This window comes from Alexandromys fortis, unplaced genomic scaffold (assembly GCF_014885135.2).
Source record: "Alexandromys fortis isolate MF-2015 unplaced genomic scaffold, M_Fortis_MF-2015_v1.1 scaffold_59, whole genome shotgun sequence".
Lineage (NCBI taxonomy): Eukaryota > Metazoa > Chordata > Mammalia > Rodentia > Cricetidae > Alexandromys > Alexandromys fortis.
Genome location: NW_026067943.1, coordinates 4,055,176 through 4,126,213, shown reverse-complemented (window position 1 = coordinate 4,126,213; position 71,038 = coordinate 4,055,176). Strand labels below are relative to the sequence as shown.

General features: G+C 50.6%; 1 protein-coding gene across 1 annotated transcript; it reads right to left on the bottom strand.

The window, feature by feature from the left end:
• Positions 1 to 30,373: 30,373 nt before the first annotated feature.
• Slc6a1 (solute carrier family 6 member 1) lies at positions 30,374 to 63,483 on the bottom strand. The gene is made up of 16 exons (XM_050148643.1): positions 63,372 to 63,483; positions 46,003 to 46,052; positions 45,040 to 45,364; positions 44,622 to 44,753; positions 44,411 to 44,511; positions 43,340 to 43,449; positions 42,199 to 42,331; positions 39,314 to 39,448; positions 39,068 to 39,171; positions 38,447 to 38,571; positions 36,945 to 37,057; positions 36,601 to 36,732; positions 35,112 to 35,214; positions 33,622 to 33,722; positions 33,053 to 33,220; positions 30,374 to 32,595 (listed from the first exon to the last, which is right to left on the bottom strand). The coding sequence occupies exons 3-16, from the start codon at positions 45,275 to 45,277 to the stop codon at positions 32,491 to 32,493; spliced, it is 1,800 nt and encodes a 599-aa protein (XP_050004600.1). The 5' UTR covers positions 45,278 to 45,364; positions 46,003 to 46,052; positions 63,372 to 63,483; the 3' UTR covers positions 30,374 to 32,490.
• Between the last annotated feature and the right edge of the window lie 7,555 nt (positions 63,484 to 71,038).

Sequence of the window (71,038 nt, the reverse complement as noted above, 5' to 3'; positions counted from 1 at the left end):
ATCTGTAACAAAATGGCAGTGGAAATGGGTAACTTTCAAATACCACCTCTTGGGAAAGTTCCCCCAGATCTCCCACCCCCCACTAGGCCATGCACTGCACCCTTTTATCTTGCTTTATTGTTTCCTTGTAGCAATAACTCCACCCCCCACGTGACATGTCAGCATTTCTTACTATCTCTTCTACAAAACACCGGCTCCATCACCGGACAGGTTTTGTTCACTGCATCCCAAGTGCCATGGCAGTTCCCATCACACAGCAGGACCTAAGCAAACCCTTGTCAAGCACAGCATATACCAATGGGCACACACTAAGAGCCTTGTAAATGCTGCACTCACCACGCGCTCACGTGTCCTTTTGTTTAGGTGTCTGCTGGTCTCTTAGCTGAGCCACATAATCACAACACCAAGTCTACCATTCGAAGGATGTCAGTGGGTCATTGTGAGACTAACACTGTCATCTTGACGGGCTCTAGAGTCACCAGGCATGTGCACAGAAGTTCCTAGTTTAGGCTTATTGGGGTGAGCCGACCCAGCCTGGATGTGGGCAGCCCTGGGGCTGGGAATCCAGAAAGTGAGCTGAGCATCGCCTTCGACTCCCTCGGCTTCCTGATTGCAGATGTGGCATAACCTGTCAGGTCACGCTCCGCCCACCATGACCTCCCACCATGATTGAAGCTACCTTTAAACTGTGGTCCCAATAGCCCTTTCCTAAGCGCCTTCGTCAGGGTCTTTTATCCCAGCAACAGGAAGTAAACTGACACAGGCATCACCTCCGCTGTCGCTAGACTTCTTTCTTCTGATAATAATGAGTGTCTGTCTCCGTTAAACAGGACCCCTATTCAGTCCTTCTACCACTGCTCGTCAGGTCTCTACGAGGCTGACTGCTCTGAGACCTAGTGTAACAGCGGGAGTCACGCACATTCTTATTTGTCCTTGGTCACCTGATTTTTTTTTTTTTAACATACAAAGGAGGCAGCTCCTGTAGGGCCAAGAAAGGGTTGGATGAGATCAGCGCAGGTAAAGCGCGGAGCCCGTCAGATTTTGGCCCGAGGATGCTGTACACATTATAGACACCAGGTGGCAGCCTTGTACCATGAAGGCATCCGTTGCCACTTCCTGCAGAGGGAGCAGGGGGATACTGGAAAAGACCAGGACTAGGGGCTTCAGTGGCAGCAGGAATGAATTGAGGAGCTCTTGGGAGCAGAACACTGGAGCCAAAGTCCTCCAGGGCTCCAATTCTGTTTGAGCTGTGAGACCCGATGGAAGAGAAAAGGAACCAAGACCACAGAAACTGTGGCAGAATGCGCACGGTCTGAGGCCCTGCAAGGACGCTATGCTCTGTGGCATCAGAGGAGTGTCGCTTCACCTTTCTGAACCTCCACATTACAGGGAGAGGAAACGAAAGACATTAAGGCAACCAGGGAGCCTTCTGTGTTCATGGATACCACAGAGGAGGGTCGTCCACCCCCCCCCCCCAGGAGATCAGGAAACCTTCCCAATTCAGGAAAGAACATCCCAGTTCCTGCTTACTGTAATCTCACCAGGGTTAGCATGATTTTTGCGCTGTCCCATCCCTGTCTCTGGAGCCTTCTGCCTCCTTTCAGTCCCAGCCGCTTCCTCGAGCTCCTTTGTCCTCTAAACAGGAGTGTTCAGACTGAAGTAGTAATAGACCCATTTTTTTCCGAGTTCTCCTGGTCTCAGAAACTGGTTTCTATTGGCCACAGAAGTTTAAGAAGTGTGCTGGTTAGGGTTTGGTGCTGGTGTGTGCATGCCTGTGTGTGCATGTGCCTGTGTGTGTGTGTGTCTGTGTGTGCGTGAACTTGACCCAAGCTCGAATGATCTGGGAAGAAGGAACCTTAAATGCTTCCATCAGGGTGGCCTGTGGGGAAGTATCTTAATTGATGATGGATGGGAGAGGGCCCAGCCCACTGTGGCTGATATAGTCCTGGACTGACAGGGTGAGCCAGCCATGAGGGACAACATTCATCCTCTGCTTTGCTTCTTGCTCTGACTTCCTCCAGAATGGACTACAGCTGTAAGCTGGAAAAACTCTTTCCCTCACCTTGCTCTTGGTTCTCCCGTTTATCAAGACACAGAAGCCTAAGGAAGACAAGAAGCAAGATACAAAGGCCACAGATTGCATGCCTACACTCGGGTGACTTGTCAGGAAAGGGTAAATTCATAGGGCAGTGGTAGCCACAAGGGGGACAGAATAGCTCTGTAGTTTCTTCTCGTGCTACCCAGACAGAGGCGGGGACTGAATGGGGCTGGTGGAGTGGCATTTCATTTGTAGTTTAATGAACAAAGCTTACCTGAAAGGCCAGACAAGCAAAGCAGCTGGCCACTGGCTCTTACCTCGACCTCAGTCTGAAAATGGCGATCCTGCCTCCAGGAATCTCAGAATAAGACTGAGAGCTGTCTCCTCCCGTTTTATAATCCTCTCTAGTTCTTGGATTAAGGGCATGCACTACTGCTGGTTTCTATGGCAAGCTAGTGTGGCTACTGGGATTAAAGGTGTGCATCACCACTGCCTGGTCTGTAAGGCTGGCCAGGGTGGCTGTTTGACTTTTCTGATCTTCAGGCAAGCTTTATTTATTAAACTACAAATGAAATGCCGCTACAAGCTGGGACTAGACCAAGCGCTGCTGCATGGCTCTACTTTAACGCACTCGATTTTGTGATGAGTTTCACCTTGATTTAGAAGAAATAAGTCTGATTTAAGAATGTTCTTGCCTCTGAAAACATCTAAAGAATGGGGTCAAGGGCAGTGGCCTTTTCTCTCTAGCAGTACAGCAAGGACCAGCATCCACCTGCCCCTGTGTGTCCATGTTCTAATTCACTCCTGATCAGCTTCCCCAGCTAGCAGGTAACTTCTCTTCTTGTCCATTCCCCAGTGTGTCTGCCCACTCAACTAGTCTGTCTACTTACCCACCACCAAACCACTCATCTGTCCACTCGCCTACCCACCCACTAATCTATTCATTCATCCACTTATCTACCCATTTATCCTTCATCACCCGCCCACCCCACCCATTCACTCACCCACACATCTGTCTGTCCGTATAGTTAGTGTTGACACAGCTTAGAGTCATTGGAGGGGAAAGCCTTGGTTCCAGGAACTGCCTAGACCAGTCAGATGACTTACAGGCACATCTGTGGGGACTTGTGTCCGCTGTTAACTGATGCAGGAGGGCCTTCCCACTGTGGGCAGCACCATCCTGAAGTAGGTGGTACCAGGCATTATAGGAAAGGTAGTTAAAGATGGGACTACGGGCATGCCAAGAGCACGCAAACAGCATTCCTCCACGGTCTCTGCTTTAAGTCTCTGCCTTGAGTTCTTGCCCTGACTTCCCTCCATGATGGAGTATAAACCGTAAGCTGAAATAAGCTCTTTCATTTCTAAGTTGCTTATCACAGCAATAGAGGGCACAGTAGAACTTCATTTACCCATCCATCCATCCATCCATCCACCCACCGTGCATCCTTACTCTTTACATCCATGTATATATCCTTACATCCACTCTTACTCTTACCCACCCCCCTTACTCTTTTTTTTTTTTTTTTTTTTTGATTTTTCAGACAGTGTTTCTCCATAGCTTTTGGTTCCTGTCCTGGAACTAGCTCTTGTAGACCAGGCTGGCCTCGAACTCACAGAGATCTGCCTGCCTCTGCCTCCCGCGTGCTGGGATTAAAGGCGTGCGCCACCACGGCCTGGCCCACCCTCACTCTTTACATCCACGTATATATCCTCACGTTGACTCATGCATCCATTCTTTATCACCATCCTAGACACTAGAAATTCAAGAATTAGGAACCCAAACTCAGGCCCCCTTGCTGCAGGAATCCTATGTCCAGAGAAGGAAACTGGCTCACTCTTAGTTATAGCACAGGAGCTCTTATGGGGCTGTGGAACCTTCAGAGATGAAGGAGCTATCAGATTTTCTCAAGCAAGAAATGGTTAGTTCAGGCAGAAATGTTACATGGAAGTGGAGCCTGGTGGCTTCAGCCTGAGGAGAAGGAAGGACACACGTGCAGAGGGACCCCAAGGTCAAAAGCCCAGATGAAGGCTAGAGATAACTCAGTGTAGACCTGGATTCAGATCCCCAGCACCCATGTGAATTATGGATGCCGTGATGCTGGAGAGACGGAGATGGACAGATCTCTGGGACTTGCTGGCTGGCCAGCCTAGCCAAAGGAGGGAGCTCTGGGCTTAGTGAGAGACCCTGTCTCAAAAAAAGACAAGGTGGAGAGCAGCAGAGGCAGACATTCAAAGTCAACCTCTGACCTCCATGTGTGCATGCATGGGCAAGCACACCTGCTCCTCCATCTCTCTCTCTCTCTCTCTCTCACACACACACACACACACACACACACAGAGTGGGGGGAGAAAGAGAAAGGGGGGAGAGGGAAAGGTGGAGGGAGGGAGAAGGGGAAGGCGGGGGGGGGGGTGAAGGGAGAGGGGAAAGAGGGAGAAATAAAAGCCCAGGCAGCAGCGTGCCCAAAGCACAAAACAGCAGAACAGCTGGAGCTGGGTATGTGAGGGGAGTATGCTGTGCCCATGAGACTGCACTGTGTATCACCCAAAGGGCATGGTCTTGGTGGGGACCTGATGGGGGTCATGGGAGAACTTCAGCTCCAAGTGCAACTTGGTCAGGTCTGCATTTCAGGTAGATTCCTCTGAGGCAGTAAGGGTGGGACTCAGACATGTACCACAGGGCAGAGCTGCTCTAGCAATGGGGGTTCTCATTCTTTCCACCGCTAACTCTTAGGAAGGGGGCAGTTTTCCCATCTTGAAACCAAAGCATGCTGGGGCCTGATAGGATCTCTTCCCATGAAGTCCTGGCTATGGGCTTCAGATCCTCATCTCTGACTGTCCAATGGGCTCAGGGATGGGGTAGAGGAGGGGGATGTAGCCTGCCTAGAGACTCTTTTCCTGCGCCCCACCCTGGCAGATCCTGCTATATAGGGCTCTTGCTTCTGCTACTCGGGAAAGCAGTGGGAATTTCATTCCCCTCTCAATGACGAAGAAACAGCAGACTCAAGCTTGAACTCCTCTGTCTAAGCCATGACTCCAGCCATCTAACTGATAGCCACTTCCTTTGTACTTACAATCTTCAAGATTATCACTGCAAAGTTCAATGCATATGGTTTCCATAGCTACACTGCCATCCCCAGAAGATGGGTGAAAGGATGGGCTGCGCAGGTTGCCAGTGAGATCACAAGCCCTGGGGTTGAGTCCCAGCTTCGCTCCCTATTAGGAGCTGTGTGACCTTTTGCAAGTAATTTAGCCTCTCTGTGCCTCTTTGCGCACCTACCCAAAGAGATAACCCAAGCAGCTAGCACGTGAGATACTGGGATGAAATGGTGAGCTCGTTTTTCCGCGTGAAGAGACACTGGAGTGAAGTGACAGCTGACACAGGGTGTAGGCCTCAGAGCAGGCACTGTTCCTATGCCTTGCACAGGCGTGCTGAGCGCCTCCTGACTCCTCCTCCTCCTCCTCCTCGCTGCAGCCCAGAAAGCGGGAGGATCCGGGAGCATCTACCATTAAGACAAAGCAGCTGGGCTTAAGAAGTAAGCGGACAGGCTTACTTTTGTCTCACAGTTCTGGAGGCTCAAGGGCTTGATTGGCAGCCCATCAAGTGGGAAAAGGGAGAGAGAGAGGAAGGGGGGAGAGAGGAGGAGAGAGGGGGAGAGGGGGAGAGAGAGAGGAAGGAGAGGATGGACAGAATGATGGGGGGGTGGGAATCTCGATCAGCCAATGAACTTTAAGAGGTGGGACCAAGTTAGGGGCGTGACCTTTGGGGTGGGGGCGGGGAGAAACACCAGGCCGCCCAGGGTTCATGCTCTCTCTCTCTGTGGTTCCCATGCAACATAGCTGAGCTTGGATTGTTTTGTGAGCTTGCCCTTTATAATAAAGAAAAATATAATTGTTCTATCTTGTAGCTAGCCTGGTATTTGTCGACCCGAGATAATTCAACACACACACACACACACAGAGAGAAAGAGAGAGAGAGAGAGAGAGAGAGAGAGAGAGAGAGAGAGAGAGAGAGAGAGAGAGAGAGAGAGAGCGCAGACAGACGGAATGGCTGGTGCTGAAAAGCAAGCCATGGCTCCTCTCCTGGGCCTTCAGGATGAAAGCTAGGTGACTGCTTGGCATCTTGTGTTTAGGCAGCGTCACCTGCTGACCTCTGATCGGAGGGGTGCTAGTCACTCACACATGCTATCTGAACACGGATGGCACCAGGCCTATCTCACCGCTCTGCATGAATGATGCATCTTCCCGTGATGCTCAGGGTCCTTTCCAGCCCGCCAAAGGGTTCTAGTGACTATCCTGGAGATGCAGGACCACAGAGACACACAGAGAGATCAATTCTATGAAGACATCACCCCCAAGCCAACATCACCTCCAAGTCTTTGAAACTGAATTGTCCCCTCAGGCAATAAGAACTTTGAACCACTTTGTAAAAGGAGAATTACACCAATCAACCAAGGCCAAGACTATTAACTCAAGTTACCTACAATTCACCTTGACCACCCCCAGTTCCCCCTCACATCAGTGATGATGATGAACCTGCGTCACCAAAGCCCCCTTCTCCTCTTCCCAGCATGACCACGCTGATGAAATCTTTCTCTACCTTGCAGCATTCCCAGCTCTTTGACACAAAAGATCCAGCCTCCCAAAGCACCGCCCTGAACACAAAGCCTTCAACACAGTGTCTCTATCACTATTTTACAGATGGGGAAGCCGAGCCCACGGGGACAACTAAGCCATCCTTAGTGTCACCAGAGGAACAGAGGTGCCGTCAAACCCACGAAGCCCTGGTACACTCACACCAGAAGCAGTGGTGACATCCAGCAACTGGGGGTCCCCATTATGTGACACCACCATTCTGCCTCCCCACTCGTGCAGGAGAGAGGTGGGACCAGACACAAAGGCTGACAGTCTCTGGGAGGTTGGCTCAGGAAGAATGGCTGGAGGAGCCTGGAGGTCCAGCGCTCTGTTCTGAACTCCATCTGCTCAAGTACTTCCTCCCATGTACCCAGACAGCCAGTATCAGCAATAATCCTGGCCCAAGAAGGTGGCCCTGGGGGTCATGGGTTCTAATTACCAGGACCATCTGATGCCAGCCACCCGTCCTTGTGCAATAGCAGGCCCAGACCTGCGGGGGCCTAATGAGAACTACAGGGGAGGATGGCTCCCTCCCTGCACCCTGCACCCTGCCTCCCACCTCCCTCCCAAGAACACCTCCCCGGCCACCTTCCCTCCCCGACCACCTTCTGGTCTCACCAGAATGGGTTTCAGAGCTGCCTTAATTCTCACTTTAATTAAAAGGAAATGTCCTCCCAGTGCTTTGGGGCTGGATCTTCTTCCCCTCCCTGGAACATTTGTTCAGCCTCTGAGCTGGAGCCTGGTGCCTGGTTAATTGAAAGTTACAGATGAGCGAGGACATGGCTCTCCAGGGAGGGGACGAAGAGAGACACAAGCTGGCATCGGCTCCAAGCTTTTCCGGTGTATGGCAGGGGGGAGTGGTCATGTCCCAGGCTGGTGGGGAGATGGGGTGCCACCAAGGGTCTACAGGTACCACCTCCATCTTCAGGATCCCCCCCTCCAGCCACGGCAGACCCCCCACCCTCGTGGAACCTCAGGAGACAACATGCCAGAATTCTAAACCCACGAACTCCCTTTCCACGGAAAAAAATAACAAAGGGAAAGATCCCGAGTGCAATCGTTCTCCCACCATCTGGCAACAATCATCGCTAACACCTGGGGGAGAGCCATCTTCAGAAATTTTCTATCCTCTTTGCATGACCCACTGATTTTTATTGCCTTCTCTCCACCTTGATTATAAAAGTGATTGATGATCACTGAAAACAGCTTAGAAGAGAGTGCTGAACGTTTGTGTGCACTTGAACCAGCCACACGCAAAGTCATCCCAGCAGCTGGGATGCTTCAAGGGAAGAAGAAAGCAGGGGCAGGGGAGGGGCATGACATAGGTCCTAGAGGGCAGGTACTGTGGCAAAGCCCTGGGGCGATCAGCATATATTGGGGAAAGGGTTCTGGTTCTTTTGCTCCGAGGGCTTCACTCTGTGAGTGATCATCTGTTTCCTTTAGGCTTCTGGCAAACAATGCACTCGCTGAAGGGAACATGGTCTCCCTACCCTGCCTGTCTCACTAGGCCCCACCTTCTAAAGCATCCACCCTCCCCTAAAAGTGCCAACAAGAGACTAAGTCTTTAGCACATAGACCTCCAGTGGTAAAGGAGAGACAGACAGGGCACTTTTGTGTCTTGTGTTATCAGGGCAGGTTTTCCCCCCACACCTGAGAAGTCTGCATGAACGCCCTATGAACAGTTCAGCATGCCTCGAACATGCAGGTACAGAGAGACAACTAAGAAGGAGGACTTTGACACCACAAAACTCGGGGATGAGGCTGATCACGTGACTATGACTGAGGTAGTCTGTGTTTCCTAAGTGTGAACTGGTCTCCTCCTTATATTGCTGGCCTTCTGAATAACTTAAAGTTTCAGGTCTTGTTCCTGCTCATGTGTGGTTCACAGTGACAGACAACATGAGCTCTGGCACTCCAGTTCTGGATCCACACGACAGCAGCTCAAAGTCTAATTTCCTGTGCCTCTGGGTCCCACCTGAGGACACTGAGCTGAGCAAGAGCAACTATCATGAAAGGTTTCTGGGCTGGGTAGTTGGTTTTTGGGGTTTATTTATTTTTTTTGTTTTGTTTTGTTATTTGTTTTTTTGAGACAGGATTTCTCTGTGTAGCCCTGGCTGTCCTGGATGGAACTCTCCCTGTAGACCAGGCTGGCCTTGAACTCAGATATCTGCCTGCCTGGTACAGGTGTGTGCCACCACATCTGGATCTGCTACGCTGGCTGGTTATATGTCAACTTGATACAAGCTAACTTCATCTGAGATGAGGGAACTTCAATTGAGAAAATACCTCCATTGGATTGGGCTGTAGTCAAGTCTATAGGACATTTTCTTAGTTGGTGATGGATGGAGGAGGGTCCAGTCTACTGCAGACGATGTCCCATCACCTGTGCTGGTAGTCCTCGGTGCTATAAGCACGCTAAGGAAGCCAGCAAGCTGCATCTGTTCTTCCAGTTTCCTTCCATTTGAGTTCCTGTCCTGACTTTCTTTGATGATGGGCAGTGATATAGAAGCATAAGCCAAATGAACCCTTTCCTCCCAAACTCGCTTTTGCAGTGATGTTTCATCTTGGCAATAGTAACCTAAACTAGGACAGTTGCCAAGAGCAGGGATGACAACAAGCATCTTGCCTACCTCTGCAGCAAACGTAGCTGGTACTCTGATTAATGTTGATAGCATACCTACCCCAGCTCCCAAGATCTCCTTCCAACTGAGGATCAACAGACAACAGGGTCTGAGAGGTACTATGTGAAGATAGGGTTGCATCCCAATAGAGCATATGTTCAGAAAATATCAGAAGTTGAAAAGCGTAGGAAACACTCAACGGGTCCCACGCCCTCGATTCGTCACATGACAGTGGCAGAGTGGCAGTGGGCTCATCTCATGCAGGGACTGATGAGAGGCTCAGTTTCTCACTCTACACGGCAACATAGTGTTACACTGAATATTACCAGCCCAGGAAAGACTACAGTTCAAAGCAAAAGACTCGAGACATGGCTGCTGCCAAATGCCTGTCACTTTTAGATGACAGCCCAGCTAAAGACATCTGGTCCTCGAGAGTCAGGGACGATCTGAATGTGGAACCTTGCATCCTAATTTTACCCATCACCAAACTGTGACCTGTTGAAGCAAAGTGACATTTGCTGTTCTTTTCCAACGTCACTTTGAATAGCCGAGGGGTGTTTGCTGGCCTGAGGGTGGGGGCTCAAAGATCTATCCTGAAAAGCCTGCCTTCAAGCTTCCAGCGAGTTCTTTCTTCTATGGCTGCTGTCACATGCAATGCCATGGTGACATTTCTGGAAATGTTGGTCGCATCTCTGAGCAATGACTAAGAAAATAAGTCTGGAAACTGGAAGGGCTGAGTCAAAGATCACACAAAGGAACACACATTCTTACTCTCTCTTGCCAAATTATATGCATGTGTTCACCATTTATTATGGGATGTGTTCCTCTCTGGCCCTGCTGGCCCTGCCCACTATGCTTTCCAACAAGTCTGTAGGTTTATTTAAACACCATGGAAGCTCTTGCTGGCTGCTTTAGTTGCTAGGGAAAGAAATCGAGTATGTTGGCGATGAGCAGGTAATTTGACAGCTGGTTTCTTCTCTGTGGGCTGGGACCACTGGTGGTATCCATCTCTCAGAGCTTTGGGTGGACTCTATGCATTGCTGAGCACCAAGCTTTTGGTTCTGTCCTAGTCTTTCCAGGAACGCCCCAGCAGGGTTCTGTGCTTCCTGATAGGCTGGACAGTTCCAGACTATGTCAGGGCTCATCATCTTCGGATGGGAAGAATGATGTGATTTAACACAGGTCTCCTGTCCTGACTGGTCCTCAGTTTCCCAGCCTGCCATCAGGGTCTGGGAAGCCTGTGCTGCTATCCCAGCTGTTAAACAGCTGCATGAGGATGTGCCTCTCCAGAGCTGGGCACGGGAGACTTTCTGCCTATTTTCTGCCTGTCTGGTATGCGGAGTAGAGGAAGCTCTTAGTGGGTGAAGTCCTGACAGATGTGTGCTATAGATATGGGCACAGTCGTGTCAAGGACCATATAGCCTCAAGACCCACAGGAAAATGGCAAAACCTTTCCCCTAAAGGTGAAGCTCAGAGGGATGGCAAATATATCCCCTGGTCCATATTCTGATGTTGATAGTATATGTAGAAGTCCACCATGGTTCCCTCCCTCCATGTGTGTGGCCTGGAAATTGCCCCTACAGAGATTGCTCCTACTGAGATTAACTAAGCCTGCCTCCTTGATCCAGCTGTGTACCATAAATCCCACCTCCTTGTTTATCTGTATGTAATAACCACACTTTTTCATTCAGCTGTATGCAATAACCTGTCTCCCAGTTCAACTTTATATAATTAGCATACTGCATTTCCAGGGTGCCGAGGTTCCTCCATCAGAGGACCCAGTTCACCCGATCCCAGCTTTCCTGTGTGTGTGTTTTTATTCCGTCACCGCCTGGTCAGGTTAGTTCCTGTGGCAGAGCAAGGACGTGGCCTCTAGGAACTTAGCAATTCCAAGTGGGCGAGTCCAGAAAGTCTTGTAGAAGGGCCCTAGAGCCAGGGCTTGGAAAAAGAATCTGGAATGGCCAGCTTGGGGGACGGAGGTTATCTTCTGCTCTGGGCAGAGCAAAGAGGTGGAAGAAGAGTGAGCTGGACGTGGGGGGCCCCTGCCTGAACAAAAGGGTTTTTCATTTTACCAGCCAGGAGGGGAGGGTAGCTGATGGGTGAGCAGCCCTTGGGCCACCCCACACTTGTTCCTCTTCAGGACTTCCAGAGAATCTGTCCTAGCTGCCTGGCCCTCAGGACATCTCAGCCTAGCATCAAGGGAGGCCTGAGGAGAAGAGACCACAGACGCGGTGCAGGGAGGAGCAAGCCGTCACTCACACTGTCCTAGAATACAGGAAAAGGGCCAGTGACCCAGCTCCATGACCACCTTGCTTTGTGTCTAACATTCTGCCCTTGCCTTTCTGTGCCTCAGTTTCCCCAGCAGTCAAAGCAGCTCTCTTTCCCAGGGGAAAGCTGCCATGATTCTGTTTCCTGTCTTGTACCTATGGGACCCCAGCTTCCCTCTGGCCTTTTCTGTTAGGTTTATTGTGCCAGCTCCAGCAAAGGGCTCAGCCAGTGAAGGCATCTGCCATGCCAAATGGAAGCCAGGAGAGAGGTCAGAGTCAAGGTTGCCAAAGATGCTGTCAAGAGGCCATGCTCCATCCTTCCTGTGTGCCGCCTTTGAAGGCTGGCCTGTCCACACTTGGCCATAGGATGGCAGGAGAGATGTTAAGCAACCCCACCCTACTGCAGAGAGTCAGGGAGGGGCATTTCCCTACAGGGATGTGCATTTTAAACTCATAACCAAGGCACAGAATAAAGAAGAAAGTGTGAGGTCCCACAACCTGCCTGCAGCTGGCACCAGACCACCAAGCCCCGCCCCACCCTCAGGACTCCTCTGTACCCCTCTGGTCTTTTCTCCAGCATAGGTAAGCAATGCCCTGAGGTTCCCACTACAGCTTGGACCAGCCTCTGTGAGCTTTACATTCATGCTGCCGCACACAGCATTCTCAGTGCCTTTGCCCAGCACCATGACTGATGAAATCTCATCTGTCCCTTGGCTGTGTGGGCTTGTTCATTTATATGTCTGTTATTTGGAAATCTCACAGTCCGCCCGTCCTTCTGCTGATGAGCATCGTGGCCTCCAGTGGAGGGCTGTTGAGATGATGTGCCGAATGCTATCATCTGCACTATCTTTTGATAAACACTACTGCAGGGCACAGTGAAGAAACTAGCAAAATGGCTGCTCCGGGGGTGGAAAAGAAAAAGTTTATTCCCTACTGCCAAGGCTGTCTCTTGAGAAGAGAGAGAGAGAGAAGAGGGATGGGGTGTGTGTGTGTGTGTGTGTGTGTGTGTGTGTGTGTGTGTGTGGTGAACTCACTGGTTATAAAGAGAATGGGTATCTGGGAGGAGGCAGGATTAGTTAGAGCAGCCTAGGAACTAGCGTGGAGCTGTGATCTTCTGGAAGCCGGTTTGAATTACTGAAGAACTGGATGCTCTCTCCAGAGATGGGGGGGGGGGGGGACAATGACGACGACTGTAGCAGCGGATAAGAAAGTAGTGGCTTTTCCCTGGCAAACAAACCCACTTTACAAGGTGTCTGAAGAACACGAGTGTTTACGGGTCGCAGTCCAGCCTGAGCTGAGCCCCAATTGTCATTTGCGGGAAGGGGGTTGGGACCAACACTAAGCCTGCCACTCTGTTAGGCAAACACGTAGGAATAGAATTGTTGGCTCCTAGAGCTTACACACACCTGGCTTCATTAAAAACTTGGCATCATCTTTCAGTTTTTTTATGATGAAAACTTCAAAACATAGGCAAGTTAATAGCATAGCGACCGCCTGAATGTCTGCTACCCGAATTCTGCTGTTAGTACTACATTAAACATTTTGGTCATGACTCTTGTGTACCATTTATCTACCTCTCCAGCCATGTGTCCATCTTTTTTCCCATCATATAAGACCCCAAACTGCTGGGCATGGTGGCATGTATCTTTGATACCAACACTCAGGAGGCAGAAGCAGGGAGATAGATCTGTGAGACGGAGGCCAGCCCAGTATACATTAGTGAATTCTAGGCTAGCTGGGGATGCAGAGACCTTGTCTTCAAAAAACAACCAAACAAAGGCAAGCATCAAACAACCTCACAAAGCCTTCCTAACTCTATGCTTCCAGGTCTGCCCACCATACCTTGTTGGCTAGGATTACTCCTATGCCCAGATTCCTATTAACTGCTATCCAGGGCAAAGAACCACATGACTAGAATAGACTCATTAAAGATTCACCAACCACTGGGGGCAGAACCATATTCACCTATAGCATGAAGCTGCCTGATACCCAACAAAATCAGAGCTTGGTGCGGAGGAAAAAGGGGGTAAGTGGCTGTTGGTCTCCAGCCCACTGCCTCTAAATGCCATCTCCAGAGAGCATGAAACAGGCAGAGAGGCGGACGAGCTGTGTGAAATACAAGGACCCCACGGGAGACCTTCTATGAAAAGAAAAGGAGTCAATACCTGACTCCCCAGGCCTTAGTATTCAGTTCACCCCCCCTTCCCCTCCCCCGCCCAGGGCAGAGGGCCCAGCGGGGGGGGGGCACAGTTCTGCTACTTCCTTTATAATGTGAGATGTAGGGTGCCTGCATAGCCCTTGCCTTCCTTCACAAGCCAGGAAATAGAGCTGATCCCCACCCCCATCTTTAGAGAGGGGCCTGGCATGGTTACTATCAACTAGCCAGAGGAAAGGCTAGCTAAGGGGCCTGGCCTTGAGCACCAGGCATCAAACACGAGTGACCGAGACACATACCAATGCTCTAAACTCATTTTATTTTCTAAGATGGATAGCAGGCTTTGGGCAAATCGCCACCCTTCCCCAGACCCCAGCTGTGTCATCGATGAAGATGAGAAAGGAAAGAGAACAATATTGGATGGAGCAATCTACCCCACGCTTTAGCTTCTTGCCCCAGACCAGCGTGCAGCACCTCCCCCCTCCTCCGCCCTCTCGCTGTATAGAGGTCCCGAGCACAGTCTCAGTTGACCCCAGCCAGCAGCTAAAGCACCGAAAGCTTATCAGACATGCAAATGAGCAGCCCCACATCGCCTCCTTTATGAGCATAGTGCAACTGAAAGAACGCAGATTCTCCGCTTAGCTGAGGGTCTGGGGCTTACACTCCGAGAATTTAAAATGCCGAGACTCGGTCCTGCATCTAAAGATGCTGAGTGAGTGGATCTGAGATGGGGGTGGGGTGGGGCCTTGAACCTGTAGCCAGGTTTGGGAACAAGCACTTTCAAAGTTTGGCAGAAGGTCCTGTCCCTTAGCCATCTATGGGCACTGATGATGTCACCCATTAATTCATTTGCTTGTTGGTTTCTTAAGGAAAAGCTTATTTATTCTGCCTTCTGGCTTTCTCTCTTGTTCATCCCAACAACTGTTTCAATTCACAGTCCCAGCGTTCCCTGCTTTTCCAGGGGGACGTGCTCTAAGACATCAGTGGATTTCTGAAATCGCGAATCATATCAACCCTGCTCCGGCTATGTTTCCTCCTACGCATGCATACCAGGGCAGTTTCATTTATAGATTAGGTACGGTAAGAAATCCACAACAGATAACACGAACAGTCTCCCTTACGCTATGGCAAAAGTTCAACGAACAAGGCCTCTTGGAGCATCCCATTGTGCCCACTGTGCCGTACTCACCCTTCTGCGATGCCAGCTGACGTCATGCCTGTGTGGCGAGTCGCAGAGAGGCACACAGCGTAAGCATCGCGGCGGTATTAGACTATGACATCAATGGTCTCCTGAACTGTGGCACTGTGGTACTGTGGCAGTCCCCTCTGTCTGGTGACCAAGTCAGCTACCAAGTGACTAGATGAGGAGCGGTGTTCCCAGCGTGGACATGCCAGACAATGGCGTGACTCACATCCTGTGTGGGATGAAGCAGGATGATGTGGGCCTTCTTCGCGGTACCCGGGGTGGCACACAACTTAAAGCAAATGAGTTGCTTATTTCTGGAATTCTCCATGTATTATTTTCAAATTAGCTGTAATAGAAACTGCAGAGAGTGAAACTGGATGAGTGGAGTGACAGCGTCTACGGCATGGCAGGCACCGGAGAGGAAAAGTCTGTTTCCACGGGGACGAGGCTGCAAGGAACGCCTCACCTGCATAAGTCCAGGAGCCTCCAGAGCACAGGGTGAGGGCGGGAGCTGACTGGAGGAAAGTGTAGCAGGCTTCTTTCTTTTGGGTCACCAACCAGCTCCCAAATCATGAAAGAGACACTTATTATGAGGACTTAGTTTTTTTTGGAGATAGGGTTTATCTGTGTAACAGTCCTAGCTGTCCTCGAACTAGCTCTTGTAGGCCAGGCTGGCCTCAAACTCATAGAGATCTGCCTGCCTATGCCTCTCTAGTGCTGGGATTAAAGGCGTGCGCCACCACCTCCCGGCCTAGCTTAGGCGTATTTCTGGCTAGCTCTTTTAATTTAAATTAGCCTGTTTCTCTTTATTTACCTTTTGCCTTGAGTCTTTTTACTTTTCTTTCCTTCTGTGTATCTTACTTTCACTGCTTCTCATGTCTGGCTGGTGGCAGCCTCCTGGTTTCTCATCCCAGGCACGTACCCTGTTCTCTCCTCTTTCTTCTCTCATTCCTCCTCTGGCATCTGCCTCCTATTTATTCTCTCTGCCCACTAGCCCCGCCTATCCTTTCTCTGCCTAGCTATTGGCTGCTCAGCTTTTTATTAACCAATCAGGTGACTGTCTTAGGCAGGCAAGGTGAAACATTTGCAACACATTTTTACAGAATTAAACACACATCCTTGTGTCATTAAACAAATGCAGCATAAACAAAAGTGACACACTTCTACATAGTTACAGTAATATTCCACAGCACAAACAAGTGCAACACATCTTTACATAGTTAAAATAATATTCTACAATGGAAATGCTCTTGCAGAGACAGGGTACTTTGGAGGGACCCAGAAGTGTGAGAATTCTCCCAAGTAGATAGTGGATGCCACAGAAGGGCTCCGTGGCAGAGATGATTCAGTTGGAGGATGGGAGAGACCCGGGGTCAGGGAAGAGGCCTGAGGCTGAGTGCCAGCAGGGCAGGGGCTTGCAGGACCTCTGGGATTTGAGTATGGATCTCTGGCTGCAGGAGGCACACTCATTCCCCGGCTAGGCCTTCGCCATTATACTCTAGCTGAGTGTGGAGAAAGAATCGGAGGCCTGGGGAACCAAAAGGGGCCTCAGCAGTGGGCTGGTGAGCCAAGATGATGGCCCTTGCAGGAGGTGAGGAGAGGGCAGGATGGAGCTGAGACATTGTGGGTGGGGCTGGGGGAGACAACCACAACCTCACAATGGTCTGTCTTGGGAGTAGGACCCTGGCAAGGCTGAGGAGAGGGGATTGTGACTTCCGGGTTGGCTTTCAGCTCAGGTGAAGCCCAGTTGTGGGTCCTACATGATCATGAGCCTTTTTGAAGTCAGTTCCCTTACTTCAAATAAAGTCCCAGGAGGTGCTGAATTCGTTATAAACTTTCAACTTAAAACACTCCTAAATGAAAAGGCAACGTTTTGACCATCAGGATTTAGCAACATGATTCCTAGGGAACGTTATTCTCACAGTGAGGGAGCCTCGAGGAAAAGGAAAAATACTTATCTCAAGTCCCTTCTTCCATGGGATCAGCTCAGAAGCCCATCGCTGTCAGAATCAGCCCCTGCCAGGTGTGCAGCCACTTCCTGCTCTGCTTACATGCCTCCAGGGATGGTGAGCTCACTCCCTAAGGACTAGGGCCATTTGTTCTATTTTTGGACAGCCCTAGCCATGAGAAAGTTGGAGCCTCTCACCCTTAACATACTTTTGACCTCTGAACCCAGGATCCTCTGTACTTCCCGCCGTGCTGGCCACGTTCACCTGTCAGTACTTCGTCTGTTTAGTAAAGCCGTCACATCTTTTGCCTGCCTTTGTCATCTTCTCACTACACATGCTGCATGTGTGTGTTACATGTTTCCGAGGTACTTCGGGCTAAGTTGCAGACGAGTTAGTTCTGCACCCTTGGGCATGCATTTTCTCAGCACAAGACATCCTCGCACGCGACCTCAGGGCACTGCTCAAGATCAAGGAGCTAACCCCAGGCACAATATATTTTATCTCACTATACAGGGCATTCAAATTCCAGCCAGCGATCCACCAAAGCCCATTAGAATAAAAGGAAACCGTGTATTTTACAAAAGCAACTGTGTATTTTACAACGCTTCCATTGGAGGGTGTCTGGCACATCATGGCAAGAAGGCATGGCCACAGGCGTGTGAGATGACTAATCACACTGCCCTCATGGTCAGGAGGCAAAGAAGAATGTGGGCGCTCAGCTATCACCCCCCTCCCCCTTTTTTTTTCAGCCTGGATCCCAGCCCATGGAACTCCTATGTTCAGGGTAGGTCTTCCCACCTCAGCTGAGCCTTTCTGGAACCACCCCTGCTCCGGTGGGAGGAGCTATGTCTCCCAGGTGATTCCTAATCCAGTTGACAATAAAGACCAAGCATCAAAGTCTACTCCCTGTCAACCTGACTCCTGAACACATCACTGAATCATAACGCTGTACAACCTTGGCCTATCTCACAGGATATTCATCTCTAAAAGTCTCCGAAATCTTAACCTTTCTAACAGCACATTCAGAAGCCCCATGTCCATGCCTATAATCCAGCATGTTAGAGTTTAAGATCATCTTTGGTTACAGAATGAGTTTGAGGTATTTCTGAGCAACATAAAAGTCTCTGATTGTACAGTAAACCTTCTTCTTCCAAAGCAGGGGAACAAGGACATAGCAAGGAAAGATGGGATCAAAAAGATCAAGATTCAACAGGACAAACCCTAAAGTTCCAGATCTGGCACCTGGAGCTCTTTGGTGGCCTCACCTGAGCCCTACAGGGCTTGAGCAGCCTAGCCTTCCAGGTCTCCTGCCTCCAGCAGATCCTCTCCCCTGGGCCAGCTTTATTCCTTGGTGGCCCAGCATCTCTTCACAGCTCCATGCAATGGCCTCTCTGGTGTCAAGTGGAGAACCTCTTTGGAGGCATCCTCAGGTCAAGTTCCCTCCCTTCTAAATTCATTTGCATTCCATAAGTCGGGGCCTTCAGTGGGGGAGGTCTTGCTGTGGGGTATCCACCAGAGAAGACTACTTGGACATGGCATGGATTTAAGCCAACAGAAAATCTTCATTAGCCGCCTGGCAACTACACTGAATGTTTGGGATCCCAGTGTGGCCCCAAGCCCTTCTCAGGGTGAGCTTTTAAGCACAAAACCATATCCTGGGTTGACATCCTTCAGTTAACAAGAACAGTTGGACAAAAAGCAAGGTTAGTGCATTAGACACTTTCCCACAACTAAGGTCTTTGATGGGCTAGGCCTTTGTTTTTGATTTATCAGGTGATGTCGCCTATGTGCTGAGTTTTATGGTCTGAATGGTACTTCCATCATGGAACCAGTTGTGCTAAGATCTGTGGCCCTGTGGCAGTCTTGCTCCGAGGGCATCCTTCCAGCACAGAGAGCAAGGTTTCTCCTGAAAGGTGCCATTTCTGCAATTGTGGCTACTTTCTCTACACTCACCTCAGCACAGCTTTGGACAAATTACCCATTTTCCACATCCTTCTGCTTTGAAGTCTCATTACAAACCTCACTAAACATAACAGCGACAGGCACACCATAATCATAACCTAAACGCTAGACCTTATTGGTATTTTCTCTGCCAAATAGAGGTCCATTGCTTTTAAATTCAGCCTCGCTCAAGTTCTCAGAACATGAACAAAATGCAAGGATTCTTTGCCAGAATACAGCACAAATGGCCTCCAGCCCAGTTCCCAGTAGGAGTCCTTATGCTCTCTAAAACCCCCATGAGTACAGTCTTTACTACTTCATTTCAGATGGCTGATTTCCCAAACTCCCACCAGAATGGCCCATCAAATTCTGCTTAAAGCATTCTAGGGCTTCTGGAGCCCAAGGCGGGGGGGGGGGGGGGGAAGACTTTCACATTTACATCCTTCTCATAAATTAATTCCAAAGTCATAATGACCACATGGCCACAGCAATGGCTCGGCTTCTCGGCCCCAATTTTCTGTATTAGTTGCTTTCTCTCGTTGCTGCAATGAAGCACCCAGCAAAAGCACCTGAAGCGCAGCTGCACCTACAGAGGGGCAGTCAGAAGGGATAGAGCTGACTCTAGAGGTCCTGTTGAAACGTCCTGGAGACCAAACTCTGAGCTTTCCTGGTCACCATCCTGCCTTAACTTGCATAGTCTCAGCTCTTTGCCTTGCACCTGGTGCCTTCTCTGCCAATGGAGGTCACGGTGGTGAGGGACAAAGATCAGGGCTCAGGTGTCCAGATTAGGGCTGTGTGCTTTACCTCTGAGGGCCTGAGGTTACTCACCCACTAGTAGAGATAGTAAGCTGTGTTTTTTTTCCTGGTTTGTGGGAAGGAGCATTCCAGGAGACAGTGCTGGCTGTATAGCAGGCATCCAGCAAACATAATTCCTTCCCTTACTCCTTCTGTCCTGCCATCACTGCGAAGGGGAAGTCATTTGCCAGAGGCCTTGACATCAGCACCCTGGGATTGCCAAAGTCTGAGCCAGTCCACATGGCCCTGGCACTCGGAAAGGAGCAGAATAGAGGTAGAAGGGTGTGGACGCTTCCCTATGATGGGTCTTGTAAGGACATCTTTGCCAGGGCCCTTACTAGTCAGCCCCCCCCCGCCCCGCCCTGCTCTACCTCCCTTCCCAGACAGCGCATCTTTCTGCCCATTCCTACCTGATGTACCTGTTGCCACTGAAAGTCATCTAGCCCATCAATAGACTACTGTCACCTCTCCCCCAGTTTCTACCAAACCTGAACTGATGGTGGCCTTGAGCAGACTACCAAGGCATTGACAAGGAATAGCTAGGGAATAATCCTATTCTCCCTTGATTTCTCCAGAGACAGTGTTAGATATTATTAGATGTGTCCATCAAAAATAGGCTCTCTGTTTATGCCCCATTAGCATCTGCTAGCACAAGAAAGCTATCAAGAGCGAAATATGCACAGACCTTAATTGATGTGCGTCACAATGAAATGTTCTTGTCAGTGAATTGTCCTCCTCGAAGGGAGGACTGTATTTTTAAAAATATAGTTTATTATGCATTTCTCACTGTAAAAATAACAACCATGTCTGGGACACAAACAAGGTGACAAGATGCTGGTCCCATGGGAAGCCACTATACACACAAATGAAAAATTGAAAAAAAAACAACAGAGAATATGGCTGGAATGCTAACATGAGGGTCCCCTGTATTCCATGGGTTAGGAGGTGCTGGCTCAAGACCTGCTACCATTACTCTAGCACTGGTCTCTTCAAGCAGCCCTGAAATGGCTCTATGACCTGGAACAGTGTCTCAGGAAAGGTCCCCCAAGAGCCAGGAGAGAGAAGAGAGAGACTGTCGCTGCCGTGGCATCACAGGAAGCAGTCAGCATGGCCCCATCCGGGTACTCACTGTGTTCAAGGCCTTTTCTGGAAATGTGATGCTTGGGAGCCACCAATCCTCGGCCCTTTAGGAAGACACAGCAGAAGGTGACAGAGGCTCCCATCTACTCCAGAAGAGAGGGACTGGAAAAAGAGAGGGCTCAAATGTTTTTGTAGCTTTGTGTTCAAAATCCATGTCAAACTGGCAAGGGTCAGGAGCTAGGGAACCATAGACTAGACTGTAGGAAACTGGCTCACTGAAAGAGGGTATCAGTAAACACATGCGGTGTTTTGAATGAGATTGTCCCCCCCTCCTCCCTCCGCTCATCAGTTTTATTGCTTAGTGCCCAGTTGATGAGGTGTCTGGGAAGGACTAGGAAGTGTGCTCTTGTTGGAGCAGGCTTGGCCTTGATAGAGGAGGTGTGTCACTAGGGGTGAGCTTTGATCTTTCAAAAGCCCATGCTAGGCCCACCTCTCTCTCTCTCTCTCTCTCTCTCTCTCTCTCTCTCTCTCTCTCTCTCTCTCTCTCTCTCCCTCTCCCTCTCTCTCTCCTGCCTGTGGATCAGAATGTAGCTCACGGCTACTTCTCCAGCACCACGCCTGCTTGCTGCCATTTCCCCACTGTGTTGATAATTATGTATGAAGTCTCTGAAACTGTAAGCAAGAACCCAGTTAAATGTTTTCCTTTGCAAGAGTTACCTTGGTCATGGTGTCTCTTTATAACAATAGTAACTAAGGCAACATGAAATATGCATGTGCATGTGACAAACATATACATCCTGTGATTTTTTTTTTTGGCCACTCAGATTTCATCTATATTTTCAACATAAATAAACAATGTTAATATTGTCAATAGATGCTGTAGTTTGGGTCTGAAGTGTCCCTCCAAAGGCCCACATACCAGTGCTTTGTCCCCACCCATGATGCCAATGGAGGTGGAGAGAATTTTGGGAGGAGCGGCCTAGCAGAAGGACATAGTTTCCTGGGTGTGCGTCTGACCTTGAAGGGGGATATTGGGACCCTAGGGTCTTCCTTTCTCTCTCTGTGTTCCAGCCACCATGAGGTGAGCACACTGGCTTCACTACATGTACCATTTATAATATGCCATGCCACCACAGATCAAATGACCATGAACCTGTGACGCCTGTGAACCCTTTCCTCTCATGGTTATATCTCGGGAACCTTGTCACAAGATCAGAAACATGGCATGTAGCGTGTTACTAAACAAGTATACATACATACATTAAAAATCAAGATGTGTATGAGCTACTATAAATCCATCAAATAAATACCAAAAGCCAGAAACCACATAAGAGAGTTGCACCATCAGTAAAATTCAAAGAAATAGAAGCTCACAGTTGGGCTTGGAGAGATGGTTCAGAGGTGGAAAGCACTGACTAATCTTCCAGAGGACCGGGGTTCAGTTCCCAGCTCCATATGGTGGGCTCACAACCATCTGTAATTCCAGTTCCAAGGGATTTGATAGCCTCTTCTGGGCTCTGTGGGTACTACACATACATAACATTCAGGCAAAACACTTACACAGATAAAAATAACATCAAGAATGTAAGCTCATGTTTGAGGTCTCTTAGCTGTCAAACTGACAAAGACTTAATGGCAAGCCCCAGTTTCGAAAGAGCACAGCGGAGTGATTGCTACCAAACGCTTCCAGCAGGGATAAAAATGGACACAACTTCCTGGGGACAGCTTATCAGTAAGTGCTAACGACCCTGAAAATGCAAAAACCTTTGGATTGACAGTTCTACTGCTGTGAGCACATCTGGAAGAGATACAGATGTGCACAAAATGTAACCCTTAAGATGAAGAGCCTTTCTTTTCAGGCCTGGAAAACTTCGCCCCTCTTAGCAATCTGCACCACTTTGATTTTAGAAACAAAACATATTAAGCCTTCAGCTAAACACTTTGTGAGATGATGCAGTCACAGGCCCCGCCCGAGGCTAGGGAGCTGCAAGAGTCTCTAGAGAGTTGACAGAGGAGGGAGGAGTGTGGAAGCTCTTTCCAGACTTAGAGACCCTGGAGGAGATCAGAGTTATTGCTCATTGGGACAAGCTGGAGACCCAAATTGCCATATTTCCTCGGTTTTGCCTACAATGATAACAGCTCAATGCTGTCACCCTGGTTACCCCACGCTCATCAGAAGCTCTAATTAGCAACCACATCTGATTAATAAAAGCAGGGAGAAAAACAGCTTAATTATGAAGTGACGGTGTGACAGACACAAACTTCAAACCACAGGGCTCTGGGTGGGGGATGGACCCTGACAGGAATGGTCGGTCGCTCTATGAACATCACAGCTATCTTCTGAGCACTCAGTTGGGGCCGGGCACGTGCTATGTGCTTTCCTTGGTTTACTTCACTGTACTTTAGCAGTAATTTCATGAGGAAGCCAGGCCACAAATGTGTATGGAGGGGCATGGGAATTGAGCAGCAGAGTCAGAGTCATTAGTGGGGTGACCGACCCCAGAGCCAGGATCCTTGATAGCGTTCACACCATTGTTCACTAGAGGCTGACGGACCCCAGAGCCAGCATCCTGGATGGTATTCACACCGCTGTTCACTGGAGGCTCATCCACTCACCATCTACTCCCCCATTCTTTCACCAGCTACCGATCGACTCACCTATCTGTCCATTCACCGTTCATCCAGCTGCTCCCCAGCTACTATCCACCCATCCACTTGCCGGTTATTCTCCATCCACACAACCATCTATTGCATCCATCCACCAGCTTTTCACATCTCTTCAACCCATCCAGTCGTGTACCATTCACCCACCACCTATCTATCTACCACACATCCATCCAGTTACCACACGTCTATCCACTCGCCATCTACTGTCTGTCCATCCATCCATCCATTACCCATCCACCCACCATTCATCTATATATCCACCCATCCACCCACGAACTACCAACTCACCATCCATACATCCATCATCTATCCATTTGTTAAGCTCCTTCTGTGTGTCAGGCATTCTATGGATATTTAGGCCATGGCAATAATTTTAAAAAGTTCTCATTCCTCTCCCGGAACCTCAACCTCCTTTATAGGATGTTGGCAGAGACAGGAAAAGAAAGATTATTAAGTATTAGAACTAGGCAGTGGTGGTGCACGCCCTTAATCCCAGCACTCGGAAGGCAGAGGCAGGTGGATCTCTGTGAGCTTGAGGCCAGCCTGTTCTGTGATGTTTTTGCTCTTTTGACTTTTTGGGGGGTCCTGCCACCCAGTTCCCAAATAAATCACATACGGAAGCTTATTCTTAGTTATGAATGCCCAGCCTTAGCTTGACTTGTTTCTTGTCAACTTTTCTTAAATTATCCAGATTACCTTTTGCCTGTAGACTTTTATCTTTCTCTATTTCTGTATACCTTTCTTTCCTCCTTACTCCATAATTGGCTCGGTGACCGGCCCCTGAATCCGCTATTCCTTGTAATTCTTTCCTCCCAGGTGTCTCCTTCTATTTATACTCTCTGCCTGCTGACTCCACCTATCCTTACTCCTGCCTCACTATTGGCTGTTCATCTCTTTATTAGGACCATCAGGCATTTTAGAAAGGCACAGTAACACAGCTTCACAAAGTCAAACAAATGCAGCAGAAACAAAAGTCACACACCTGAAAATATTGCCCAACAATAGCCTGGTCTTTAGAGCTAGGTATAGGACAGTCAGGGATACACAAAGAAACGGTCTTGAAAAGCAGAAAACAAACCAACAAAAGAAAGTAGGAAAAATAAAGGGGGTAAGGGATAGAGGCATTAGCCACCAACCTGACAACCTGAGTTCTAGCCCCAGGCCCACATGGTGGAAGGAGAAGGCTCCTACAAGCTGTTCTCTGACCTCTGATCATGCATTGAGGGGTATACATGCCCCCCAAATAAACAAGTAAACACATGAATATAATTTAACAACTTAAAGAAAATATAAAGCAGAAAGTGGTGTGTTGGCACATATCTGTAACCCCAGCACATGGAAAGCTGAAGCAGGAGGATTTTGTGTTTGAGGTTTGAGGCCAGCCTCAGCTACATAGTAAGAATCTATATTAACAAACTACAAAGAAAAATCAGGAAGATGAGAGTGAGTGCAATTGTTTTAGTTTCAGTGATTGTGGGAGGTGTCTGTGAATGAGATGACTCTGAGCAAAGAGCAGAATGAAGGGAAGGGGGCAGTCGTGGCTATCAGGGTCAGAGAAGATCAGAAGGGAGAATCGGCAAGTGTCAAGGCCCACAGCCCCACTGATGTGGAAAGCAAGTAAGTCACTCTGAAATTTCTGTCTAAATCGAGGCCTCCTTGGTTACCCTGCATCCTCCAAGCATAAAGAACCCTGAGTGTAAGGGTTTGGAAGACTAATGGGGTAGAGAAATGGTTTATTTGCAAAGTCACATGAACAAAGGTCTGAATGATACACATGAAATCGAGAAAGACAGAAGTCAGACCAGTCTGTGGGACAGAGGCGGGAAATGGAATTGTATTCTAGATGCGGCTTGAGGCTGAAATAGGGGCACAACATGAGCCAGTCTGTATTTTAAACTTACTCTAGTGTTATTGCATGTGTTCAATAGTGGATGTGAGGGTTTGAATTACTCCCACAGACTCATTTGTTTGAATAGGTGGTCCCCAGTTAGTGAAACTGTTTGGGAAGGATTAAGAGGAGTGGCCTTGTTGGAATAGGTATGTCCTGGTCTAAGGAAGTGTGTTACTGGGTGGTGGGCTTTGAAGTTTCAAAACCTGCCTGAGCCCAGTCTCTCTTTCTCTTATAGATCAGATGTGAGCTCCCAGCTACTGCTCCAGAGCCACATCTGACTGCCCCCATGTCCCCTGCCGTGATGGTCACAGATTCATCCTCTGGAACCATAAGCAAGCCTCTAAATTAGATTCTTTATTTTAAAATTTGCCCTGGTCATGGTGTTTCTTCACAGTAATAGAGCAGTAACTAGGACAGTGGGCAAGTCTAGAGGGAGTATGTGAACCAAGAAGTCTGTTGTTTGGGGTCCAAAGGAGCAATGATGAATGTCTGGGCCATATTGAGGTGGTGTTCTTAACTTCTGCCCCGAGCAGTCAAGTAGACCTGCCTTGGGTGGTCTCAGTCCATCTCATACATTCTGTACCTTTCCATGCGCCTCTGTTCCCCTACATGAAGGATTAATTCTCAAAACGAGAGCAAGTAAGCACAGCCATGGGAAGACCCACGCTTGGAAGAAGGACGCTAAGGTTACTTGATAAGCTGGTGGCCTGATCTGTGGCCTTTGCTATTTGACGGCCCCAGTGTCATGGGCACCCATCAGAGATGACCACTCAGCAGACAGAATTTATAGCCAATTGAAAGTCTTTAGTCTAGGTGACTGGGATGACACACGGGGATTCCAGATCCAAGTGTAGCTCCAAGTGTTTAGAGTAAGGGCATTGCTACAGAAGAAGGTTTTGCACAAGCAAGCAGTTAAACAGAAGCTAAGTGATTAGCTGGAGGGGGAGGTTTGCGCAAGCGGACAATTTAATTAAGTAAGATAAATTGGCTAGGTTATCTTGACCTTGGGCTCCTAGAATAGAGTTGGGTAATTTTCCACAGAATCCTCCATTAATTCTAGTTAAACTTTGAAATGCCCTCAGCAAGAATACAAGATGGAGGAACCTCTGCAACTATCCTTCCCTGTCCTGTTGGCAGAAGCTGCTTATTTGCTCCTGGCTGCCCAGACTCAAAATCACCACACAGAAACTGTATTAATTAAATCACTGTTTGGCCTATTAGCTCTAGCTTCTTATTGGATAGCTCTTACATCTTAAATTAACCCATTTCTATTATTTTATATTTTACCACGAGGCTCATGGTTTACCAGCAAAGTTCTGGTGCATGTCTCCTGCAGCAGCTCCGTGGTATCTCCCCGACTCTGCCTACTCTCTCCTCCTCTATCTGCTTGGAATTCCTACTTTGCCCTATTCTGCTAAGCCAGTGGCTGAAGCAGTTTTATTCATTAGCCTATAAAAGCAGCACATAGACAGCACTACCCCACCGGCAGCCATGTTCTAACTTCTTTAGAAACTGGGCTTTCTTCTGACTCTCAGTCCATGTGCGTGGGTACTACTGATCCATTCCATTGCTTAAGAGGTGGCCAGATGGCCATTCAAACATTCTGTCTGCTCCATCACATTTAACAGACTATATCTAGGATAGATGTGTATCCCAAATGGGCCCCAGAGCTGAGACACATAACTTAGGGACAAGATACACACTGCAAGTAGTATGTAAACCTGCTCTTCCATCACTAACCATACAGATAACCTGATAATCCTATAATTGGGGGGGGCAGGAGGCAGAGAGAGAGAAAGAAGGAGGGAGAGACTGAGCCTCTGATTTCTGATGTCACCCTTTTTTGCGCCTGGATCCAGCTATGCCTGACGTCATCTCTAATGCTTTAGACAGTTTGCATGAAAGGTTCTGTCAGTGTCCTAAGCAAGTTGCAAACTCCCTGTGAGCATTTCAGAAGAGGGGCCTGTTGCTTTTCTCCATGTTTTTTTTTTTAATCTTATTTATTTATTTATTAATTTATTTATTATGTATACAATATTCTGTGTGTATGCCTGAAGGCCAGAAGAGGGCGCCAGACCTCTTTACAGATGGTTGTGAGCCACCATGTTGTTGCTGGGAATTGAACTCAGGACCTTTGGAAGAGCAGGCAATGCTCTTAACCACTGAGCCATCTATCTCTCCAGCCCCGTTTTTTTTTTTTAAATCTTATCTTCATATTTAATGTTCAAGTAAACAGTCATCAGCAGTACCCAAGTGCTTGCATTCAGTCATTCATACCAAATCCCAGGCCCAGTGAATGACTCTCTGCAGCAGCCAGGCTCCCCTAGGGGACATCAAAGTACACTGCATTCTCCTGAAATAATTCAAGCCTCCAATAGGATTTAGAAACCTTTGAAGGGTCTTCCCAACCGGGAGCACTCCAACCTCTTTCCACCACCCCGCCCCCAGAAGTTGAAAGGAGAGAAGCTGGCAGAGTCAACCCAGACCACCTCGGTCAGGGAGACCCAGTTGAGGGAAGTCACTATGATCCCCGTTTAAAGGCTGCAACGGATTTCCTCTGAAGTCTGAGCTGGACTCACTGTGACTGGAGGGAAGTCAGAAAGTCTACAGTCAGCTGCAGACAAGCCCCAGGGTGGGGCGGGGATGCGGGAAGCCCTCCCTGAAGTAGGTGGTTTCCTTAATTTAGTCCTTTCTTTGCTCTTCAAAAGGGAAATTCCATTCTCTTCTGAAATTCCCACAAGGCTTCCCTCTCCATCACTTTGGAGAAGAACCAGGAGAGGCATTGAAAAGTCTTGATGCACTTCATGGAGATGGGGAGAAGGAGCTGAGTTGACAAGTTAGTGCTCCGTGGGCTTAGGCAGCCACCAGCCTCACCTCAGCCTGGTAGGTAACTGGTGCTCACAATTATTGGCGAAGAGACAAACAACTCAGTGCAATGTGTGTCCCTAAACTGGATCCTAAAGTCACTATCAGGTACGCTTTAGGTATGGTCAGGGAAGCCGGGTGTGAGCTAGGGATTAGACAACCGCATTATGGCCCTGTGAAGTTCCCTGGATGCCCTTGGTTTTAAGAGGGGGACCCAAAATGTCAGCAAGTCATTCTCAAATGGCGTAGCAATTGGTCACCTCATCCATGCCATGTTGCATGAGCTGGGGCTGCCTACCCACAACGCCTCTGCCTGATGGCCTCTGCCCACACTCTAGAGGGTGCCAGGCGGGAGCCCAGGCTTCTTTTCTGCCACCTGTTCTGGTATACGACAGCTCTGGCTCTCGCCAGTGCCAGGCAACTCTGCCTGCTGTCTGTGAGGGACGGGAGGCTAGGCCTTCCTGCGTGGGTCAGCTCTCCGTGCTGGTGTGGAGCCCCTGAGACCCCGCCTGAAATCACATCCAAGGACAAAGGGGAAAAGTGCCTAGTGACTTCCAGCTCCTCAGGGGGCCGGCCTCAGACCAATGCCAATCAAAGCCCCTCACCTCAGAGTGGCCTGGTACAAGATAGGCAGGGACAGGACAGCAGAGGCTAGGGAGGGAGAGACGGAGGGGGAGGAGAGGAGCTCCCCAGGCAAAGGGAGGTGAATCCACAGGAGCGGGGTGGGAGTAGGCAGGGGTCAGAGGTCAAGTTGAAAGCACTGGTTCTCTCCTTTCATCATGTAGGTTTTGGAAATTGAACTCTGCATCTCATCAGCCCAATTCATGCTTCTTTGAGGGTCTTCTTTTCTGGTTCAAAGCAAGTTCTTGCTTCCAGTAGAGAGAAACCTTTCGGGGCTCTCAGAGACCAGGATGACCGAGGGTTGGATTCACTTGCCTGCCTTGTATGGTTTTTTGAGCCTCGTTCTGCACCCACCCGTAGAGTGCAGTGAAGTTATACGTTGGTGGGGAAGCTGGAGGCAGTATGCCAAGAGGTGATGAGGACCGTGGAGAATAGTCACCCTGGTCACTCGAGCCACCCATTTGAAGCTCTTATTTCCCAACTCTTCTCATAATTATCTAAGGACTATATCCCTTAGTAAGCCCCTTGTTCTGCGTTAGTCATAGATGTTTCTCAGCCCAGACTGATTTGATTGACAGAGGAGGGAAGAAGGAGGAAGCAGGGGTGGGGTGGAGTAGAGTCAGAGAATATGGCATGCCTACAACTGTTGTGCTCCGGATGAAGCATAGCTCGGAGTCCAGTCTAGCTATTCTTGCAACATCTCTGCCAAACTCACATTTTTCTAAATGCGATTAAAGAATTACAATTCTGAAGAACACATCAAGTCAATGACACAGATGTGCTTCTAATCATCCTCCAGCTTAGATCTTTATTTGGTTGACACAATTGAGTGTGGCTCCACTACACAGCTCCCCGTGACTTCTTCCTTGTGTTGCTCAGTCTTTGAGGGAAGCCCAGATTCACTGAAGTGGACTTTGAGCCCAAATCTCTCTTGGTCTGGGACAGAGTTAGTTTGTGTCCTTGTTGTGTTGTGTCAAGGAAAGAGACATTGTATGCTCCCGCCCCTAAGAGAGGAAGGTCTTCAGTAGGTGGGGGTGGTTTGAAAAGAGAACTACCTACCAGGGCTGGAGAGAAGGCTCAATGATTAAGAGCACTGGCTGCTCTTCCAGAGGTTCTGAGTTCAGTTCCCAACAACCACATGGTGGCTCACAACCATCTGTAATTGGATCTGATGCCCTCTTCCGGAATGCAGCTGCACATGTAGACAGAGCACTCATATAATAAATGAACAAATGAATGAATACACAAATTAAAAACAGAAAAAGAAAAGAGAACTATCTCCCAGAGTCTCTAGCATTTGAACTCTTGGTGCCCAGCTGGTAGTGCTGCTTGGGGAAGGTTAGGTGGTACAAACTTACAGGAGGAGGTGCTCGCTGGGGGATGGCTTGCTGGAGGAGGTGCTCACTGGGGGATGGCTTGCTGGAGGAGGAGCCTCGCTGGGGGATGGGCTTTGGGAGTAAACAGCCTCGCCTACTTACAGTTTGCACCCTTTGCTTTGTGATTGTGGTTCAAGATGTCAGCCTTAGCTTCCCGCTCCTGCCACCATGCCTGCTGCTTCCCCGCCATGCTAGACTCTTATTCCTCTGAAACCACAAGCCCCATAACCCTTTTTTTCTAAAAGTTGTTTTGGTCGTGGCCACAGCAAAAGAAAAGTAACTAATAGAGTGAATATCATAGAACCTTTATTATTTTTCTTCTAAAGCCTTAGAAACTTACACAACGCCCGTGCTCTAGTTGTGATATCATTTATAGACATTTAAAACACATCTTCATGTATAAATATTTTACATTTGGTCCATAGAACAGATAATTTTACTAAATAATACTGTAAATTTTTTTTAAAACAGGCTCTGTATATAGTCTGAATAGTCATATATTACATATACTTTTTATATAGAGATAAATTTACTTGGTGTCTGAGAATAAATCCTTATTGCAAAAAAAGCATATATGATAATACAATTATCTTTTTTTTCCCTCTGGGCAAAAACTAAAAAAAGAAAAGTTACACATAGTCACAGTTCTCACAGTAATTGTACGACCTTTAATGTTGTGCTCTATAAGGTAAGTGTGGGTGGAAATCGGGGGATTTCTCGCCAAACATCTCAGAGGCGCTTACACACATGAAATATACTGCATTTATCTCAGAAAGACTCGCTCTCGGTTTCACATCTAAGAACAACAAGCAGCAAGAAGGAAATTTCCTGCCCTCATCCTAAAGGGCTTCATACACAGGCGGGAGGAGGGATGGGGCCACGAGACACAGTGGAGGGTCCTTGCATGCCACACCCTGGACTCTGAGGACAGACACCTGTGCAAGCAGAGTCTCCACCGGGCAGGCAGACTCCTTAACCACGCGACCCCTTTACAGGTGTCCTCGGGAAGAACTGGTCGATTGCCTATACAGTATCACACGGGACACTAAATGCCACATGTGAGGAGGGGTGTGCATGTGTGTGCTTTTCTATGCGCATACGTGTTTGCATTCTCTACAGTGTGCTTAATGTTCTGAGGGAGATAGCTTATTGCAAGAAACTGGTGTGCTGGTCACTTTTGGATGAGAATGACAAGAGACTCAAAGGAAAACCCACGATCACGGTTATTCACCATAGTTATTAAGGATTAGTCATAAACACAGTTTGTGAGCTATCGAGCTAAGGCGCTACGGGACACGACATACGATTTGCTACATGGGAGCCCATCCTCTCGGCAGAGGAGAGAGGCTGAGCTGCTGGAGCTTTCCAGAAATTGTCTCCACTGGCTTCACCTACACAGAGCCCAAGGCCAGAAGGGACGTGGGACGTTTCCCTTTGGAGCAGGTTGACAAGGGAAGCTCAGTGTCGGGGTAGGGTGGGCAGTCTCTGGATAAACCCTCCTCCATTAGCGGTCATCAGCATCTGAGGAGTTTTCAGAAAGGTGAGGAGGGATGGCAGAACTGAGTGGCAGTGACAATCTAAGAGGGAAACCAGGGCCAGCTAGGTTCGTCCTGATTTAAACAGAACCTTCACCTTGGTTTCCTTGGCCATTGTTTGTGCAAACCTGGGCAGCTCAGAAGGACCACAGCTCCCACTTGGGGAAAGTCCTGGAATGGTGACCAAAAAAAGGCAATTGTGCTTGTGGCTTTTTTTTTAAATTCTCCTCAGCACACAGGACCCTTCTGGATAGGCGGCTGCTGTTAATGTCACCTGGGGAGGTGGGACAAGAGACACTGAGCTGCCCGGGTCACAGGGTCACAGGGACAGAGGACCCTCTCCGCTTTGCTCCGAGGTGTCTGTCTAGGGGTGGATCTGTGAAGCTGCCTCGGGAAGGAGAAAGTGAGAAGGAAAGAGACTGGCTCCCAGGGGGCACGAACAAAATGCCATAGCTCTGGTCTATGACCAGTTCAGAGCCAAAGTGGACAGGAATGTCTGGATAACAGTCTATGGTTGGGGCATAGGACAACAGTCTGAATATGACTACAAGCCAGGAGTGTGTGGCCTCAGCTGTCACCCTCTCTGGTAGCATAAAAATGAGCTACTGTGGCAGTTACAAAGGCCAGCCACCCGCTCCTGTTGTGGAGCCTGAGGGAAAAGTCACCAGGCCTCTGGGAAAGCCCCCAGGGGTGGATGGCCATGCAGGGTCCACCCAGAGCAGATTGTCCCCCATCTCCCCTCTCTGCATGGTGATGGTGTCTGGACCCGCCCCTTGAGGTAGGTGGAGACAGAGAGCATCTTCAGTCTTCAAGGGGTGTGGATACTGCCAGGCCAGGGTGCCAGTGTTGGGGTGATGAGGGAGCTGCACCCCTAGATGTAGGCCTCCTTGCTGGCTGAGCTGCCAGCCTGCGGCTGCTCAGGACCATTCTCGGGGCGCACGATATCTTCACTGGGCTGGATCATGACCTGGAGGCGCTGTGGGCAGGGTGGTGGTGAGGCTCCTTACAGTGGGGACCAGCCCCTTCCGTCCCTCCTTCCTCCACCACACCCAGCTCCAGTCTCCTCAGTAGAGAGCCAAATGTCCCACACGGTGGAGGATACCCGGCCAGAACACCGTGCTCTCTTCTGCATGACCCAAAAGCTCCACACTGGTCCCCTGATGCCACTGACCTCCCTCCAGCTTACCTCAGGGCATTTTGATCCCTTGACCTTTGTACAAACTTCCCATCCTATCCTCCTAAGAATATTCTTTCTGCTTCTACCACTTAGTCTTGCTTATCTTCAGGCTTCTAGGAGGCCACCCGAATCCTCCTCCACCCATACAGGTCCCCAGTGACTCAGAGGTGTACTCTGTTGCTCTAAATGGCACTGACTTGCCAACTCAGGCCTTCCCAAGTAGACCCTGAGCCCCTCAAGTTGCAGAAGGGCTTACCTGCTTTAGAGAGCCCTTTAGGGTGAGGAACATGTAGGCCATGTACCCGGGGATGAGCACCATGGAGGACAGGGCCATGAGCCAGCCCACACCCTGGCCCCACTTGGGGAACACATAGCTTCCCATGGTAAGCGGTGTCATCTGGACAGCGCTGAAGAGAAACACGCCCTGTGGATGGGGAAGGGCATGGCAGTCAGTCCCTAGGGCTGGACCCAGCAAGGCCCTACCTCCACCGCAGCTATCCTGACACTGTAGGTGAGGCACCTACAGTGCCTTTCTGGGGGAAAAAAAACCCTGCAGAGGGGGCCCTGCCTAAAGTCCTCTCCAGGACACCATGATCTTATACAGGGCACAATATAGGCAGCGGCCCAATCCCCATCTCAAGGAACCGAGGTGCCCTGCCAGAGTTCTCAGGACCTCAGTATCCCTCAAGGAGGGAATGAGACTTTCTGAGGAAGAGAAGCTTCTGTGTGTTAGGAACCTGGACTCCTGGGTTAGGCTGAGCTGGGCGAGCTCTGTTCTCTCTTGGTGACTCAGGGCAACGGTGGCTAGTCAAGCCCCATCCTTACCGCCACAATGATGGGTGTGAAGAAGGACCAGCACAGCTTCCACCAGATGCAGGGTCTGGAGCCCACCATCTCCTGGATGTTGTCATAAAATCGGTTGACACCTGTGACACGGGGGCAAGAGCAGAAGGCAGGGGAGAGCTTCCAGGACCGTGGTCTAGGACCCCATTAGACCACCTCTTTCAGGTGTGGCCATGAGCAAGTCCTTGCTTCTTGCAAGGGACACATGCTTTGGTTTTACTCAATTGTATAGCACCAGAATATGAAGTAGGAGGATACACAAAGACAGGCCTGCCTAGCACCCTACCCACAGACACCTGTTCAAACTATGCCTTCAGTGGCTTTGCCAGGGGGCACATTTCCCCCTGGTTACTGTGAGAAACTGATTGTGAAGAAAGTCCACATTTAGTAAATCAATGACAATAAAAGAAAAACCTGGAGCCCTCAGAAAGGAGCAGGTCCATGCTCACTATGGAAAGCCACAGAGCAGGGAGACCCATCAGGAGGGAAGAGGGCAGAGTGTGGGGAGAGGGTGATGGGGTGCAGGTGGAAGAGGGGGGCAGTGCTGGGCTCTTTCAGAAGGCACATCCTGCTGAGAGAGTTGGCATTTGGGAAGGACATTCTTTGATCTCTGGACTCCTAGGCAGTCATTTGGGGGAATTTTGGTCCCGCAAGAAACAAATAACTTAGATTTTCCCTCTGTGATTTGTCCTAAAATAGTTCACACCTGGAATCATACATAGTCTTGCAGTCATTAAGTCCATGGCTTAAAAAACTGTATAGTTTTTCAGATAAAATTTCTTTTTTTCCCCACATTTATTTATTTTGTTTGTGAGTCGTGAGGCACAGGTGGAAGTCAGAGGACAACTTGGGGGAGTCTCTTATCTCACCCCACAGGTGGGCTCAGGGGCTTGAGCTCAGGAGGCATCTTGCCAGCCGCTAATAAAATTTCAAACCAATCTTCTTATCCTCAAATTTATGAAACCATGATGGCTTGCATTTTATTTTTTAAGATTTATTTATTTTTATCATACGTGTATTAGTGTTCGTCTACATGTATGCTGCGCCATACTCGTGCCGTGTCCATAGAGGCCAGAAGAAGAAACTGGGTCCCTGGAACAGGAGGCTGTAAGACTCCATGAGGGGAGGGTATGGAAACTGAACCTAGATCCTCTGCAAGAGCAGCAAGTGCTTTGAACCTCTGAGCCACCTCTGCAGCCCCTAGCTTGCATTTTAAATGAGTGTATGCAACTGTCTCAGTCACACTTCTAAACAGGGTAGCTATCACCTGTGTTAACTAAGCTTGTGGAAGTGTTTCGAAGGCAAAATAGAGGGTAAGTAGTCAAGATGTCATTAATGAACAATGATTGGATGAATGGATGATGGATGGATGGATGATGGATGGATGATGAATGGATGATGGATGGATGATGGATGGATGATGGATGGATGGATGATGGATGTATAAATCAGAGAAGAGGGCTGGTTCTCACCATAAAACCAGGAAATGGAGACACACTCAAAGAAAACCAGGAACAGCAGGCTCATGCCACTGGCAGAGTAATAATCAAAAAGTTTGAAGACATAAATGCCCCCCTGAAAGAGACAAAGGGATGAGGTGCAGACAGTTCCATCTCCGTACACATTTCCCAAGCCCCAAGAGCCCAGCGAGGCAGGGATTAGACACTGCAGCAGGGCAGCTTGAGGGCGGAGTAAAGCAAGCCCTTAGGGTCTGTGGCTGTTCACTGTCTGGGTGGAAGGGGAAGACGCCCCATTTCCAGTGGACTTTTGGTATGCCTGGAAAGCAGCTGAGCCATCACCAGCATGTATCAGTGATTCTTCTTTCCTGCTTTAACCCTCTCCTGACTCACACAACACAATAGGCAGAGCTATGTTTTAAATCAAATCTAATGGCGAAGCCGGCAAGGTCTGATTTGACAACCCATCCACCTTCCCACTGTCTGCCTCCACCACAAGGGCCCCCCTTGTCCCTCCAGCTCCCCAGATGCATTCCTACTGCAGGGCCTTTGTGCCCATTCTGCCTGCTTCCCTAAGATTTCCCCTCCCCAACCCAGCACTGACCCTGCCTCATCCCTAAAGCTCAGCTCAAGAGTCACTTGTTTCGAGAGGCCTCCCCCAGCTACCTTGTCTGAGGCAGACCCCCACCCCAGCCCCTGCTGGTCACTCCTGATCCTACTATCCATTTCCCTTCTGCTCAGAAAGAAGCTAATGTCTGTTAGTTTTGACCCCTGGAAAGCCAACATGCCAGCGTCCATCACGATAACAGCTGAATCCAGGGGTCATGTTATCCCACAGCAGGTGTGCACAGCATTTCTCTCTGAGATTGACAGAAGGGACTTGGCACAGGTCCCTGCTAAAGTTCCACTTCCAACTTGACTCTGACTCATTCCTGTGAGCATTTGCAAGCTCATTTCCCCATCCCCCTTATCCTGCATCTCCCCCATCCTCTCATTCGCTCCTCCCCTCAGTCTCCTCAGCCTCTCTACCTTCTCAGCCCCCATCTCCTCATCACCCATCCCATCATCTCCATCCCAATATCATCTACATCCCACATCACCCCATCCCCACATCACCTCCACCCCCACATCACCCCATCCCCTCATCACCTCCATCCCCTCCATCCCCACATCACTTTCATCCCTTCATCACTCTCTTCCCTTCCTCCAGGAAGCAGGTGGTTATGGCTAGGATGGATACTATAGTCTCTAAATTTATCCTACACTTTCTAGTTCAAATTCTGCTTCTCCCATCAGTCTGGGGTGCCATGGACGTGACGTGCATAGGGTTTGTCATGATGGTGCTCAGTGCAGAGAAAAGGGTGTCAAAGGCTAACTCTGCGGAAGGAGGCCCAAGGGCTGGAGAGCTTTGGGTCTTGGAAGCGAACGTGTTTCCTGACATGAAAAGATGTGCCAAGAAAGAACTGGGGAAAATCTGAGGTATGTCAGATGCTGGTCAGCTTACCTGGGTGATGTTAGAGAGGCCAATCAGGTAGGACACGACACACACAGCAGCAATGAAGAGTTCACGGCGGTTGCGGAGGAGCCTGGGGTACTCGTCCACCAGGGCAGTGATGAAGCCCTCCACGGTACAGAACTTGTTGGGGGAAGGATAAGGTGAGCTGCCTGCGGCAGCCAGCCTCTACCCACCCACCCACTCAAAACCTGGCCTTGTAAGGGAAGACAGAAGGCCTATAGCCAGTTAGCAGAGCTAGGACTGTCTGGGGTCAGGCCCTCCAGGCACTGTGGGGGCTAACCAAGACCAGGCTGCACCCGATGGTGATCCTTGTGGTGCTGTGGGGGGCTCACCTGGCTGTCAATGCCCAGCATCAGCAGCATGGAGAAAAAGAGGATAGCCCAGAGGGGAGAGATGGGCAGCTGTGTCACAGCCTCGGGGTATGCCAAAAATGCCAGTCCAGGGCCTTGTGGAGGGCAAAACAGAGGGAAGAAAGAGAGAGACTGAGTGCCACCAGTACATGCAGCACACTGGGACACCCGGCACACCTGACAACCCAGCACACACACACACACACACACACACACACACACACACAGCACACCCAGCACACTGGGACACCCGGCACACCTGACAACCCAGCACACACACACACACACACACACACAGTACACCCAGCTCACTGGAACACCTGGTACACCTGACAACCCAGCACACACACACATATACACACACACTCAGCACATCCAGTACACTGGGACACTCGGCACACCTGACAATCCAGCACCCAGCACACCCAGCACACTGGGACACCTGGTACACCTGACAATCCAGCACACACACACACAACACACAGAGCATACCTGGCACATTGGGACACTTAACACACCTGACAATCCAGCACACACACACACAGCACACCCAGCACACTGGGACACCCGGCACACTTAACAATCCAGCACACACACACACAGCACACCCGTCACACGCCCCACACCGTCATTTGCTCATTGTGATCTCAGCTCATCCTTTGGGTACCCTTGTGTGTGCATCGTTCTCCCTTAGGAAGCAATGAGAGTCAGCACTGAGAGGGAAGACAGGTGGTACAGAGCTGTGGCCGACTTTCAGCGAAAGACCATGGGACCTGGCCAGTGGCAGGGACAGTGTGGGCGTGGAGAGGCTGAATAAAGACACATGAAGGAGGCAGGTGGAGGGCAGACACTAGAGCTGATGCAGGAGCTTGTGGAGAATGAGGAGGGTAGGAGGAGGCTGAGGCTGTGGAGAGTGGAGGAGGGCAGGAGGCTGGGGCTTTTGTTTCACCTAGGACAGCTGAACCCTTCATGAAGTGGGAAGCTATAGGGTGAAGCAGATGTGGGATGTCTGCCTGGGGCCTGGGGGAGTGTAGGTCTGGAGACCCCAGACTGTGATCTTTCTAGGTGTGGTTCTGGGGTGGGGGAGGGGAAGCGAGAGTCTGGAAGTTCCAGGAGTTCCCTGTAGGTGAGACAGGAACCTCGGCAGAGAGCATGACCAACCCATTTTCCCAAGGAACAAGTCACATTCCCTCCCTGAACCTCAGGGGCTTCTGCCAGATACACAGTCCCTCCTACTGTGGCTTGTCTTAGGCAAAAGGGAAAAGGGGTCAGGCACTGAGGGTCTTCCTGACTTTGGCACTGGTGACCATGGGAGCAGAGTAGGCACAACCTCCACAGTGCCAATGTTTTTAGATCGATGACCCAAGCCTAGCCTGAAGAGCTTTGTATCCTGGAGGTGACCATGTCCCTGCTGGACCCACAGGCATCCTCGTGACAACACACGCCATCACGGCAAGCCCCGCCTTCCCCAGGTAAGCGCTAACCTGAGGCTGCCACATCAGCGATGGATCTCTTGGTGACGTGAGCCATGAAGCCCACGATGGAGAAGATGACGAAGCCGGCGAACATGCTGGTGCAGGAGTTGATGCAGCAAACAATGATGGAGTCCCTGAAGGGCAGGAGGGCCCGTGAGGTGCGCGGTGGGGGAGCCCGTGAGGTGTGTGTGTGAGGGGGTGTTGACTACAGGATGGTGGAACCAGAGGGCAGTGACCTCTGAGGGAAGGGAAGAAGGTTCTGGAAGAGAAACTACAAGGTCTGGTGGCCCTAGAAGGGCAATTTCAGAGCAAGACAGGAAGGGTAGGGTAGGAAGGAAGGGGCCACCTAAGAGGGCAAGGAGGGACCTAATATGCAAAGAGGCAGGGCAGGTATGATTACAGAAGGTATGGCCTCGGGGCTTGGGTTCCACAAGGAATGTAGTCTTAGATGAAAAGCGCGGCCTCCAGTGTGTGACAAGTGTGCCCGGAGACAGGCGTGAATTACTGGGGTAGGCAAGGAGGCAGAGAGATTGGCAAGTATTGGGCCCTAGCCTCAAAGTGCCCCTCCCAGGAAGGCGTGATGATGGGCGTGTCAGGAAGGAACGTCAGGACCCGCCCCCCCCCTCACACCTGTACACATTGTTGTGGAAAGAGTTGTAGCTTCCGAGAGCGATCAGAGACCCCAGGCCCAGCCCGTAGGAGAAAAAGATCTGGGTGGCTGCGTCGAGCCACACCTGTGGGCAGAGGATCAGAACCTCAGAACCGATGAAGTACAGAATCATCATCGCAGCTCGCCTACCCAGGAGTCCTCAGGGCGGCAGTGTGCTCTAGACCCCCGCCGACCCAGTGGGGTGGGGATGGGGGGCAGGCGCTCACCTCCGAATCCGATAACTTGCGGAAATTGGGCGTGATGTAGAAGAGGATCCCCTCTTTGGCCCCAGGCAGCGTCACTCCACGGAAGAACAGGATGATGAGCATGATGTAGGGATACGTGGCAGAGAAGTAGACCACCTAGGAGCAAAACAGCACCAGATCGAGCGATTCCCCCTCGGGGAGCCTCAACCTAACCCGGATTCCTAGCCTGCGAGGCGGGCCCGCCTTTCTGAAGCCCCTCCAGGGAGTCTGAACCACTGTCTCAGTGCCCATTCCCCCATTCCTATCTTCTCTCCTTCCTCCCTTTGTCCCTCCTCCTCCTCCTAGGTGTAGGAGGCTGGTACCTGTCTGTGGCCAAGAGTGAGATACCTTCTGTGAGAGACACTTCTTCACCCTCCACCTCCTGCCAGAGGCCAAACCCCATGCTTGGAATTCTCTGTGAAGCTCAGGGCTGGCTTCGAACTCACAGCTATCCACTTGCCTCCTCGTTCTCAGTATTTGGGTTACAGGAGTAAGCTCTAATTTTTAATCTTGTTGTTTGGGCTTTTTTTTTTCTTTTTTGTTTGCTTGTGTGTTTGTTTTTCTTTGAGACAAGATCTCATTATGTAGTCCTGGCTCGCCTGGAATTCTGAGAACCACCTACCTCTGCCTCTGGAGGGCTGAGACTAGGGATGTGTGCCGCCATACCCAGCCCGCACCTCTATTTTTTTATTTTTTATTTCCACATTATCCAAGTTACAACAGCAGGGAAAGTTTAAAGTCCATGTGGACATGCACACAAGGTCCTACAAACAGCTCCTATCAGTTACGTGAGGGACAGGCCACACACGGCTGACATCTCTGTTTCCCAGTGCCTAGAGCATTCAGTGGACTCTGTAGATGTCGGACAATCATTCAACATTTCAGTTCTTCACCTTTTCTGTGTGACTGACCACACGTCCTTGCAAAAAGGGCTCAAATGACTGTGTCACCTCTTCGACGTGTGTGAAGCTAAAACACCTTCCTGCTCAGATCTTAAAGGCTGCCTCACTGTCTCAGGAAGAAATGATCTTTAGATAGAGAAGGTCCTTTGGGCGGTGCCAGCCTCCTCCATGATTTTCCAGCTGTACAGGGATCTAAACCTGTCTGTATACATTTTTTTTTAATTTGAAAAAGTGTTATTTCATGCTTGGAAAACTTCCAGCCATGCAATTACTAAATCTAATACCATCAACTTTTCCTAGCTTGCAACTTATGTTGCTTTAGAACCTTCTGGAAATGGAACTGCAGCTAGCAGGGCATGGTGGCCTCTATGCTGAGCAGAGCTGTTTAAACTTTGTCTTCTGTCTAAGAAACTGGTTTGTGCACTGAGCTCTTTGCGATCTCAATTGTCCCCAAGTCTGATATGACCCCCCCCCCCCACACTCGGGGTGGTAAGCATGGGTAGATGCTGAGTTACCTTTCTCCCTCTTGTTGGACTCTGAGATCCCTCAGTAATAGAAAAAGCAGTCACAGACCATGAAAAAAAAAACCCAACTTAAAAAAGAGCACTCATCATCAGTAGGACCAGCAGGCTGTGTAACTTTGGGTAATTTCTTACCTTCTCTGAGCCTTGTTTTTGTTTGTCTAGCAAATGGGTGTGATTTTCAACCCCAATGAGCAAAGAGGTTGGTCGAATGAGGATACAGGCCATGCCTAACACATTTCCTGTCTGTACTTCCCTATTCTCCACACTCAGCAGGAGGCTGAGCACACAGTAGGTGTTCAATAGAAACTTGCTGAAGGACAGATAGATGGGTCAACATCCCCAGTTGATACAGGAAGGAGGTTCCCCACTCTATGTCCCTGATAAGAATTCTGGGTGCCCCTCCACACCATCAATGGTTAAAACTGCTATTAAACACCGAGTTTCCACGTGGCCAGCATTCGGCCAGCATTCTGCATAGACTGTCCCACAGCTACTAATGGATGAGGGGGCTGAAGCTCAGAGTGGTCTTGGGACTTATCCCACTCCACACAGCTGTTCCCTGGGGAGCTGAGGTTCTAACTCTTCTCTGAAGCCCCAACAAAGCCCCCACTTTTCTGCTTCCTGGAGGTACCTGGGAGGGCCCAAAAACCTGTCTCTGCTCGCCCTAGTCCTGGAGATAGATGAGGGGGGGTCTCCAGACTCCAGCACAGGATCTGAGGACCTGGAGGGTCCCAGGGCCTACTAGACTGCAGCACAAGTGTGCACCACCTCTGCTCCCTTTAGACCAAAGTCAGGAGTAAGTCAGCTAGCCCTGTCTCCACATTCTCCAACAAAACTCGAGGCCAGCTGCCCTCCTGAGCCAGCGTCCAGATGGCTCCAGCCAGACGACCCGGCCTGATCCCCGCCTGCACTTGTGTAAATCAGAAGGAAAGGACAAGCACCCTCCACAATGTTGCAGATCCTGACAGGTGCCGATGACCCACCGGGTATGTGTTACTTCATAGCAGAAAAATGAGTTTCAGGGGGACAGAGTGACACGCCCATGGTCACAGAGCCAACTTGCTATCACGCGAGGATATGAACTTGGGACTATGTGCCTCTAGTCATCCATCCCTTCATCTATGGGTGAGGATAAAAGGTGGCATCCTGGGTCCCTGTACTGGGCACAGGGTGGCACAGAACAAGTGCCAGGGGAAGCTGGTTCAGGGACCTTAGAGGAACACCTGTCATCTAGTGATGGCTCCATCAAGCCCAGTGGCATCTGTGACCCTGGCACTGGCTGGTCTCATTTCACAGGACTGTACCGAGGCACAGAGAGCTGAATGCCCTTAACTAAAGTTAGATGGAGCTTGTAGGTGAGCCCTGGTCCAGGACACACCTCCTCCTGTAGAACTGTCCCCTCTCCTGTGCGCCCCCATTATGCAGACACACACTTTCCTACCTTTCCAGTCCAACCAACACCCTTCCAGATGCAGAAATACACAAGCACCCAGGCAATGGCCAGCGTGATGGCTAGTGGCCAGCGGATCTGTCCTGGCTTGTCCAGCCCATCCGTCATCTGGTGCATGTTGCGCCTGGGGACGGAGGAAGAAGGAAAGGGTCACATGAGGCCAGCAAGAGGTGAGTGACCAGGGCTCCGACACAGATCACACCTTCCTCAGGGGTTCTGATGACACCATGACCTTGTAATTTGGACAGGGACCTTGGAGCCATGACACTCACTCTGGAGACTGTCCAGCAGGAGCAGGATTTGGGTCAACTGTGACTCCTGGGCTACTGCGCCTCTACTCTGCTCTACCCAGCCTTATGGGATCCTCCTAAATCCCAGGTAGGACCATGTGGTCACTCTGGTCACTCTCCTGCCTGAGACCTTGTAGCACACAGGACCCTCTTGTCTGGACCTGAGCCCTCCCAAGCGCCACAGCTTGCCCTTGCTTCTCAGCACAGTCCCTCACTGGCACCTTCTGCAGCTGCTCCCCTCACTGAGCCGGCACACACATGCCTTCTCGTGTCCCCCTAACTGCCCATTCCACCTGTTACAGTGAGCAGCAACATCCTCCTGCGGGCTGGCCCAGGGCATCTCCCCTACCCTGTATATCCTCCTACCAGTATGGATCATTTGAGGCTATCAATGCCTGTTGGCATGCTCAGGTCTCTAATTACCCTGGCACACAACAGGTGTTCAAGAAACATTCAGGGATGAATAGTTGAAGGAAAAGCCACGCTCTGGCACAACCTCCCCAGCCCCCCGCTGACACCACTGGCACAACACTCCCAGTCCCCCACTGACACCCACTGGTACACCCTCCCCAGCCCCCCACTGACACCCACTGGCACACCCTCCCCAGCCCCCTGCTGAGACCCACTGGCACACCCTCCCCAGCCCCCCACTGACACCCACTGGCACACCCTCCCCAGTCCCTGCTGACACCTACTGGCACATCCTCCACAGCACCCCCCCCCCGTCACCCAGTGGCACACCCTCCACAGCTCCCCCGCCCTGCTGAACCCAGTGGCACACCCTCCCCAGCCCCCTCCCCCGTGGCACACCCTCCCCAGCCTTGTGCCCAGTCCCCACTCACTCCCAGAACTCCACCACAGCGCTAGTCATGTTGGTGGTATTGACCAGGCTATAGTTGGAGAAGCAGCGGTCAGTGTTCCAGGGGTTGTCACACTGTTTCCATGGCAGGGTCTGTAAGGGCAGAGTCACAGACGGATTCCACTAAGCCCCTGGGGCTGGCCAGAGGGGACTCCACTCCCTCTGCCCACGCTTATCACCCTTTGCACCTGCGCACAGCCGTTTTCCCACCTCTCCTTCCCAACAGCTCTCAGAGGCAGGTGGACAAAACTACGCCACCCAAATGTGATCTCCTGACCCCCCCCCACCAAGGACCAGCTTCTAAGCTACACTGTGTCCACCGCAATGACCAGAGTAGACTGGGTCTGTCCCGTGTGTAGCCTGGCTCTAGGCTCTTCACACAGGACTTAATGGGGGTGAGTTTCCCTTTTTGTTTCCTTCCTCTTCCTGGTCAGATACAGATCATGTAAAATTCACTGCCATTCCTTGAGCTCCTCAGCAGCATGAAGCACATACAATTGTGCAGCACCACTTTCTAGAAACGCCATCTCCTTTGCTCACTAACTCCCCATCTTCCAGGCTCCCCCCACGATGCCTTCTGTCTCTTGGAGTCTGACCACTTGCCGGTAGAATCACACCGCATCTGTTCTTTGTGATGGCCTTATTGTCTTACAAAACACGATGCTGTGATAATATGGCCTAGGCCCCAGAGTTTCTGAGACCCTGCTTTTGCTTCTTTGGACTCAGAGACAGAACTGCTGGATCACGTTCATAAACGAGAGCAGTGAGGGCTCAGAGAAGTGACAGCTCATCCATTCCTGAGGTTGCACAGCTGGTGGAGATTAGAGTCAGCATTCAGACCCATGCCTGAATCTGAGTCCATACAAAGTGTGCCAGCAGATCCAACCGTGGGATGCCTGAAGTGCTAGACTGAGGTCTTTAGTGTGGCTGGCTACGGATGATGCTATAGAAGACAGACGATACCCCTCATTTAAGGACTGACCCAGGGAGCACATTGGGGACCCCCACAGCTCGTGTGGGCCCTGACCACTGTGGTCAGCCTACAGCCACTCACTGTGGTGAAGGAGTTGTACAGGTAATAGATGGCCCAGGAGATGATGACAATGTAGTAGATGTTCAGCCAGAAGGACAGCACAGCCGCAGCAAGACCCACGCCTGGGGTGGAACACACACAGCGCATGCTCAGATAAGGATTCAAGGCTTCCTCTCCCTGAGGACCTTGGGTGAGGCCACTCCACCTGCCCAGCACCCCCTCCCACACTCACCCTTGAACATGGGAGCCAGCTTCCACACGCCTAGGCCCCCAATGGAGGTGTACTGGCCTAGAGAACACTCCAGAAGGAAGAGAGGAACACCCGCAAAGATGAGCGTCAGGAAATATGGGATCAGGAAGGCCCCTGGAGGAGAGACATAATCATGGCCCTGAGTCTCCAGCAGCATTCCCTTGTGTCCCATCCACAAGGTATCACCCAGGACCAAAGACATTCCTTCATTCAAAATGCACCCCAGCCCTTGCAAGAGACAGACGCTTCTGACATCACTGCCACAGAAAAACGTAACTGGGGACTCTTAATTAGAGAATAAGAGGTGATAAAGAGATCTGTTCTCAACGCTCCTCCCTTCCCTTAAGGCAGACCCAAAAGATACAAAGACCTGGCCTGAGGTCACCAGGTGGCCACCTACCACCACCATTTTTCCCGCAGAGGTAAGGGAACCGCCACACGTTGCCCAGCCCTATGGCATAGCCCACGCAGGACATGAGGAAGTCGAAGCGACCCTTCCATGTGTCCCGGTCAGGGAGGTCCCCGGCCTTCTTCTGCACCTTGACCACCAAGGTTTTGGGCTTGTCGCTGGCCACAGGAGCCTCGCTGACCTCAGTAGAGATCTGCCCATCGGCCACCTTGCTGTTGTCAGTCGCCATGTCTCGAAACACGAACTTGGCAGCAGGGGTCCTGGTGGGTGGACGTGTGATGTCAGCCCCGGTCCACGTGGACAGCAGCTTTGCAGCCTGGGGACATTGTAGGAGGACAGAGTGGGTTACAAAGAAAGGGCAGGGGACCCTGAAAGTGCTTTGAGTTCTAATCCCCACCCACTTTCCCATGTCGGGGCTGTGCAACTTTATCTAATTGCTTCCATCTCTCTGTCCTCTTTTCCAGCTTTTTAAAGCAAGGACAGCAGCATACCTCTCAATGGACTGTTGAGAGAGAACGCAAAAGAAGCCATGTTTGGTGGAACACTAGACTGAGGGTGGAGGGTCACGATGAGGGCGGCCTGCAATATACAGTGAAGATCAAAAAAGCAAGCAGAAAGAAAAATTCTTGTTTGTAACCAGCTGAGTACATAGTGCTTAGTACTACGACTTAACACTCCAGTGTTAGTATGTTTAGTGTGTGTGTGTGTGTGTGTGTGTGTGTGTGCAGGTATACATGTGCGTGTATGTGTGTTTCTTTGTGGGGCAGATGTCAACCTTGGGTCCATTTTTCCTGAGACAGTGTGTGTTTCTTGCTTGGAATTGAATTCAGGGCCTCACGTTGGTTCTGAGTCCAAATACTTTACTGAGTCATCGCCATGATTGGTCTGAGCTTCAGTTTCCCCATCTGTAGAAGGGGGCCCATCTCTTGTGCCCTGGATGGTTGCTTATCTTACCCGATGGCTCTCTGCAGTGGGTCCTCTCCTGAAGGCTCCCTCCGCAGAGCCTGCAGAATAGAGTAGGGATACGGTCAGGGAGGGGAATAGGCAGGCTAGGCCAAAGGGCTCTGGACAGTTGGCGGGGAGCAACAGGCAGGGGGAAGCAGCTGAGACACAGGCTGTGCGTGTGACTGCAGAGCGTCCCCAGCAGGGTGACCGCAGTGAGTCCATGCAGCTCAGAACTGGCCCGCGGATGCGGAGACATGCAGGGTAGGCTGTGTTAGGATAGTTGTGGTGATGGGCAGGGTGTTCCATAATTTTATTGGGGGAAAAGAGGAACCAGGGGTAGGTCAATGCTCAGGGCCTGCAGGGTGTCGGGAACTGGGCTGATAATTTCTTTTCTTTTTTCAATATACAAAATTAAAGTTTACTCCAGCTGATACTTTTCTCCATCCTCCATATAAACTTGCAGAAGGGTTATAAAAATGATGCCAGAGCACATGGAAGTGCCCTGTATTTTTTTTAGTGTGAGGAAGTAGGCCTATTTAAGGTTCTGCTTCCTAAACATGCCAACAGACATCCATGGAATTTATTTTCTTCTTTGTGTGCTAACACTTTTTTCTAGAACATTCTATAGAACCTGTCTAACAAAATGATGCAAACTAAACTTATGGAACCCACAGAACAAACTGGATCACAGGAAGGAAGTGCTGCTTCATGGCTCCCACATAGGAGATGAGCAAAAGCCTGGGTAGGTAGCATGGGCACTGTGCCTAGGGCCTGCCCCAGATGCCCTGTGTGCAGTGCGTGGCCTTCAGCCCTTCACATGCAGCCTGTTACCCAGCACCACCGTGTCCTCCTCATGGGAACACTTCACGATCACCCCTGCTTCTCCTCAAGGTGGCCTGCTCAGTTTGAGCCTCCTGCATAGTGATAGGCTTGTTTTGAATTTTTATCTCCATTCCGGCCCCATCAGGGAAGCTGTGCTTCAGATAGAGGCAGCCTGCACCTTCCAGGATAGAGAGAGCAGGAGGTTGAAGATGAGGCCTGCTCCAGCGTCAAGATATGCAGACAACTTGGGTGGGACAAATGGGCTCTCTTCTTTCGTGACCACAGTGTCGTCGGTTGTCCCACTATCCCAGTAGGCTCCAGCTTCCATATTTATTTAGAATGATCAAATCAACCTCAGGCCAAGGTCTGACCATGTGATCTAAGCTATCCAATCAGATTCCTTCCCTGGGATCTGAGACATCATGGGCTGCCCAGCCTGTACTCAAGCGTGGCAGAGATATCTTGCTGATGTTCTAGTCTGCACTTCCAGGGTCTTTTTAAAGCCCAGCTACTCTACTCTGGGATGCCACAGTGTCCCTACTATGGCTTTGAATGAAGTGTCAGGTTGGTTGTGAGGCTTGGCTCCCACCAATGTCACCATTGCTGGAGTGGTTGTCACAAAGCTGAATTGCACCTTCTAGGCCTCTCACCGGCTGTGTCTCAGGAAGATTCAACAAGATGGCCATAGACTCCCAGCTTCCATAAGGCTGTTGTCATGATCCCAAAGTGGCCTGTGGCATTCTGTGACTGCAGCACTGATTGATGGGCAAGGATGGTCCTCATGGTCATATGTGGCTCAAAGACTCCTTGGCCCCTCGGGTCCTCAGGGAAGGCAGTTCACAAGTCCTTAAGTCCACCCCAAGGGTCCCAGGCAGGGCTACTTGGAAGAGCTGGCCCCAAGGGAGCCAGGCTGCCATTTCTGTTTTCCGGAAATGTGTATCTGAATTCATGCAAACACCTGCAGCATCCAAGAAAGAGCTGCAGAGCCAAGAGCTGTGATTTCATGTCTGCGTCTGAACATAAACAAAGGAGGCTGGTGTGAAGGAACTGGTGCCCGCGGGAGGACTCGGGACGCAGAGACTGACTTGCCTATTACGGAAGCCATCTTATTCCTGAGTCTGACCTTGGCTCCCTGCAGGATCTGCTCATGCTGGGTGAGCTGCCTCGCCTCTTTGACCCCATCTGGATAAATGGGGGAGGGGCGGAGATGAGAACAGAAAGGCCAGGCACAGAGACATGCAGGATAACTCTGGCACTGGCTGACAGGGGCTCAGGAAATCTCAGGCCCTAGGTGGACATTCACCCTTTCACCTGGAGATGATCTGCACCCAGGACTCCCGACTGCACCCATGTGAGAATACACCAGCAGGGCTAACACAGGGACGGAGGGCCAGGCACTCTGAGACTCTGGTCCCTCAGAGTCTCAGCACTTCAGAAGCCAGGTATCAGTCCAAGCGGGGAACACCAGCTGTAAACACGTGAACCTCTTCGGTGTGTGGGTCTTTACGTCAGTCCGAACAGGAAGAGGGGAGCTGGGCTGGAGTAACGTGCACAGGGACTGGTTGTGAGGCAAACAGAAGACTCACTGAGAGGATGGAGTTAATGAAAGAGACCAGAAGGGTGGTGAGCGATTCAGTGATGGCCCAAGCCTCTTCAGTGTGGTTCTGGGACCAAGTCCTGAAATCATTGACAAAATCATAGCTAAGCAGAAAGAGTTCTGTGGGTCCCTCTGCCGGAGACTTTGCCAGGAAGGAGTGAAGAGTTGGAAGCCCTAGATCAGATGTGGCAAATGGGTCAGAAGTGGCCCTTGGGCTTGTTTTATTTGAATTATTAGTTGGAAATGTGACACTCTGGAATACAGTGTTTGAAGCAATGCAAAGATCCCAAGGCCAGAAGGAGCTCTTGGTGTTAGCAGAGAGGTCAAGAAGGGCGCTGGTCTAGGTGGAGGGGTGACAGGGGTCATGTCGCACAAGGTCTTGGAAGTTGCAGTTCAAATGATTTTTTTTGTATTATAAATGGGTGGGGCTCTCAGTCTGAGAGTCCAAGAGAGACATGGGGACTTGGTCTCGGCCACTAGGGCACTTGGCCTGCTGGTGGCCTAGAGATGGGCAACCCAGGGCTGAAGCAGTGGTCAGCTATGCAAGAGGGGCGTGCAGGGACACCCTGATGGACAATCTCCCTCTGTCTCCTGGCTTCAGAGGGCCTGGTGTGGGAGGAAGTAGGCAGAGGCCGGGAAGCCAGGGCTGGAGAGTCAGGGGTGCCATTGTCCCAGCTCATGGGTTGTGGGTCGGGGGAGGCAGAGCAATCAGCTTGGCTTGAATGCTGCTCCCGCTTGCCTCTCTCCCTGCTTCCCTTTCCTCCCTCCCCCCCCTTCTCTCACCCCTCCTCCTTTCTTCCTCCCTGGCTGGGCTCATTGCTGCTTCATCTTGCTCCCTCTCTTCTGCTCCGTAATTACTGGAATGGCAGAGGCTTGCAGCAGCTGTAATAGCCCCCACTTGCTTTTATCTCTTTCAGAACTGTGATGGTTCAAGAAAGAAATTAATATTGGGCTTGGCATCATTCCAAGAGGAAACAATGCATTTTATTATCTGATTGAGAGAGAAACGCTAGGCCTACCCTTGGGACATCTGTTGTGTACTCAAGTCCCCGTGCGTCGATCCTGTCACAGAAGTGCTGCATGTATTAGGCACCTACTGTATTCCAGGCATGTCACAGGAGTTCTAGTGCCCAGACTTACTGCTGCTACTTAAGTTGGACTACTATATACCCCAGAGAGAAGGAAACTGAGGATTGCCAGCCTAGGGCTGCAGTCAGGGGGCTCTCAGGGGGTGGTTCCAGCCTTGCTCTGCACAGGGCAGCTCTGGTAGCAGCAGTGTCCGCTGGGACACAGGTGTGCTGGGCCTGGAAGCTGTGAGGGAGGGAACCCAGATTTTGCGGGGCTGGCTTCCCATCTGATCTCTGTAGGGTTCTTAATTGGGATATTTGGCTTGGGCTAGTTTTGGGCTTCAAGAATGTGGTGAGAATCGAAGCCAGGACACACAGGATGTGCTAATAAGGGGCAGTTCCAGGTGCCAGGCAAAGAGATGATCAGCCATACACACTCTCAAAGGGAGCGACTTGCAATGACAGCAAGCCCAGGGGAGAGAGGTCAGAGGGATGTGAGGACCTGGAGGGCCACAGGTGTTCAGGGGAAAAGGGCTGCTTTGGGCAAGATTGATGGGACTGTCCAGCTGGACCTCTAGAACAGTCCCCATTCTTGGACCCTCAGCTGACACATAAGGGGACCAAAGAACCTCCCTGGTCTAGACAGGCTCTATACAACATTTATATATCTGCATAAAGCCCAGAGAAGGCCGGCACGAGCTCAGGATCACACAGCACAAGAGTGACTTTATCTTTCTAGTCTTTGAACTCTCCCACACTCATTCAAGAACTGCAAACCTCTTGACCACCTCAGCCTACCCTGGGGTCAGCAGCAGCCCTAGTGCTGGATGCTAGGCTTTTCCAGCATCCACTGGGGAGTTCCAGAAAGCCACCTCTTTTCTCAGAGCTCAACGGAAAACCCTCATGGAGTGTTGTGGTTTCCAGCTTCATGTCTGACCCAGAGAAGAGTAAAATACCGAAGCTACATAATCAATAGTCCCGTCTTGCAGTCATAATGCCATATCTCAAAGAGGTCAAACGAGCTGCCCCTGATCACCCACAACTTAACCTGGGCCCTGGAGTCAGAGCCTGGCCTACCGCCTCCCTGAGCTTGTGCATCCTGGGCCCAAGCCTGGGTAAATTCTCTGTGACTTTAGGCTCTCTGAGCACAGAGTCCATCGCAGATGGTATGGCCAAGTGGGAGGGCGGGGGCTGCTACGAGATGAAGCTGCCCATGCAAGAGGAAGAGGAAGCTGAGGCTCTGGTCCTTCCAGGGAGAAGGCAAAGGTACCCTAATACCCTGGTGAGAACAACACCAAATGTACAAGCTGTGCTGCTCTGAATAACTATTAAGCTATCAATTAGCAACAATCCCACTCCACAGAGGAGTAAACGGAGGCACAGAGAGGCAAAGCAACTTGTCAAGCTCTCCTAGCCAGAAACTGGGTGTTAAGATTTGAGTGAGAGGTAATGTAACAGCCTGGCTAGTACCTCTCATTCGGCTGTAAGATCTGGGCTCTAATAAGTGTCTTTTCTCCTGGAGATCCTGGCTCTCAGCTCATGAACTCACCAGCCATGGGGAGGAGCACTGAGCTCACACCTCACTAGCTGGGTAGCCTCAAGCCAACAGCTTGCCCTCTGTGCCTTAGTTGCCTCCTGTGTGCAAGCAGAGGGGCAGGGCTCTGCTTCCCAGTGACCTTAGCGTCTTCATTCCGATTTCATCCTTTTTCTCTCTCCATCACACCATCGGCATCCTGCCAAACCCCATTCTGACGCCTAATTATCTGGTGTCTGGTGGTGTACCTCATTTTGTTGAGGCAATTTTCAATCTAATCTGCCCAGCATCGAGTGAGCCAGGTCCCATGCTGGGGACTGGGGGATGAGATTCGAGATGGAGTCTGCAGTCTCCTTATGGAGCTTCCAGGACATTTGAGAGATGAACACAGATGGACCAGCACCACGGATTCCTTCCTGGGCATAGCCAGGTGCTGTACAGGGCCTTGTGTGCAGGAAGGTGTGTTTATCCTACAGTGGGACTGCAGATCCAACCCACTGAAGCTTCCTGTGTCTTTAACATGTCTGTATATCTCTTATACCATGTCATTTGACCCCCATCACATACCCATTGCACAGATATGGAAATGGAGGCCCAGATAAGGAAAGCCTGCAAAAGTCCAGGAGAGGGTGGTTAGATTGGTTGCCCAAGCTCCTAAGCATGAATCTCTGTGGGGACAAAGGACCACCAGCACACAGGGGATTTGACACCACTTTCTGGTCCTTGTGAGAGAGGTGCCAGATCTGTACAGATGGGACTTGGTGTCCCCTACAGCTCCACACACAGCACCGGATGCACGTGTGTTCTCCTGACTTCCATCCTTAAGGTCAAAGACAGCGTATATCCTCAAGCCGGTGTTGGGCTACCAAGTGTTTAAGAAGGGGCTTTCAGGAAACAAGGCAAAAGGCTAGATGGGTGGCAGCTACTGCTGTCCCTGGTATAAACACTTGCATGCCAGAGCACTGGGGCCAGTTGGAGGAACCCCCAAGATGAGGCAGGACAGCAGGGCTCTGTCTCTAGTTCTGCAGAGAGCATTCCAGATGCTGTTTCTTATGCAGCCAGGATTCTCACTACCTCATGCTGGAGCCTTCTGATGCTTCCTATAAAGAAAGCCCCGAACCACCCCCTTCGCTGGCTCTGAGCATGCTCTGTAGCCCCAAAGTGTGCCAGCTTACTGCTCTCCCCACCCACCCCAGCATCAGCATCCCAGACCTAAGAGAGGGCAGGGAGGCATGGAGGATGGATATGAAGGAGGGAGGAACGGAGAGGGTGGGATTAGGAAGATAAGAGGGGAGAGAAGGAAAAATAAGAGGAGGCAGAGGGCTGGGAGATGATGGCAAGGAGGAAGAATAGAGGAAAGTGAGGAGGAAGGGGGAGGATGAGGAGAGAGGGGAAAGGGGAGGGCGTGGTAGAATGGACTCCTGTTCTGCAGACCCAGACTGTATCCCTTCCTAAGTACTCAGGGAAGGAGGGAGCACACACTCACCAGACGCAATCTGAGATTGGAGGAGCCCAAGGTCATTCATGGGAAATGATCTGAATTCAAATTTGGCCTCAGGACACGGGTCATTGATTTCTTCTGTATCCTAACTAGATTCGAGGTGCTAAACCCCCTACACAGACTTCCACGCAGGCAGCTGCCTGCACATCCAGTCCTGCACTGGACACAAGACAACCTCACAGAGGCGAGCCAGGGGTGCTAGCTCCTCTCCTTTCCTGACCTCCTGTGGTGGCGAAGGCAGGTTCTCTGGAGGGCCTCTGTTCCAAGGCCGCCTCTGCAAAGACTCGGAGCTCGGCCCACCGGAAGGATTAACTGGGACCAGGAAATGAATGACAGGGTGACCACTTGGCACTCGCTCACATGGCTCTCTGCCTTGTAAAAGCACTGTGAGAGCCCATGGGGTTAAATAACCATTCTGCCTTTTCCAGAATGTTGGAAACTCCCACAGAAGTTAACAGAATGCAAATTTGGGGGAGTGGGGACTCTTGCCAGGGCAAGTTGAATTAATCACATCCCTAGTAAGTCACATGTAGAAGTGAGGCCAGGAGGAGGCCTGTCTGGGTGGCAGTGAAGGTAACCAGGGGCAGTTTCAAGGTTCTTGGCCAAGCATCCATACTGGGGACACCCTCCCCAACAGTGTCACAGGCTTTACCCAGCCCTCCCAGAGGCTAATGGTCAGCAACAAGGTCACTGAAGGTTGCCCAAGAACCAGTGCTCTTTGGGATAAATATGTTTGTCTTATATGATGTCTGCTTAGAATTTTCAGATCTGAATTTGCATCCCCTGGAGAGGGAGCTGAGCCCCAACATTACTGTCACCTTGTCCCTAACTCCCTTAGTCACGGTTGTGACCACTTGGCCCCAGTGGGCTTTGATTTGCCGTCCTAAGGTACGTGGTGCCACCATGGTTCCACAGCGGAGTGCTTCTCTGGGTGTAGTCAAGGGTGAGGGTAGAGGCGGCCCTTTCTAGGGGTGTCAGTGTCTCGTGGTGATGGAGTTCAGAAAAGCACGCCGGGCATCTGTTTTCTATCGGGAAACAACAAATCCCATTCCTCTTTTCATAAGATCTCAGACAGGGTAAAAATACCCAGAGCAATGGTGCTCAACCTTCCTAATGCTGCACCCCTTTAATATGGTTCCTCGCATTCTGGTGACCCCAGCCATAAAATTATTTTGTTGCTATTTCATAACTGTAACTTTGTTATGAATCCTAATGTAAATATCTGTGCTTTCCGATGGCCTTAGGCAACTGCCCTGAAAGGGTTGTTCCACCTTCTTCCCCAGGGGTCCAGGCCCATGGGTTAAGAAGCACTGGCCTAGAGTACTTTACAAGGATGAGAGGGGGCTGTATTCTCAGAACTGACAAAGGGTAGGGTTCCGGGGTCTAAGGCTGATTTTAGGTTTATACAGACTCACAGAGGCTCACTTTCACATCTGCTGCTCACTCCTCTCCTCGGCTTTTCAGAGAATCCACGCGATGACTCCCCACCCTCTCCATACAGTGAAAATCCTGACAGAGGAAGAATCCCGGAAGATGGTATAGAGACTGAACAAATTCCATAGGCTCCAGCCTATGGATAGCTCCTACTTGGGGTCAAAGGGTGAGCAGATGATTGTCACAAACTAAGACGGGAAGAGCAGAGCAGGACCCTGGCGCTGGGAGCAGGGCAACCTGCTTCTGAGTCACAGTCCGAGGGTAAAGGGTAGTCATAAGCTCTCCGTGCAAACAGAGCGTCTCATTTGAGGATTTGCACTTGGAGAGTACAGTGAGGTGAGTACCTAGGACCCAAGACAATGTTGACGGCTGACATCGCTTGTTTTGAGGTATTGGTAGGGAACCAGGCAGAGGAATGATGTTGAGAGTTCTCAGCTACAAGCAACAGATTACGGCAGCCAGGGAAATCCCAGGGAGAGGTTGATCATTTCAAACTCTTCCAGTGAACTCCTCAAAAATGAGAAGGTTGCCAAAAATCTTGACTAAATGTGAACAGTTCTCTGCCACTGAAGGAGTCCCTTGTCCCTCTCCTGACTGCAGATGAAGGTTTGGGGAACCTGTTAGCCAACACTGTTGGCTGTGTGTAGGGGACACACAAGCAGGATACAACCTCATCTTGAGGACTGGGTCTGCTCAGACAGGTTCAGGAAAAAGAACAAAATGGTCACCTGCTTCCATCTCCATTGGCGCTTGCAATTCTCCCTCAGGGATGGCTGCACGCCCAAATCCAGCTCTCTCTCTCTCTCTCTTTCCACTTCCAAGAAGGAATGGGGTGACAGCCAGCTCACATCCCTATCAGCATGCAAGCGATACACTCTGGGGTTCCTCAAGGTGTTACCCTCACATTCTCTGATCCAGGAGAGAAATGTATTTTACCAGCTGCCCAGGCGAGAGACATCAATGGTGTGGGTGAGAATATTTTCCAAAGAGGCCCATGGCGTGCGGTCATTTACACAGCTGGCGGAAGGAACCCGTCTCCTCCAGTGCGGCGTGCTAGCAGGTTTTTAGAGATGCAGCGCACACAGCATGTAGAGCATTGTGCCTGTTTCTGAGGATGGAGGCGTTTGTATGTCTCCTGACGGATGTCCTAGCCTGGGGACAAGCATCTTGTGCCCCTGTATTGGCTTCAGCAACTTTCATTCTTGCAACTTCACCGGTGGCAGCAGTGACCCCTGCCCCTCATCTTTCTCCTTGGGCTAACGACAGATGGTGGCTGCTATAGAGGGAGTCAGTTGGGACTAGCTGGTGGCTTCACCTGCCATACCGTACATCGTTTTGTAATGTCGTCTGAGGTGGGGAATGGCATCCTCCCATTTTCCAGCTGAGGATGCTGAGGCTCAAGGATGCATGACTTGCCCAGAGGCACGGAACTAAAGGGATGGGGGGGGGGTATTTGACTTCGAATTCAAAGCTGATGCTCTGGCAGCGTGCAGTGTCCTCTTCCTTTGGGCTGACCTGTTCCAGAGGGTCCAGCAGAATCTGTACATTCACTGTCCTTGTCACTGAGGAGGAACCAGAGCTCTGCTAGGCCCTGAGACCACCCCTCCTGAGACCCCAGCAGTTGGCTTCCACCCCCTAGGCTAGGCTTTCCCTGCAGCAGTGGGAGGCACAGGGCCAGCTCTGCCCTTGCCTCTGCTCTACCTAATTCTATGACAGCGAAGTGCCCCTTTCTGAGTGGGTTGAGAAAGGAAGGAACTCAACAGCAGTGAGCGTCTCGACAGTGACTCCATCCCCGCGCACCCATCTCTGCACACCCATGCATCCTGGCTGGGGAGCCTAATGCTTCGACATAGTCCCCTCTGCTTTCTCCCAGGCTCCCTCACTCCAGAAGCTCCCGAATCAGCATTCCACACACATCACTCTCCTTGTGCAACGCCATTATCTCCCGAGGACACATGCTCCGTTGTCACGGCAACCAGAGTCCTTCCTCCAACTCTATTTAATAATTTCTCAACAGTCAAGCTGAGCCGGCTTGGGGCAGGGGAAAGAGCAGCGAGGCTGGGTGAGAAGTTCTGGGTCCTAGCATCTGTCTAGGCCTAGGACAACTGTCTAGGCCTCAGTTTACCCATCTGTAACACAGGGCTGCCTACAGTGGGTGTGCTTGTGGTTTTAGCTACAAAATCCCGAGAAGCAGCCTTCTAGGTCTAAAAACGCCACTATAGGGACCAATGAGGGAGGTTACGATAATATTTTAGGCCAGAGAATGAACTGGAAGCTGTCTTGAGTGGTGGCAGTCTTTCCTGATAAACCAATTCTAACATGTCACCTCCAGACACTGAACCATCTCCCCGATCCCCAGCATTAGAGTTGGTTGGTTGGGATACACAGTTCCAACAGCAGTCATCATAGACCCCTTTCTTCCCATTCTGTGGATGGGCAAACTGAGGCAGAACAGCCTGGGTAAGGTCCATGTTCTCCTCAGAAACCAGTGACATACTATCTAGGAAGCTGAAGCAATAGGACATGAAGAATGGCCTGTCTACTGGCTGCCTCTCTACCCACTTAGCCCTTAGCTCCTATTGCTATGGTCCCCAGCTGTGTGACTTCTGGCTGTCACTCAAGGAACCACACAGATGATGGAGAAGGAAAGGGAATGATGATCTGGGTCCCTGAAGAGATACAGTTTCCACAATGAGAAGCTCTTCTTTTCCAGAACCTGGCACACAGTAGGCGCACAATATTCTATCTGGTGTGACCGAATGCCCACACCTGTCCTAACCCAGACAGGTCCCTGGAGGCCTCCAGGAAAGTCTCCCAAAGCTGCCACGGATGGATGTCCCAGAAACAGTTGAGGACTCCAAGCCTAGGAAGGACACTGGCGCCTCTGGGACCTAGTGAGCCTCCAAGGCTGCAGAGGGGTGCTCTGACCTGGCCTGGGTCGATGGCATCCCTTTTGAGCAGGGTGCCGGCAGCCCTGCACCGCCATTGAACCCTCCCGGCTTGGCGTTTCCATTGAAGCCCTAGCAGAGGAGAGGTACCACATCTGCTCTGTCATTACTGCCATTCAGTGCCATTGGGAGAAAGAGCGCTCGTCTTACCCAGCCATTAGTCTCAGGAGGGTGTCATGGAGAAATTCAGGGGGTGAGGAGGAAGTGGGATGGGCAGCTTCCCTCCCCCAACCGAGCCTGGAGCCTGAGGAACAGGCAGCAGCAAAAGGACGACTATCCTGGTCAGCAGTCCTGAGAAGAGACACATCCATTTCTGCAGCCTAAACCCAGGCAGGAGGTGGCTCTTCGCTTCCTTCTCGGGTGTGCTAGCTAGGGTCTCATGGAGTCCCAGCTCTGTCATTGTCTGTGAACTAACCTGGGACACCCCTTCAATTCTGGTGTCTCTGTTTCTTATGGAGGATCTTGGTACCGTGGCTGGCTCTGTATCATGTCACAGAGTCAATATTAGGGGGGTGACCCCATGTGTCATCTGCACTTTCTTTCTGAGAAAACCTGTTAAATGGCACACACCTGCCTTTAAACCCCATTTTTACAAACATACATATGTAAGACTGCTTCTCGCCTTTCGCCATGAATACTGTTTTTTTGTTTTTTTTTTTTATTTTTTTGCAAAGGTGGGAGGTGTTACGGTTTCCTATTTTTTCTGTTTGTTTTTTGCTTTTAATTACATGCGAGTCCTTGATCTCAAGCTCTGGAAGCAGTCACAGTATTTGCAAAGAATGAGCCCCATCTCCTCACAGCTCCTCACGTCGCCTCTGCACAGCCTTCTCTCTGCTCAGGTGCTTTTCAAAGAAGTGAACAACATGGAAAAACATGGGCTTCGGCGTCAGCAAAACCCCATCCAAACACAGCTGACAAGCAGGGCACCCACTCTCCCGGTCCCTGCCTCAGAGCTGGGGAAGAGCATCCACCCCAGCACCAATCTTGCAGTGGGTGAAGTGAGGGGCTCAGCCTTGCCAAGGGCCTGGAGGTGGGGCACGCGGGCAGCAGTCACATAACCGGCCAACCTTGTCCAGGGCCTGGAGGTAGAATACTCGGGCAGCAGTCAGATGACCGGTCAGGTTCTTTAGTCCACCTTACAACAGCTAGGGGACTGGAGAAGCCCCCAGGCCTCCTACCTCCCCTACTGCACCCCAGAGGCAAGTGTCCCAAAAAGGTAAGATGTCACAGCCATCAGCACAGCAAGTGTTCAACATCAATTCTAAGCAGGTGATCTATTCTGTGCCCATCCCGCCATCCGTGTTGAGCTCACTTGTAGCCACGTGATGCTCCGACAGTGGTCTTCAGATAAACTGGCTTACATAGGAATGTTGCTCCACATCCTTCCTGGCTTCTGAGACCACAGACCCCTCTGTGTAACCTAACAAAGGCTGGAGGGTTCGTGTCACCCCAATTCCTTCAAATGGGCATGCCTGTGTCGTGCAGGCCTGTTTGAGAACACACGTCTCTCCCTCTCCCATATCTGGCTACTGCTGAGACCAAAGGATCACGCTTTTGAACCCTAAACTCTTACCATGACCAAGACAATGACAGTTTTTGGTCAGAGCCCAGATAAGGCTCAAATAAATAGACAGTCCTTTACTTGGCAGTCTCTGGGCTGAGCCCATCCTTGACATCTACTACCTCAACCCCCGGTGCTGTGGGTTCCTCTTCTTGCCAGTATGGTGCTACCCAGGTTCTCTCTCATGAAGAAGGGCTCAGTAAAGAGGACCCGTGTCAGCTGCGAAGCCAAGGTACAGGCAAGGGCTTGGAGTCCTCTGAGCCTCAGTTTCCCCAAAAGATGAGGATAGTAATGGTAATAGTGTCTTTGGAGTGCCTGGCTCAACTAAGAAAATGCTTTGAAAACTGAAATTCTACATATTAGATGAGTAAATATTCTCTCCCTGAGCCAAGAGAACTCATTTAGGTCAAGGTCAATGAGATTTAGGCTTATGAGAAAAACTATCTGAAAATAAGATTCTCTCCTCTAGGATTCTTCTCTAATCTTTTCCTGGGTTATTTCCCCATCCCGCCAGCAAGGGCGTGGTTTACAAACTATAAAGTGCTGCTCTGATAACCAGGAGTTATGTGGTCAGCACCAGTTTGCAGCCAAAACATTGGCTCCAAATGTCTACACTCCTCTCATGGCAACTGCGTGCTCTCTCTGCTCTTCTCAAGCACGAAGGCCAGGGAGGCAACCTGCTGCCAGTGCCTCCCAGGGCATCTCTGACCTTGAACGTCCCTCTGTCTAGGGCTCAGCTAGCTCAAGACCTGGCGCAAGACACTGGCCTTGCAGATGTCAGGCAGCTGACAGGTGAGCAGTGTGACAGGTCACTGTCTGAAGCAGCCACCAATTTCTGCCTTTCCCACTTGTTTGTGTGTCAGGATTACACCTGGCCCCAGAAGCCCAGGGCCCCTTTGTCAGCTGAGGGGCCCAGCACCTTAATGCGCTCCGTTCCACCCAAGTGCATATCTTCCCCACCTCCCGAGTGCCACCACCAATCATTCTCCAAGACCTGGTCTCCTTGTAATTTCCAATTTGTGAGAAATATAAAAATAGAAGGCTATTCGCTGCAGGCAGCTCACATCGAATCGGATGCCCCTTTCTGTGTCATGTCAGATCACTGGAAACGGAACTGATGGCTTCCTTGGGCTGCTCTCAATGGCTCTCTGAGCAGGGAGGTGGTGGGAACAAAAGATGAGAAACCCAGGAGTTTGGGAAAGGTGGTGGCCAGGTGCATGTCACCAATACCTCAGATCCCTTTGAATAGGAAGGATGGTGATCTCAGCTAGAATCTCAGTTCTGCATTATAACAGCAGAGGTCTCCAAACTTCAGCTTCCTCCCGCAGGCAAGAGCCTCTAGGCAGATGCCCAGCCTGGAGATGAGGGGGCTCAGGTGCTGGAGGCAGACCCTGAGGTTTCTCTAGCAGGCTGTGCCTGGGCGCCATAGCAGGAGGTATCTTCTGCAGGGGAGCTTACGGCGGAGTTTGGACTCAGGGTCATTTACTGTCCTCCTCTGTTACTCCCTCTGCACAGGGACAGTTATGCACACCTCACAGGGGCTTGCGAAAATTAAATGCCACCACAAAAGTGCAGCACGGCCACATTCCCTGGCATTTTGTCAGTGTGGCCGGCAAGGACAGCTGTCACTGTATCTGCAGTGCTGTCCTGGGGACAAGGATTCTTGAAAACTCTGCCTTTGTTTATAGCCGAATTCCAGGTCACAGCTTGTGTTCACACCTACCGCCTGTACCAGGAAGGGTCTCTGCTCTGAGTGGGTTTCACTGGCCTTCCTTCCACAGTCGAGGGATCAGGGTTGGTCAGGAGTTAACAACAGCGGTGGGTGTCTAAGAAGTTTACAGACACCTCTCCCAGGAAGCCCTATTTTGAGATTCAAATCTGGCCACCCAGCCTCTTTACTCTCAGGGGCCAAGTTCTCTTCCACTACTTCACAATGGCTTTCAGAGAATAGGACAAAGCTGATGAGAGAGAGAGAGAGAGAGAGAGAGAGAGAGAGAGAGAGAGAGAGAGAGAGAAATAAGAAGGAAGGAAGAAAAGAAGGATGGAAAAAAAAAAGAAAAAGGAAACTTAAAAAGTCACCAAATCCTGGAGCAGTGGCTGCTTGGTGACCTCACCACTGAGGGAGGAATTGCTCTCTTTAGCTGTGTGTGTGTGTGGGGGGGGCGACTTTTTGCAGTTGAAGTCATTTCAAGGTCATTTGAAGTCATTTTAAGGTCATTTCCATCCCAGCAAGGGCTGACCAGGTGAAGAATTATCGACATTGCATAGTTGAGTGGAAGGGACAGTTCTTATTTAGGCAAAGACAGGCCTGTTGCCACATTTCCATTTCGGGACCAAGCAAGGTGACAAAGGGGCTCTCATTGGGTTTGGCTTCAGGAATTCCTCTGAGGGAGAAGGAAGCTGGGTGAACACAGCTTGGGACCGAGAGGCTATCTGGCAAGCCATGGAACAGGACGCAGGGAAAGGCACGGCTTCCAGACTACTCGCATGGTTATGGGGAGCCTTTGGGATGCGGAGGGCTGCAAATTGTGGCCAAGACTGGATTTGCTAGGGTTGACCCTTGGCTGGGCATCCGACATCAACATAAGCAAGAGGCAGGGAGGAAAAGACAACTCTGAGTTCCAAGTGACCTGAGAGATCTCTCACAGCCCGTCCTAGGGACAGGATTTCTACAGGAGGGCCGTTTATTTAATGTTGCTCTAGACCTGTCCCTTGCAGGAAAGGAAGAGAAGCAACCATTTTTTTTCTGACAGCAGGCCTGGAGGAACTGTCTCAGTCCACCATGAAATCCCACTGTCAGCGACTTACACTTGACTATCCCATTTTACAGCTGTGAAGATGTGCGGCCAGAGAAGCACAATAAGGCAGCCTAGGCCCCTGGAATCAGGAGAGCAGGGCCAAATCTTTGCTGCACCTCCTCCTCTCTGTGTGACCTTGGGCAAGTCACATCCCCCCTTTGTTTCATTCTTCCTTGATTCTAAAGTGGGGCTTAGGGCAGCTCCCCTTTTTTTTAGTGCGGTTAGGATAGAAATTACAAGCTTGGCACACCAAAAGGCTTCAACATTCCATTTCTTCTTTCCAAGGGGGACTAGAACTTGGCCAAGGTCACCCAGCCAAGCAATGGCAGTGTTCGGCCCAAAATGAACCCTCACCCAGGGTGCGTTCATTCGTTCCTGGCTGTAGATTCGAAGGAAGCATTTTACAGCCTTCCTGCCTCGCCGACAGTTTTCCTGTCTCACCAATACAGGCAGATAAGGGCAGGTCCCTGCTAGCTCTACCATTAGGCAATCACCTTCCTCCCAGGTGGGCTTTACTCTGGAACACATTGAGTTCCTTCTCGGTGGATGAATTCACAGCCTTAGCTCCTGAGTTACCAGGAATGTCAAATACTGTGCGGACAGAAGTGTGGATGTTCTGTATCTTTCCTTAGCCTCGCCTTGGCCTCTGAACCCCTCATTAGAGCCTCATTCCAGAGACCCTACTTCTCTATAAATGTGGGTCCAAGGAAGGAGGGTTCCCCTGGGGAATGACCACTACTGCTTTCCCCTTCGGTGGTAGCTGCCTGTCTTCTGTGCTTTTCTCAGGGGACCCCACTTCACAGAGGCTCTGGGGACAGGCCGGCCTGTGTCTCGCTGCCTGGGACTCACTGTTTGTCCTCTCGTCACTGGCCACCAAGCCAGCACTTGGCTAGAGACAGAGCGCTTTCTTTGTTTGCTGCCTGCCTGGCGATTCCTTTCTGAAGCTCGAGGGAGGCTCAGCCATTTTGCCCTCCTGTTCTGGGGAAAATTCCCCCATTTCTCCTCTCTCAGCAGGATCTCAACCTCCCAGGGCCACTTTCTCACCTTCTCCTTTGCTTTGAAGAGGGTCTGAGGATGCTTTGACTTGGACCTGCTAGGTCTGGTTCAGTCTCCCCAGAACTGGGGTGAGGGAAGACTGCAGGACACTTTGAATTCCCACAGACCTCTTTTGTTTTGCAAATTGGAAGTTGGGGTATGCGGGCTCCACTATTTCCACCAAAGTTCGCAACAACAGATATATAGAAATACAGGCAGGACCCAGAACATCATTTTTTTCTCTTGCCCAACACACACCCCGCATGCCATAGAAAAACTGGGGCTAGCATCAAGTTCCGCTCAGCTGGACATAGTCCCTTCCCTGATGTGGTCACAGTCCCATTCACCCTGATCTTCGTGGCCAGGAGGTTCAGTCCATGGACCTTATGTATCTTGGTCTTAACAACTGGCTTTCAAAAATCCAATTTTCTCCTTGAGACTCGGGTCTGATTTGAAAGGACGTTGCCTCTGTACAGAGCTGGCCATTCTGAGTCTCTTGTTGGAAGCCCAGAGCAACCACAGAACAGGACCTCTGTGGGTGTCACCCATGGGGACGGGGATGAGTGCATACAGGGGGATTGGGCATGGAGAACCTATGGTCATTCACAAAACGGAAGGAAGGTTTGCCACCCAAACCGCTGTAAGTCCTGGCCCGACCCACCTCTTGCACCGGGCAACTCTTGGGTGAGCAGGGCAGCAGCGCCAGCTTGCGCGCGCTCAGCCCAGGTTGTTGTGCACTTTCTTGAAGCTAGGGTTTCCAGAGAGCTTGAGATGCCCCAGAATGGAAAGAAGATGTCCCCATCCTCAGGTGGTCACTAGCCTCTACATCCTTCCTGCCCCGGGGAGAATGAAGCATGCGGAAACTGGGGACGTGGCGCACGTTAGTCTAGCTCCCTCCCGGGTACCCTGTCGTCGACTGGAAAATGAACCAGGACGTCGAAGGCACCCAGCCTCTTGTGACCCTCCCGCCTCCGGAGCATCCCTGGGCTGCAGCCGGCGCACGTCGAGGGCGAGGACGGGGGTCGCTGCAGCCTAGGAACCCACCCCCCACCCAGCGCCCCGACGCCAGCTCCCCTCCTACCTGCAGCCGGGGCTGCGCGGGCCGCTCCGGGCTCGGCCGCGCTAGGACGCGGGCGCCTGGGCTCCTGGGCTCGCACAGCTCGCCTTCAACCTCTCAGCTCGCTAGGGCTTCGAGGGCGGGCGGATGGGCGGGGTTATAGGGCACGCCCATTGGGCGGGCTTGTCCGCGCCGTCTTGCCCGCCCCTACTCTGCTGGCTCCACCTCGCCTTTCCCACCTTTTCTGCTCCTGCACCTCTCTCCCACTTACCTCTGTTCTACTCTCCTCCTCCTTCTACCCTGCACCCCTCCCCCTCTGCCTTCGCATCGCTCTACCAGCCCCCTCCTCCCTCTGCCTGGCTCCCTTCCTTCCTCTGCTGGCACCCTCTTTCCCTCGGCCCTACTCCCCTCCTTCCTCGCCCCCCCCTTCTCTCTGTCCCCTCCTCTCTTCCTCTCTCTCTGACCTCCTTCTCTCTCCGAGCCCTGCTCCCTCTCCATCTTCTTGTTGGCCTCCATCCTCCTTCAGTCTCCTGGCCTAAAAGGTTTACTTCAATTTGTCTTTTGGTTTCTCTGGCTCTGTCAGACCTTCTCTCTTGGGGGTACTGTGGCAGCTGGTTTAGGACTCTTGAGCTCTCCCTTCTTGTCCTGTCTGTTGCTGCCTTGCTGTTTCTACCTGGAGATACTAGGCTGGGAAAGATGGCCTCTGCAGGGGTGTGTCATGAAGGTGTGTGTGTGTGTGTGTGTGTGTGCATGTGTGTGTGTACAGCAGACAACAATCTGCGCATGTGTGTGCATGTGTGTGTACAGCAGACTACAATCTGTGTGTGTGTACAGCAGTCTATAATCTGTGTGTGTGCGTGGGTGCGTACAGCAGACTACAATCTGTGTGTGTGCACACTCACGCATGTGTGTGTGTACAGCAGACTACAATCTGTGTGTGTGCACGCGCACACATGTGTGCATGTACAGCAGACTCCAGTCTGCACGTGTGTGTGCATGTGTGTGTACAGCAGACTACAATCTGCTCATGCGTGTGCATGTGTGCGTATACAGCAGACTCCAATCTGGAAACCCAGGGTTGGCTAAGACGCCTAGGTGCTCTGCTTCCAAAGGTGTGAGGGGTTGGTTGTCTAGAACATCCCTGCTTCCGACCAGCCCCAGCACAGTGCCAGCTGCCTCTCTCCCCAAGTCCAGACCTCCTGGCTCCTTCCATAGAGCCTTTGGGGGAATGGCCAAGCCTGCGTTTTCCACAGTCCCCCCAAACTCAGGAAGAACTCCTTCTCTGCTGCTCTGGTGCCCTCCCCGCTTCTGTCCCCAAGTCTGGCCTTTACTATTTGATTTTCCATTCACTATTTCCATCCATCCTGGGGTCTCCGGCCTCAACTCCCAAAGGCCACCCGAACTCACTTTCTCCACACTCACTTCCACAAGAGTGGAGGCTTAGCGCTCTCTGGAACACCCTGACTGGTTACCGGGTGCTGTCTGTACTTCAAACAAATCTTTCATGAGCTCCTTTAGTGCAACATCCGCTGGTCCGGGCTTAGGGACACAGTGGTAGACACAGGCCCTAGCTCTTATGGGGCCAGTGAGAGAAACAGGCTTTCTTGGAAAAAAACATTCGGGAGCCTAGAATGACAAAATCAGCCAGGGCAACCGTGAGGGTCTGTAGTAGTATATTACTTGTATTTTAATAAATAAATCTTGCCTGAAGACCAGAGGCAAAGCTAAAGCCACTAGAGGTCAGGTAATGGTGACACACATCTTTAATCCTAGGATTTGGGAGATAGAGGCAGATGGATCTCTGTGAGTTCAAGGCTACTCTGGCCTACACAAGATCAATGCAGAAACAAATTCTGTGGTGGCCGACACCTTTAACCCCAGTACTAGTGGGAATATAAAATGGGAGGAAAGAAAGGTTTAGTTTGTAGTCACCCAGCTTCGGTAGAGGTAAGACTTCTCTGCTGGCTTGGCTGCTTTGCTTTTCTGATTTTCGGGTTGAACCCCAATTTCTGTCTCTGTGTTTTTATTATTTTGCTGCAAGGGTCCTAGCCCAGGTTGGGATGACAGTTGCATCCATTCAGGAAAGTGCCACTGGGGAGGGGGCGTGGTTAAATGTACAAAACTGTCAGGGGAAATCCGGGTGTGGAAGCAAGGGGAAGGGTTGCTTTTGCAAGCCTGCTAACCCTTCCTATGTCTTCCTGTCTCAGAACCTCAGTTTTTACTGTGAGACCTTCTCCCAACTCCTCCCACTCATACGACTGGGTAGAGAGCCCACTTCCGCAAGCGGGAATGTGGCCCAGAGTCCTGCCAGTCAGGACATATTGCCTCAAAGCAAGGGCATGCGACAGATGTTAGGCTAATGACACCTCCCTCTGGGACTTTTACCAAAAGTCTTGGTCATCGACAGGTTTCTAAATCTGGACTGACTGACACACCTGGAAAAATCCTACCTGAATGTACGGGAACAGAGAGGAAAACGGAAATGAGGCCAACAGAGGCCCAGTGAATGTAGTTCAAGCCCTCTGATGCAGCCGTGCCTGAAGGCAGAATGATTCTCTGAATAATCAAGACACTTTTTAAAAGGTTGATTCATTCTTATTTTGTGTATCTGTGTGGGTATGCTCATGCGTGTGTATTCCTGCTGCCTGCAGACTTCAGAAGAGGACCTTGCATCCCCTGGAGTTGGAGTTACAGATGGTTGTGAACCACCACGTGGGCACTGAGAACCAAATCCAGGTCCTCCAGAAAGCACAACTAGTGCTCCTAACCACCAAACCATCTCTCCAGCCTCTGATTGGCCTTTATTTCCATCTTTCCACATCTCTGCATCTGTTTGACCTCCCACTGAAAGCTTCCCCTGGCAGTCAAGACGGTTTCTTAGGCTTGCCTCTCGGATGGATACTAAATATTAAAATGTTCTCACAGCACCCTCCCCTCCACCTCAGCCCCATGCCTCCCAGCCCAGCTGCATCATTCAAGGCATGGCCTCTAAGCGGATGGTAGCGAACCACATACTTGGCGTGATAGAGCTCTGAGTGCTATCCCTGAAGCATGAGGAGTGTGTGTGTGTGTGGTGTGCGCACACACGCCATTGCACTGTAGCTACAGGAGAGGCAGGACCCCCAGCCCCTTATGAAACACCCGAGAGAGTCTGTCAGGTAACTCACAGGCATTTCATGAGTTGGTGGCAGCCTCTGTAACACTCATTTCCAAAATGTCAGCGGCCAGCCCCTGGCGGTGGTGGTAAGAACGTTCACAGAACAGGGTGAGCTTCGGGTTGGCCCTGGGCAGAGGTTGAAGCCTCTCAGGAGCATGGGCAAGCATGTATGAAAATCCTGCATCTCCAGCTGTGGTGGGCAACAGTATAGAACACGTTGGATGTCTTTCTACTTCGACCTTGTGTCCATTTTCTCGGAGGCCTATTTCTGGCAAGTAATATTGGTCTTTTAGTTACAATGTGATGCAAAGTTTCCTTTTGAGTACACTTATTTAATCTAAAAAAAGGAAATATTTAAGTAAATAAAAATAGACACGGCACACAGATTTTTGCCCGGCTCTTGTGGCTGGCTTGCCAATGACTTCAGTTTGTGTGGCCTAATTTAGAGAACTGCTTCGTCTGTGTATTCATCGGCTCAACAAATATTTATTGAACACTTACTGGGTGTGAGGCTCTGGGGGAGGACTCAACGAAGAGACCTTAGAGTTGGGGAGATGCCTTTCAGGAATCCAGGGTCTGCGTGGACGGTTCACCCACACACCACACTAAAATAAAACATGAGACTTGATCCTGAGAGCACTGGGGAGCCACTGAGTGACCTGGAGCTGAAACGTAAGGGAGAATTTAAGAAAGCTGAAACTGCTAGGGTTGGAGGGGCTGGCACCTAGCTGAGTTCCTAGCACATAGTAGGTACTCAAGAAATAGCTGGAACTACTGCTGTTACTATTATTAACATCCCCTCTCTTTCTTAACTTAGAGAATTCACTGAGTCTTTGACCCATGGATTATCAAACCAGAAGCAGTTTGTGGATTCTAGTTAGACCCTTTGACGGATTAGCTGAGGTCCCAAGAGGGAGCAGCAGCTTGTGGTAAGACTCCAGTTATCTAGTGGCAAAGCCAGAAAGACTTGAGTACTAGCTCCGTTTCCAAGCACTTACGCCATGCTAACTGCTGACACAGGGGTACACAGAGGCACACAGAGAGGTCAAGTGCTTGGCTCAGGGTCACACAGTGGGAGAGTTGCAGGGCTGGGATCCCACCTTAGGTCTGCCTGTCTCTAGGGCTAGGAACTCTTCCTCTTGTCCCTGGATTTTCTTGTAAACCTGACAGCCACTAAATGAGTCCTGACGTGGGAGTCAGAATGAGCTGTCACTAATCTGCGGTGTGACCTTGGGCAAGTCCTTCCCCTCTCTGAGCCCACTTCCTCCTCGTCACTAGGCTGCTGCGTGTGGATGTGTGCTCAGGGGTCTGCTGGCCTTGCTTTTGTCCAGGTCTGCTGCTCACGACCCGATCTGCTGCTCAAGCTGACTTTGTCTCCATGACAACATCCAATTCCATCTTTCAGGCTGGCTGAAAGTGTGGCAAGACGGAGACTCCCCTTCCAAGCCAATGAAATCACCGCTGTGGGCACACAGGCCTTTGTCGGTTGTGTTTGATTTCAGAGGGCTGGGGTAACCTTACCCACAAGCCTGCTGTGGGCCCAGGATTTTTCCATCAGTGGACAGTCCCCACAGTTACATGTTGGCACCTAAAGGCACGGGACATCAGAGATGGGCTCACCCACCACTTTAGAGAAGTGAGACTTCATCCTGACCACACAGCGGAGCCACCGAATGCTCAGGAGCTGAAAAGCAAGGTAGGGTAAGAAACTGAGGGAAGTAATCAGACACGAGGCCACTTTGTCATCTTGTCCTCAAGTTACACTGGGGCACATCACTACTGGCTGTACATTCAAATATTTGTGCCTCTCTCACCTGCAGGGATCAGTAGGTAGACATTCCAGCATGCCAAGGTGATCGAAGGAGCAAGTCCACAAGGATGGGTTGGGCAGCACCTCAGCACAAAGCATTGTGGTACTTTGCTGGCTGGAGCTCGCTGACCTTAGGCAAGGGGCCTGACCTTCCTGAGCTTCAGTTTTCTCATGTATAGAATAGGAATGAGACTAGGATTTTTCTCACAAGTCCACCAGGAGGGATCCAGAGAATGTCCTGGTTTGTGGCACATGGTTGGTCCCTATTTACTTACCACTCTGCTGGTGTTGACCAATTCTGGCTTCCCAGGGGGGAACCAAGGTCAGCCTGAAGTGTTACCACCTCCAAGAAGCCTGCCTGATTTTCCCGGAACTGTACTGGTTTCCCCTGCTAGAGTTCCCAGACACAGCTCATTCCTGCTCTCTTTGGTACTCATTACTCTCCTCTGGGTGAGGAAAGGGACTGTGGTTCCCTGGAGCCCAAACACAGTGAGACCAGTACTGCTGACCCTCATGCCACCTCCTGGGGCAAGGCAGCTGGGACCCTTGGGTTCCCTCCGTACGGACTGCCTGAATCTGGTCTATGTATTAACTTCAAGGTCTTTATAAAGACAGTTCCAGGCTCCTGTACGTGTGGTTCCTCCACCGAAGACACTGTTCCTGCATTGTGTTCTCCCCAGGAGCTCTCCTGTACGGTTGAGCTGGATGCACCCGGTTCAGTCCCATCTCGCCCTCACTCGACTCTGAGCTCTGGGACAGAACAGAACTGGCAAGGTGGAAGGACTGGATTCTCACCCCCAGGAGACCATCCGGGAGCCACCCAGCCTTAGGTAAGCCCTACCTATGTGGAACAGGCAATCAGCTATTTACTGAGCAATCAGCGCCGGAACATTGAAAGTCAATTGAGCTGTCTTAGTTAGGGTTTCTATTGTTGTGAAGAGATCATGACCGTGGCAACTCCTGTAAAGGAAAACATTTAATTAGGGCTGGATTTCGGTTCGGAGGTTTAGTCCATTATCATCATGGCAGGAAGCATGGTGGCATGCAGGCAGACGTGGTGCTGGAGAAGGAGCTGGGAGTTCTACATCTTGATCTGCAGGCAGCAGGAAGAAGTCTTCTTCAGACAAGATTTAATTGGGCATGGCTTGAGCATCTGTGACTTCAAAGTCCCCCCCCCTCCCACAGTGACACACTTCCTCCAAAAAAGCCACACCCACTCCAACAAAGCCAAGCCTCCTAATAGTGCCACTCCCTATGAGCCTATGGGGGTCATTTTTATCCTGTAAATACTTCAGCACAAGGGGAAAGTAAGTACTTTATAGATCAAGCGAAGAGAAAAGGTGACCTGCCCAAAGTGACTTGACTCATGTGTCCTCATTTGACCTTCTGAGAGCTGGTTATTCTATAGAGGGCCACCGTTTGGATGTCACTCATTTCTTGGTGTCTCTGTTTCATGGTCTGTGAAACAGGTACCTCTGACCACAGGACTGAGGTACATTGCAGGGAGGGCACCCTGGGCAAGACTGGCACACACTGGCTCCTGTTGAATCACAGAGAACAGGCATTATGGAGAAGTTCCTGTGGGGAGACTGTTCCAGTAGCCACCCTGACAGGCCTCTGCAGGTTGTGTTTGAGTCCTAACAAGCCAAGGAAGTAGAAATGATTCCTGTCCTTATTTTAGCCGAGGTTTATTAAGGGAAGGTACTTTACCCGGGGGCACGGCTGGACGTGTGGGAGTTGAGTGTGGGTGCCTACCCGTTCTGATAATGCATCCTGGGTTGGTTCCTTGTGTCTAGGGCCATGGCTAGACAGACGGCGTGTAAGAAGATCATGCGCATGCTCGTGTGTGTAGTGTGGACCAGGAGAAGTGAGAAGCCACGCAGGCACCATCTCCACAGAATCTGAGTGTAGGCCACTGTATTACTTCTGTTTCCATGACTGAATACACGACAAAAGCAACTTAAGAGTAGGAGGGGTGGGTTTTACCTTGCAGTCAGGGGATGCGAGGATGTCATGGCGGCGGGAATGTAGCAGCTGGTCGCACTGTAGACCTCGGTCTATGGAATGACACAGACATGTTTAGAGTGGATTGTTCCATTAACCCAATCTAGAGCATCTCCCAGATGTGCTAGAGGCTTGTCTCCTTTTTATCCAAGATCCTGTGAAGTTGACAGTCAATATTAACTGTCATACCCACACACTCGAATGGAGAGCCCAGGATTGTACCCAGTCACCTGCGGGTACACATGCGTTCAACCCACACAGGACTGAGTGAGAGGTGCCCCCTTGCTGCCATTGTGTACAGTGGGCTGAGCTTCTTAGACTCTCTCTGCAGCCCAAGACATATAAAATAGGTATGCAAATCAGACGTTGACTAACAAATCCTAAAGAGATGTATGTTAAAGCAGTTCTTTGTTACACATAAGGCAAAAGGCAAATCTGCATGCTAACGAGGTGAATTTGTTTATTTTTTTTCATAAAGATTAAATCTTGTCTGAATAATTGAAACTGCTGAGAATGCCATAGCAGAAAAACAACGGTTTAAAAGGCAGAAGTGTGTTTAAGGCCATTTCTGAAATCATTGGAAATTCTGTCCCAATCACAAGCCCAAAGTCACTGAAACCAGATTTTGTGAGACTCAAGTCAGCAACTCAAATGGCAGTTTTTAAAAAAATCAGACATTCTGCGCTGGAGAGATGGCTCAGTGGGTAACAATGTTTTCTC

What these genes read in the sequence shown, in the direction of transcription:
- Slc6a1 (XM_050148643.1), bottom strand. Translation starts at nt 45,277, where the DNA reads ATGGCGACTGACAACAGCAAGGTGGCCGATGGGCAGATCTCTACTGAG. An exon ending in CTGCGGGAAAAATGGTGGTG is followed by an intron (nt 44,754 to 45,039) that starts GTAGGTGGCCAC and finishes TCTCTCCTCCAG; the next exon opens with GGGCCTTCCTGATCCCATAT. An exon ending in TTCCACAACAATGTGTACAG is followed by an intron (nt 38,572 to 39,067) that starts GTGTGAGGGGGG and finishes CCTGCCCTTCAG; the next exon opens with GGACTCCATCATTGTTTGCT.